At 43.3% G+C, this 62,955-nt stretch overlaps 3 protein-coding genes across 6 annotated transcripts; all 3 read left to right on the top strand.

Annotated features, from left to right (window-relative positions):
- The first annotated feature begins 3,710 nt into the window (after positions 1 to 3,710).
- Positions 3,711 to 27,598, top strand: rapgef4a (Rap guanine nucleotide exchange factor 4a). Of its 3 annotated transcripts, XM_037488438.2 has the most exons (31): positions 3,894 to 4,005; positions 6,526 to 6,668; positions 6,786 to 6,874; positions 7,353 to 7,499; positions 15,836 to 15,908; positions 18,445 to 18,509; positions 19,180 to 19,230; positions 19,303 to 19,409; positions 19,705 to 19,826; positions 19,923 to 20,106; positions 20,202 to 20,286; positions 20,704 to 20,764; positions 20,916 to 20,992; positions 21,101 to 21,247; positions 21,732 to 21,847; positions 22,674 to 22,759; positions 23,094 to 23,172; positions 23,274 to 23,424; positions 23,849 to 23,937; positions 24,120 to 24,150; positions 24,231 to 24,309; positions 24,480 to 24,626; positions 25,107 to 25,204; positions 25,463 to 25,588; positions 25,702 to 25,880; positions 25,973 to 26,063; positions 26,141 to 26,191; positions 26,317 to 26,404; positions 26,537 to 26,601; positions 26,711 to 26,765; positions 26,920 to 27,598. In XM_037488438.2, the coding sequence occupies exons 1-31, from the start codon at positions 3,938 to 3,940 to the stop codon at positions 27,045 to 27,047; spliced, it is 3,078 nt and encodes a 1,025-aa protein (XP_037344335.2). In that variant the 5' UTR covers positions 3,894 to 3,937; the 3' UTR covers positions 27,048 to 27,598. The 3 variants fall into 3 exon arrangements, with proteins under 3 accessions (XP_062421024.1, XP_037344335.2, XP_037344336.2); XM_062565040.1 differs by lacking the exons at positions 23,094 to 23,172; positions 23,274 to 23,424; positions 23,849 to 23,937; ... (10 more) ...; positions 26,711 to 26,765; positions 26,920 to 27,598 and adding an exon at positions 3,711 to 3,784 and having other exon boundaries at positions 3,938 to 4,005; positions 22,674 to 22,860; XM_037488439.2 differs by lacking the exons at positions 19,180 to 19,230; positions 23,094 to 23,172; positions 23,274 to 23,424; ... (11 more) ...; positions 26,711 to 26,765; positions 26,920 to 27,598 and having other exon boundaries at positions 19,258 to 19,409; positions 22,674 to 22,860.
- An 825-nt stretch (positions 27,599 to 28,423) lies between these two features.
- Positions 28,424 to 47,550, top strand: map3k20a (mitogen-activated protein kinase kinase kinase 20a). Of its 2 annotated transcripts, XM_037489292.2 has the most exons (20): positions 28,424 to 28,596; positions 30,964 to 31,258; positions 32,062 to 32,149; positions 34,662 to 34,763; positions 35,332 to 35,397; positions 35,515 to 35,543; positions 36,105 to 36,242; positions 37,235 to 37,321; positions 37,576 to 37,650; positions 37,738 to 37,844; positions 39,514 to 39,649; positions 42,740 to 42,784; positions 42,883 to 42,913; positions 43,005 to 43,144; positions 43,257 to 43,319; positions 43,406 to 43,495; positions 45,367 to 45,483; positions 45,649 to 45,723; positions 45,972 to 46,122; positions 46,225 to 47,550. In XM_037489292.2, exons 2-20 carry the CDS (start codon positions 30,965 to 30,967, stop codon positions 46,944 to 46,946), a joined length of 2,556 nt encoding a protein of 851 aa, XP_037345189.2. In that variant the 5' UTR covers positions 28,424 to 28,596; position 30,964; the 3' UTR covers positions 46,947 to 47,550. The 2 variants fall into 2 exon arrangements, with proteins under 2 accessions (XP_037345189.2, XP_062421101.1); XM_062565117.1 differs by lacking the exons at positions 42,740 to 42,784; positions 42,883 to 42,913; positions 43,005 to 43,144; ... (4 more) ...; positions 45,972 to 46,122; positions 46,225 to 47,550 and adding an exon at positions 40,265 to 41,745.
- A 731-nt stretch (positions 47,551 to 48,281) lies between these two features.
- cdca7a (cell division cycle associated 7a) lies at positions 48,282 to 52,126 on the top strand. The gene is made up of 10 exons (XM_037489639.2): positions 48,282 to 48,388; positions 49,071 to 49,220; positions 49,306 to 49,431; positions 49,516 to 49,707; positions 49,821 to 49,898; positions 50,002 to 50,172; positions 50,258 to 50,386; positions 50,480 to 50,629; positions 50,726 to 50,862; positions 50,956 to 52,126. The coding sequence occupies exons 1-10, from the start codon at positions 48,368 to 48,370 to the stop codon at positions 50,987 to 50,989; spliced, it is 1,188 nt and encodes a 395-aa protein (XP_037345536.2). The 5' UTR covers positions 48,282 to 48,367; the 3' UTR covers positions 50,990 to 52,126.
- Positions 52,127 to 62,955: the final 10,829 nt, after the last annotated feature.

The following is a 62,955-nucleotide window of genomic DNA, read 5'->3' as shown; positions in this document are numbered from 1 at the left end:
TAAAGAGATTTATGTGGTAGATAAGATGCTGTTGAGTGGGATGATGGAAAATGTAAGAAACATAGTTTGTAGCGTGTAACTAATATATATTTTGGTTGCTTTGTTGAGGTCCCCAACTTAATGTAGGTGAAAAAGTACCTTTCTGGAGTAGCCCTTTAGAATACTTTTTAGATACAATAGCTTCCAGATGGTGTAACCCTACTTATAGGCCTACAATGGATGGGAAATAGACTTGAGTCGGATCGTCAACTGCCTCCATGCCCCCAGCCCTCAGGGGCCCCAGGTCAATGGGTTATCTGATTAATAAATGTTAAATAACAGTAGGGGACACGCTGGTGAAAATCAGTGATGGCTGAACTTCTATTTTCCGCTTCAGTCTTGGATTCTAACATATACCACATTCATCAGGTTATCATTATTGATTGATTTTTTAAATACATTTTCCATCCATCCATCTTCAATCCGCTTATCCTGCACACAGGGTCGCGCGCGGGGGGGGGGGGGGGGGTGGAGTCTATCCCAGGGCAACTTCGGGCGAGATGAAATACATTTTGACATATTTAATGTATTCGACGTTTGTTAAAATGTCATTCCTAATCTAAAATTGTCAGTGACCACGTATAGAAGTACACATGCTATAGAAGTACACATGTAACAAAATGCAAATAGCGGTGTAATTATTGATAAATATATGAACCAGACTGCAGCAAGAGGCCGAAACAGATGGTGATCTATTTCGAAGACATGAGCATATTTTTTTTCTGGTGCCTAAAGTGTAATCCCATTTACATTTTTTATTACCTAAAACATTAAATATTAAACTTGTCCACATTTTGGGGAGATTTCTCTCCCACAGAGCATTGCATTTTCCCTAAATAATTAGTTAGCAAATATTAATAAAGTAAATAAGACAATTATGAAAATATTTTTTGTTTTTCGTCTATTTCTGCCAATTATATCAAACTTGTAAATTTTGTGTTTTTTCTAAGATTGGGAGAGATTTCTCTCGGAAAAAGTCTGGTCACAAGGCCTTTCCCCTTGAGTCATCTGCCCTCACATTCCATTTGAAAGTCATCTGATAGATGAGGGTTATACATAGCTCCGTATCCTCACACATGAACAGAATTCAAGTAAGTGACTGTTTGTTAACAATGTACAGTACATTATCTCCATTCTAATGTGTTTTACGTCAATTCAATGACATTTGCCTCTGGTGATGTCAGCTGTGAGTGAAAAGTCTAAACAGTGTCACATTTTTGACTCAGGAATTTGGACTCGTTGTTCGTTCAAGTAAATTTCATGTATTCTACTTCATATCTCACATTTTTTATCCAACTAAAAAAAACAGTTTGAACCCAAACATTCACTATAATGTCCTTGAGAGATGTACACAGCAGCGGTAACAGATAAGTCACAATGAACTGATCAAAATCTGAAATAATGCCTCGAGTGCACACGAAGGCCGCATGTGTCAACGTGTTTACCATTTGCAGCTCTCTGGATCATCTCCTAGCAACTGTGGTTCTGAAAAAAAAGCCATATATAAACAGTCAGTGGACTTTCTCCCAGGGGTAAAACAGCAAGCCAAGCCAGTGGTCCCTATAGCAACCCCGTCAGACAACATCCAATGAACAAGTCAAACCAAATGGAAACGCAAGCAGGTGAAGAACAGGCCACGGTGGCCAGTCGGACCGTTGAAGCAACGTCTCAAACTCAACCCACCCGGGCACCACCAACAGCACACAACGGTTTTAACACCTGGCGTGGTTCTTCCTCACCTGAGGGGGTGTCTTGTTTAAATATTGACGCTCTTAGTTGGGTGCTTTTTAGTATGGATTGGAAATTCTAGTATTTTTTATTTTTACTGGAAAGCATATTATTTGCACACTTGCTTGCAGTGAATAAGGATGTGAATCCTTGAGGGTAAATCTGAGGGTGGTTCGTGCACTGCTTCTTACAAGAAGCAAAAGCAGGTTGTGGTAAAGCACTGCAGTGCACATTAATGTCATTGTTATGTGTTGGTTGGATGCAGCTCTAAGTTGTTGGTATGCAGCATTACAGGAATGTGTATTTTGGGTTGTGCATGCCCCAGCCTGAGCCCAGTCTTACATCCTCACTGTTGCAAGAGAGAGGGAGTGGAACGATGGGACGATCTGGGTTCAGTCTTGACTAAAAGAACAGTAATTTAGCTAAATAATCTTAATCTTAAAAGTAATTATACTGAGATTCCACCACGCTGTAGCTCTCAATTTTCTTTTGAACATGAACTGAAAGATGCAAAAATCTTTTGGAAAAACATACAGTGGACATTTTTTTCTCATGTTAAAGAATTCTAAATATTTCAATGTCAAACTGAGGTCTTGGATATATTCCCAAACAATCTTTTTAATCGGTGTCATAACAGATACTCCCATTCCACTAAGAACGGGAGGGGGGGGGGATTAAATTCTACTCTGATTTCTTTTATGGAGGGAATTCTACCATCTAGTGGCAGAAATATATGATTTTAAGTATTGGTTTCAAAACTGTGATGACCATGAAAAGTATCCTAATAACCATTTCCATCAAAAAATGAAATAAAATACAATCCTCACCGTTGAGACAGATGAAAAAAGTTGAAATGTTTTACAATCACCACCAAACAGTTGAAAGCCCCAGCAAAATCATAATATTTTAGATGCATTGTACAGTTTACATATAATCTTCCTTCCAATCATTCGCTACCTCCATTATTAAATCAGTTTAATTAGTTACGGTGATTTTTTCAAGACAAAAGGCACAATATGTTCTCCTTGTCACTGCCTATTTGAAACCATAATAAAAGGTGACGATACATACAAGTTCAGATCGTAAACGAATTACTGATGGATCTTTAATGAGTAAAAAACCTGTTTCATTTTTGTACACTTAGTTACGGTTACAAGAAACAATTTTTAAAGAAATTGTATGTTTTAATATTTTGGTTATACTTTTTCTGTTGTAACCCCCAAACTCAGCTCTCAGTTTAAAGTGATGACAAAGAAAGCAGTGCACAAATTCATCACACATTCATCAGCACAGAAGACACTGTGGACTGGCAACGCTGTGTCGTTATGCTTTTGTTGGTAGCTGTACCTGAAAGAGACCAATGACCCTTTCATTATTATGCCTCTGATCACACAGCATGAGGATGACAATGGGAGTGCTATGGGCTATAAGGTCATCCTTTTTCCAACAGTATCCTGATATCCATGGAGAGGTCACTCATTGTGCTGACTGTCCACATGCTCCCATGTCCTCGACCTGCCAAAAGCTGCCAATTTCTTTAGGGTCAATGTGTGCAATCATGCACTTGTCAAAATAGTATTTATACCACAATGACCAGGCAGAGATTCCAAAGGAAAATCAATTAATGTCATTTAAGTGCACAAACAAGACAATAATGCATCAGGGTGGGACCATTTCACTTAATAATATAAGTTTGATACATATTATTCTGTTTTTCTTTGGTTGTCTATTTATTAAATCAACATATAGCAAAAACGAACACAATCTACCTCAACTGTAATGAGTGCTAATTTCATGAGGATTGGTTATTGTGCCAAAAGTTGATCGATCCTGTGTGGGCACAATATATCCAGTTAGAAAAATACGCATCTCTACAATCTGAATAACTTCAAACAACGCATTTCTGTATCGCTGCAGGTTTTTTTCTTTCTTCTCTTTATCAAACCGAGCACCATCAGCGTGCTGTGCACTGGCTCCACGTTGGCTGCATATTGCATTTCCGGTCTGTGCTGATCAGGTAAGCACACGGGCGGTCAGCAGACGAAGTGTTATGGTCCAGCGCTCTCCTCCTCTTCCTCCTAATTCTCCTCCTCCTCCTCCTCCTCCTCCTCCTCGTTCACCTTCTCCTCCTCCACCTTCTTCTCCTCCTCATCCGCATCGGCGTCTGAAGATGGTCGCCGCGCGCTCTTCTTCACATTCGTCGGAATCCGTCGAATGGATTATTTGTCTGGATAAGAGGTATTTATGTCACGTCACTGAAAGTCGTTTTTAGGCTACAGTGTGAGCGACTATTGACAGAATAATAAGGCGATTTTTTCAATGAATAGTTTTTGATTGATGCGTCCTTGAACGCGCCGCGTGTGGAAGACAATTATTTCAGTTGCTCACGTGAGTGTTCTCTGTGATTAACAAGAACAAGTAAAAGTTTCAAAAAGACACGTAAAAAACGTCCCCGGGGCATTGTGCACTTTGTAATAAGCACAGAACGAGGCAGACCGATGCTATTTCTGAATCAACAACCATTATGTGCAATATGTCAAAGTACAACTCAGCGTAATGGATTTAAAGATTTGGGTTTGGTAAGAAACCAAATTTGTCGTGCACAAAAAATTGCAATTGGAACAATAAGCAATTTGAATATTCGACACGCCATAGATGGCTCCGATCAGGACTGTGCTATATTAAGTCGCCTTAGCTTCAGTCATGCCCCAGATCCCTGCAGAGCACTTGACCAGCAGCTGAAAGTGCTGCATGAACACCTGCCAGTATGAAGCAGCCAGCAGCCAAAAGGTCCTCCTTTAAAAAGTCATCCAATAACAACGCCTGATCTTCAAAGCCTTTGAATGTCTTTCAGATATTTATGTGTCACCATCACTTTGCATCACTGACATTCATCTACATGTGTGACGATGGACTGGATACGCACCGATCATTAATTCCACTGCGGGATTTTACACTTTACAACTTAAATTCACACACTCAAAATGGTGGAAAGGGAACATTAGAGTCAAACGGGCAGGGGTGTTGGACACATGGCTCACGTTTAAATGAAGAGGGACAGTGACCACGAAAAAGGTCCAAAGTGCATCAGCTCCAAACAGCAAAGTGACGCAGTCTGCCGGTCGTGTTTGCACAGTGATGTCCTCCGGTTAGTCCTAGCAGCAACCTGCGTCGCTCAAATCAAACGCTTCTTGTATGACTCACCGTTTCCGAACACAAACCTGTAGCATGTGTGCTAAACCGAATTGTTCTGTTGTTCATTTTGATGTGCTAGTCCCGGGGATGTACACAGATGAATCCACGCATTTATTTTCCCCATGTGAAAAGTCGGTGGACTTTACAGTATTTAGTGCAAAAATTGATTTAAAACCCTAAAGGTTTTGCTTTTCACAGTTTAACACAGATCATCTATGTACTCTAAAAGTCTCATCCTGATAAAACATTCTTTTGAAAGCTTATTTTTGTCAACTTAGCTTCCAAATGGACGCGACGGCTTTGAAACTCTCCCACACATCACTGGGTTGCCTTGCTGTCCTCACAGTGTGGTCGTGTTTGATAAAGTACGCAGTGCTGACATAATGCAGGGCAGGCTCAGGTGGGATTGGGCGGTTCAATCCCTACGAGCGCACTAAAGAGATGTGAACACTGTGAGTAGAAAGGTTGCCGGGGAATACAGAAGGATGCTCGGTGATAAGACTTTCATTGTGCTGATTAATGCATTTCCAATAAAGCTTCAGAGCTACATCAAGTCAGAGGATTGTTGCAGCGGTGACGTTAGAACTTGTTTCCCTCTCTGTATCGTTGATACTGTTTAGTTTAATGTTCGAGAGGACGCGTTTCTAAGGTAAAATAAGCTGCAGTACAACCACGCACAAGTTACATCAGAGGCTCCAGATTCAGTGCAACACATTTGGGGCCATGTGGTACAGGCAAGAGAGGCTTGAGTTTCTGGGCAAAATGTCTCACATGTGACGAACAAGAGTGTATAGTGTTACTTAACGCAATTCCATCCTTGTGTAAATATCTCTTATACATCCACTTTTTTGATATAAACTATTTACTTTGAACAATTAAACAAAGCTATTTATGCAAACTAACGCCCAGCAGGATAACCTATTCTGATCTTTATTTTATTCCTCTATTTAGGAAGACGACCTTGTTAAGACACATACCAGATACTGTTTATATACAAATAAAACACAACAGACAGGAGACATATACAAGGAAGAGACTACACCCACCTTAAACGGAATAGTTTCATCTCTTAGCTACATGGTCTTTTAACGTGGCTTAAAAAAAATCCAGCGAGACTACATAATCAAAATGTGCTCCGCAGACTATTCCAGGCCAAGGGAGCAAGGCAGCAGAAGTACTTTCCCCTCCACTACACTGAATTTCCACTAGGAAAATATGAGAGAGGGCGAGGGAGAAGACAACATCTCCATTGCATGAAACACAACGATGAGATTATTGTCTCGCACTAAGTGGCTAAATCTGACTGGTTGAAGTGAGAAGTGTGAGTGCTGATGTGATTTCTGACCTTCTATCCATTGCGCCGCTGTCAAAGTTTAAGTTATGATGTAAGAGCTGGAACAGTTAAACCAGAGGACAGCGTTCTCCGGTGATAAATGGGCGTAACATCTCTCCTGCAGAGCTACAGGCCGTGATGCGTTTATGCCGACTCGAGCTTTGCATGCTTACGTACATTTATTTTTACCACTACCTGTACATTGGCCCCTTTCTTTTTCATGTCCCCAGGCCAGCTGAGCGCTCTGGAGAAGATGTTGACATAATCCTGGCACGTCTGAAGAACGTGAAGGCCTTCGAGCGATTCCCCCCCACTTTGCTGCAGCAGATTTGCCTGTGTGGATTCTACGAGGTCCTGGAGAAAGGCATCACCCGTAGGTCAAAGTGACGCCTCTGAAAGGGTGACAGTGTGTGACCTGCACCAAAAACAGCCAGACGTTTCTTTTTAGGTCCATTTATTAAAAACGGTTCTGTTTCTTTTTTTTTTTTAGTGTATCGCCAAGGAGACATTGGCACCAGCTGGTATGCGGTCCTTTCTGGATCACTGGATGTCAAAGTTTCACAGACATCAAGCTATCAGGTACGCCTAATCATACTAATGCTAATTTGATGTGATACTCTACACAATGTGCAACAATAAGCAGCGTTACGTTAGAAACTGGATCTTCTTCCGTGAATATTCAAATGATTTTGTCATTCGAATATATAATTGAGGTGAAATTGATCTCACCTCCCAAAGAATTCACATCCAACATCACGCTTGTTTGGAGTGCAGGTCGTGTAGAACATTGTGCTTATTTCATCAGGCGGCATTACTGATTAGTTTTTAATACTGCGGCTTCACGCCCCTCGGTCGGTACGTGTGGGTGCTGATTGAAGTAATTTCTCTACAGATTGGAGAGCGTCCATCCATCTAACACAAGTGTTCAGTTGATTGCCTGCATCGGCTCTCCTCGAGTGCCTCGAAAAGGGCCGTTCTTCTCGCAGAATAAGGACATAGGGGAGGCCTTTCGTGTTTCCCTGTGTATGTGATGTGGCCCCCTCTGTTTCTTTGACAGGATGCTGTTACTATATGCACGCTGGGCACCGGCACGGCGTTCGGGGAGTCGATCTTGGATAACACCCCCCGGCACGCCACCATTGTCACACGGGAATTCAGTGAGCTCCTACGCATCGAGCAGAGGGAGTTCAGGTCTCTGTGGGAGGTGAGTGCCTGTACTTGAATCAGGCCCAAGATGCACGGCAGCATGTGACACATCTACCGCATTAACCCCGGGAGGGCTGATGCTTGAATCCAGAGATTTGAAGGAGCTGCAGGCAAAACTTGTCCAAGCATAGAAATGAGTTTCAGACACAAACAAATAAAAAAAAAATTAAAAAAACAGTGGAAAGCAAAACAAACAACGTGACAGAGTATTTAGAGGAGTTGAGCAGTGACACAAGGAACAGTTTGTCATTTCCTTTACTATGCCATCTTCTTTTCTTTAGTCTCAGGGGGAGAATTAGAGACGCATTTCATAAAATGAAAATTACAAGGATGCATTTAACTACATTTTCTGGAATAAAACCAGCCATGTCCCAGATCTCTGAATCTCTGCTGACTCCATTGCTTTTACATTTTTTTTTTTTTACAATTAATCAAACAAAAGTGTTTGAGATGTTCTACCTAATGTCAACAACTTCACTCAGGAAGCGGATCCCAGCTGAGTGGCTTCCAGGCAGCTTGCTCTCTGTTCACGTGTTCTGCTGCAGAAAGGGAACAGCCACCTGTCTCTTTGTTCTTGTGGTGGTTGACCACTAGATGGGAGTGCGGTGCTGACTAAAGTTGATCTGGTTCAGTTGGTGTTCTCATTGTGTGCACTAATTCAGCCACTCAACAGGAGTGTAACACGGCCCAAATATTCCGATAACCTACAATAATACCACAGAAGCCTGGACAAGCCTGAAATCAAACCTCTTATGAACCTTAGATTGAATAAAACAGGATATTTGAGAGGAGCAGCGTTGTTCGCAGTTGCACCACCCATCCCTCCGTCTCGTGCACGTTTGACGTGTGATGTCATGCTATGTGGAGCCCCGCTGCTGGAGCCGCTGCAATGGGCTGCTCATTCCCTCCTGGGACCGAGGAGCGCTGAGGGGCTGTTGGATTATGGGTTGTGTGTCTGTGGCAGCAGCAGAGTGACGGATCCTCAACGCGGACGTGCCGCTAGGCTTCACGTCTCACCCGTGCCCTCAGGCGACCTCTTCTCACAAAGGTGTGTTTCAGATGACATTTTATGGCTTCTGAATCGTCATAGCTCGTCCTTATGAAGTCTCTTTGGTCCTGGCGGTTTTGTTTGGGCACAGAATGCGTCACAGATATTATTGAACTCTTATTTGGAAAGTGCCCGGCATGGTTTTGTTGTTATGTCTTTAATCTACTTATAAAGAAATAACCTCAATACAACTGTATGGTGCTCATAAGATCTGCGAGGAGTAAGCATTTTTTTTTAAAATCATATATAGTAGTATTGTAGAATCATCTTCTTGTTAATGTTATCGACCCAATCATCAACAGGAACACATTTCCATTCGTGCTTCTTCACTTAGATGTTTGACACGTTCAGCTGCTGATGAGTGAAAACTTCTCTCTCTTCATCTTACATCTTTGCACTATTAGTATTGTGACAGCACAACTTGTGTTGTATTCAAAAATCTCCGGTTTCATTTTTTGTCGAGCAGTTAAACAACTTACAACAGTTTACATTCTTTTAAACTCTGGGCTTTCCAATAGAGGAAATTGATTTGGATGTTAATTAAGGTAGTGACAAACTTGAGATCATGTACTTCAGCATCTATACATAGATTGTTTCTTGTTGTTAGATGTGCTGAGCTGGCTTTGCTTTACGAGTCGGCCCGAGCTGTGACTGAAGGGGCTATCGAGTCAACTTTCTAATAATCACCGCGTTGACAGATAATCCTTACTTTAGCTCCCAGCATTATACAATTTCTTGTCCGTGCAACACTTTTCTACCTGGCAATAGTCCTCGTTTGTTGCCGCAATGCAGTGCGGTTGCTTATGTAGCAGCCTACCTCGTTACTGGTGGCAACTGACTTCACACTTTATCTGCCAGCGCCAAGCTGCCTCCAACTGCCCTGCCTGTCTCTCTGGCTGTTTTAAAATGAGTCAAAAGTCCATCTACATCCTTCACTGGCTTAATTCAAGTTAAAATACATTTTGTGGCGCGTGAAAAACCTTTAGCGGCGTGTGGCGTTAGTATGGCTTACAGCCCTGAATGCAGCCCTGAATACTTTTTTATTGAAGGCAGCAGGAACCCTTGAAACAAAGTTACACACCTCCTCCTCCTCCTCTTCCTCCTTCCACACAGATCTGTCCTCCTGTGAGGATGTGTGTTCATGTTTGTTTCCATGCTTCCTGCGTTTCGACTGTAGTGCATTACGAGTGCATGAATTAGGGTCTATGTGTACCGCTCATGCGTGCAACTCGTGCAGCACGCTGTTTGCTTAACAGAGCAGACATGAGCCGAGCTCAGCTGACCGAAGCTCGGGCCTCGTCATCGAATCGCTCCCCTCTTTGTTCCCTGCTTCCGATGGGCTCCGTGATTGAAATAACACAGTTGTGATTTTTGTTTGATGGGTCGTAAGTCAGCTCTCGTACAGTCACGTCATCCCGCACGTGGCCCGCATAGACCTGCTTTCATTATCTGGAAGCTCTCTAATATATTGGATTAAATGTGACAAATTACGCATCCCAAGAGGACAGTCTGATCAGCACGTCACATTCTATGAGTTACATTTAGTTTGGGCTCCAAGCTGTGTGGTGGGTGGAGAGAGTGGGTGGGTGGGAATGGTATAGCCCGGTGAGCAGCCAGTGGAGAGGGCTGATGAACAGGAAGTGGCAGGGACGCAGCGTGCCCCCCGTGGCGCCCCGCGGATCGGATGGAGAAGGGTTTGGAAGAACGAGGGCACATGGATCCTCCGGTGGTTCAGCATCCGAGATGCACGCCACATCCAGAGCCGGATATGTGTACAGAGAGGGCAGGAGGATTATATCTAACATTTCTATTTGATTCCCTTATCCCTGCTCGGAGAGTCATTACATCATCAAAGGATGATGTAATGAAGTCAAACCTGGAAAATAAAACACTCCGGTTTTGTTTTTATCAGCTCAATTTCTGCTTCCTTATTCAGTCAGTCATTCAGTTCCTTACTAAGTAGCATTTTTTTGTTGTAACAACTTTTGCATGATTTATGTAAGATGAAAGCAGATTAATTGGGTAAAAAGATCTAAAATGAAACTTAAGAGTAAACATATTTGTGTATTGCAGAATAATTGCAGTAGAAAGAACCATGCTGTACTAAAAGGAGGCACACAAACGAGATTCTTCTCATCTTTTATCTGCGCCGCCTTGTTTATGCATTTGCACATATGACCAATATCTTATTTTTCTTCTTCCAATTAAAACCAAAGAAGGGAAAGGCAGGCTAAACTGAAGCCAAGGACAAACCACATCAAAAGTTAATCAATTGATCAAATAAAATGAGTTGTTGTCATGGGGACTGAAGATGACAAATTAACTATATTCTTGCTCCAGTGAATCAGTCCATCATAATGACATCCAAAATACATTTTAGAAAATGGCCATGTCTCAAATTTGTCCCTGTTAAATACAAACCTTTATCCCGTCAAATTCAAGATGACATTGATGTCACATCCAAAAATAAGAAATCATTTCTCATCACGTGGTTCTGCTGAAAGTGCAGCAAGTTGTTTTCTGCTCTGTTTTTTTCTTCTGACTAAGTTCCACACATTCACACCTCATGTCTGGAATACCAGTTCAACATTCAGAGCATTGATCTAAACCTTAATGTAAAGCATGTGTACGTTGGTGCATGTGAGCGCCCCACAGCGGCTGGCTCACACTCTTCACTGTGCTCACGCTGCGGTTTGTAGCCGATAACGCCGTCCTGACTTTTGGTGGGTATGATTTTTGTAATAGGTTTTGAGGGATTAAAACATGTGGTACATTACTGCTTGTAAGCGTGACTGCTTTCTCTTCACTATTTTCCCTCTTACAGTCCGTCACATGCAACCATGGGATGAGCCAAAAAGCTGCTTGTGTGACTTCCAAGTGTGAGCAGTGCGGTTTATAACATTTTTATTCTCTTCTGATGTGCACATATTTTGCAGATGTCATGTGGGTTTGATCGTTAACCAGGTCAATGATAAGATGCCATCTGGTTTGTTTTCCTTGAGGGGAAGTAGCTCAGTGATAGGAACACCACGCTGGATGGTAGAGTACTGCCTTTGCATTTTACAGTTGGATTGGAGGCACACGGGAAAATTTACACATTAGGCCTACAACTAAACTGTGCCGATGTGTTCAAGGAGGAAATGTCTCCCTCAGCGGTTGGAAGCAGCAGAGACCCTTACACTTCTACACTACTACATTTCTGGATTCGTTCAGACTCTGCTTCAACAGAGCTTAATCTTCTTTTGTGAAGGTGGCCCGAACTAATTCAGTATTATATGTAAATTATGTTTTTAGCTGAACCTTGAGAGAGAGGTGAAAGAGAGAGGGGGAGAGAGAGAGAGAGAGAGAGGGGGGAGAGAGAGTGAGAGAGAGGGATGGGGGGGGGCATGCTTTCCTGTGTGCTCAGTGACTGGAGTTTAGTAATCACCTAGCAACTGCTGCTCAGAAGACTGACTGGCACGCTGCTGGTCTGAACGGCCCCTGCTCTCCCTGCTCTCAGAGCGCCGTGACGGACCTGCTAGATCCCGCTGGACTGTGGACCTGATGTGACCCAGGGACTCTTAGGACTGGATTTACTTGCTTGGAGTGTTTGTTAGCACCAGGATTAAGAAGGCGTGGAGGCCCTTCCAGTCATTAACAACACAAATAAGCTGCATGGGACGCAGCTTTAGGTAATTTTTGCCAAACTTTTGAACAATCCAATGCATTTTTTTTTTTGTTGCATGAGAAGCACTGTATTGTATCTTGGGCAATTGGAGGAAATGCCAATTGAGAGGAAATTTGGCCGAGGTGTAGAAAAGTCAAAGTCTTGGTAGGTGATTTCCTCCCAACTGTTTCCCTCAAGTGGCCTAAAGTGTGCCTGTCAGCAGTCACAACATTCAGTGACTGCTTTGAGAACCGTTTGCATTATGTTGGTTATGTAATCTGGGGTGAATTATTAAAATACAGCAGCGCATTCATGCACATAATGCAATAATGTGATGAAGCATGAACAACAGAGGGGTAGCTGGAACTGATGACTTGGTTTCTATCTTCACAAATGGGTTAGTAAGGACACCACTAAACTCTGTGAACTCTTGAAAACTACAATGCGCAGATAGAGACAGATGTATGGATGAAAAGGGTGTGATGATGAATGCATGGTTATCAGCAGAAGTGTCCCTGAGATGTCTGTAGACTGATTTACACTTTGTAAAACACGCTGAAGTACGATTTCCTCCCCAAATCCAGAATGACTGCACCAATAAAACGACAAAAGACTAAAAATAGAAAAATCACGCAACCAAGCTTCAAATATCAGATTCCAGGTCAATAATAGAAGGACTGATGCAGTTGGTAATTGGTTGTGATTATTCTTAATTAGCTACAGCCTTGACTCACATGTGTGGCTGGTACATTTGTCACGCTCGCCTCGCTTCTGCACAAATTCATCACGTTTAACACAATTTTGTATATTGGTGTGTATTTGTTCGTTTTTAGATATTTATTTTCTGATCAAAGGATTTTGTATCACTTTTAGTCATATTATGAAGCTATGTAAGATGCTAAAAAACTAAAATGATGTTTCTCTTTCTAAAATATGGTATCTCCACTACAATTAAGGAATTAGTCAATATTTCAGCTTACTAATCGTGATGGATTTTATGTCAGGTTGAAATTTCTTCAGGAGGGATCTTTAAGGCCCCTTTGGAGATCAAAGTCTCTGACTTTATTTTATCGTGAAGGTCTTTGTGCAAACTGTCAGTGGCTCAGAGTAAATCAATGAAGGAGAGATGAAACACATCGTTCTCAATTGTGTTGATTCTCTTAACACAGATTGACGCTTTAAACGGTGTGACAACGTGGCGGTTGCTATCTGGATGTAGTGACAGATTATTTCACACACTTGAACACGCCAAAAAGGTTTATCTGTGCTTTTCACAGTGTGCAGTCAGAAGCATTTGTTCTTTTTCACGTGTAATACAAAAAGGGGCTTTCTTTTCAGAGCGGTCTGTAATGTCATTTCTCTGTGAGTGTTGATGTGTAAAAGTCAAAGACTGCGGGGAAGTGCAGCTGCACAAACCACAGCCAGACTTGAGACATTGTCATGAATATTTCAATTGGCTTTTCGACGGAACGTGACACACTTGAAATGTAAAAAAAAAATGCATATGGATCTTTTACTTTTGTGGCCTTTTATATATTCATTGTAACATGTTATCACAAAGCTATAATGTCCACAGTTTAAATCGCTCTACTTAATGAGTGAAATATTTCCATCCATCCAGCCATTAGCATCCGCCTCTCCGGAGAACAGGTCGAGGGGGCAGCTGGCTTATAGGAGGGTTCTCTAGTCTCCCCTGATCAATGAGACACATCAATAATTGGAAAAAGTACTCTGCGGTCCCCCGCTCCACAGGACAGCCCAAGCAAGTCCACATACAGTTGAACCGCCGCGTGCTCAGTCATGAGCAGAAGTCCAACAAGGCCTCGCTTGGGATTAGATCAGCCAGGCTGTTCCTCCCAATCGCCCCCCTCCAGGTCTCTCCACCCTCCCCCACATGAGCGATGAAGACCCCGAGCAGAACAAAGGTGTCCCCTTTACAGAAGGTTCCTAATATTTAATGGTGAGCTAAGCCAAACACGAGAATATTATTACTCTTTGATTTTTTATAGAAATCAAAACAGTTACAACATGTTTTTCACAGAGCATAAACATAAATGAGAAAACCGTAGAGCAGGACTGCAATTAGTAACTATTCTCATAATTTTGTTAATCTGCTGATCATTTTGATCAATTCCTTTGAAAAACTACTTTCCATTAAAGCCAGTAAAATGACTCAAAGGATGAATTAGGATAGAAATAAGATAGATGTTGGTGAATTGTCTAATGAGTTGATCTTTAATAGAATATTGAAAGGCCCTGTTTGTCATTAGAGTCACAGACATCAATACTTACAGAAAACGGAGTGCTTTTCACACACCTAAGCTTCCTCTATATTGTAAAACAACACACTGACCCTGCGTACTGGGTTCAGCCCCTCGGGGGGACGTGGCCTTATTGGCTCAGGAAGATGAGTTCATTTGTTCATGTGCGTCTCATAGAGCTGTCCTCCCTAATCCTAAAATCATCCAAGATACAAAGATGGACTCTTACAAAAAAAAAGACACCTTATAATAATAATACGTTTGATCGGAGACATCAATCTGTATTAGTAAGCACTATATGTTGGTGTATTAATAAGCAGAAATTCAACCCTTATTTTGGAATAGATTCCTGGTTAAAAGACTGAGGTCACTGAGTGGTTGTGACTGTGGGCCCCTGAGGGGTTGCTAAAGTGATTAACTGACTTCAGGGAGTAGAATTGAATTCGAAGCGTGACCTCTGAGATTATATTACACATGGAGGAACAAATGGCTCTGTGGCTCTTGCTCTCGTGCAGTCTCCTCTGACCAGATAATCGCGAGGCAGAGACAACTAAGTGGTCCTCAATCAGCTTTTTATCGACTCGGAACGCAGTGGCACATAATGCGTTTTTTTGTGTCTTTCGCGTCAAGTGAGTCTTTGATAGGCTACTTGACGATTCATTTAAAAAAATCTGATGAACCAGAGTACTACATGTAGTGGGGATGCCTTTCATACGATCGTTATTACTAGTGATTTCGTGTCCATACTGCATTGTTATGGCTCATCATTTACAGCTGGATCGGCCTCTTTGTACAACGGTGTCACGAAAATAACACCTACAAGCGAATGCAGCACGACGTTTGTCACGTAACACACGCCGCGGGGCGCTGTGGCGGCACAAGGCGCGTACACTTATATCGTCACGCTCTGTTTGCTCCGTGGATATATCCGTGGGCTCGGTGGGATGAGCGGGTCTAAGCCGGGTTCTGTCCTTAGCCCCATGATGCTCTCGCTGCTTTACAGCACTTCCTAAATGGTTAAAGACGGGGTTTTTTCATGACATATATAGATATATTTTTGCTTTGGCTATGTAGATACTTTTGCTGCTTATGTCTTTATTGTTTGATAAAAAGATGCAAGGGTCAAAGGTCAAAATCTCAGTTCTTTTCCCGAGCCATTGACCGTAAATGTCTGACGTTGGGTGTGGGCATGTTACCAGGAGGCATGACCATGGCCTCCCACGGGGATAAAGGGATAAGACATATATACAAAGTTGTCTTTACTAAATACACAATGTACCTGCAGTCATTTTACCCCTGTGTGCCACATCTCAGTGAAATATGTAATATATATTTTTAGCTATGACTGATTTGTTCTCGGGTTGTCTTTATTTTGATAGAGACATCATCAGTGCATGGCCGGACTGCTGGCCCCACCACACGGAGTGATGGAAAGTGGTTGTAGTGGTGACAGTAAGTATTGATCTTTATATTTTTTATATAGTGGGTTAAGGCTTCAAAATCACACAGTTTCTTTGTCTACATTTGTCACAATGTTTCTTAGCTGTTGTATTGAATTTTTAAAATCACTATATGAACTCGTATTATTTGATTGGCATCTTCAAGACTTTGTTTGGGAAATATTACAGTGCGAAGTGTTCAGTTGGTAGAGACTCCTTCGGATGTTCACTGACATCATGATGATGTGCACCATCGGAAACCGGCAGAGCTGTGCATTCGGTTTACTTTCATATTTGTTGAAAGAGATTTAAAGAAGAAGAAAATGAAATCATAGCGGCGAAATGATGAAGTTAATGAAATACATGAATACATGAAGTGCATGCTCAAAGTTAATGCCATCATTTTACTTTCTAATATTCCCAGAAATAATTCCTTCATTTTGCTTTTTTAATGTGATTTCTCAACTTTAGGTAGTGTAATATTACCAGTATGATCTTGCTTTTTACAAAGTAATAAAAATACATTTATTCTTCTAACTTCGCTACTGTCTGACCCCCGTTCATCCTCATGCATTGAGGTAAAGGCTAATATTGTTATATGTGCTTTTCTGTTGCAAGTTAACTCAATATTTACTTAACTTTGCTAAAACAGAGCACTTAACTTGCCTGAATGTCATGTAGCATAAACATGATGAACAGCAGTGAAAACATTCAGCTGTTTACTGTATGCTCTGATGTATCAATTTAAAAAGGAAATGTATTCCTGGTTTATGTTCCTATCAGATAGGATTTGATTTGACTTCTACTACACCTTCATGGGCTGCTTTTGCAAGTTGCCGTGCGTTGTGTAGTATTTATTCATCAGTGTTTGGTGCTACGCTGTGAGAGCAGGGCTGTGGGCATTTGTTGCATCACACTGTACAACACTTACAGTACGTATTCTATGCATGAATACACCAGGAAACCCAGTGAATCCCACAAGCATCAAGCAGCTGGAGGCTGACGCACTTTATTGTACAGTCCATCCACAGTAGTGACAACGACAAATGAATTAAACATATCAGACAACGCTCTCCTTTTATAGCACTCTGGTGCTTTTGAAGTCGTCCTGTTTTCGTTCAGTGATGCTCTGAGCACCAGTCTACCTGAGCACCATTTAATGGCACCTCTGTGTTGCCATTAATGTTCGACACAACTGTACACATTTCCCTCTCAACTCTGACATGCTCAAGTTAAATGTAAAACAACTACTTTTCTGTCATTTATATCTACTATTTGATTAATATGTCACATGTGATGATGAGAATGCATTGGTATGAATAAATCATTTTCACAAGTTTGCGTATCACTTAGGCCGGCATGGCAGCACCAAAAATGAAATAATTGAACTAATTGAACTAACAAACTTCAATATTACCAAAACCATTCACACGGCCACATTGTGTAAGAATCCAATGAATATAAATGCAGTCAGAGGTTGTGTAAGAAGATTACCTTTAAAGCGCCTATAGTCAATTTAGTTCCAATAGCAATGTGTTAAATAATAATGCGAAAACAACATAACTGCAGTAGCAAAAATAAAAAGGAGCAACTAGTAAGTGAACAAAGTGGACATTTAGCAGCTTAAGAGCCTAAAGAGTATTTCCATCAGACCAAAACATAAGTTTGAGAAGAACATGAGACTTACATTCATCAGGAGGCCAGCGACATGACTCCAGACTAACGATGCATTTCCCCCTTTTCTCCACTGCTAAAGATTAATTAATGCACCTAATTACACATTTTTCTGACCTAATAAAACCTTCAGCAGCTGCAGTTAACACTACACACCTTGGTTTTATCAGTGACGGAGTTAATTCTAAAATCTGAAACCTGAAAGAGACAGCAGTCGGTTGATTTAAGTTTTGCCACACTTCCATTATACTTTTTCGTGCACATTGTTTGCCCGGAAGTTGGGTTTTCAAACATTAACGTGTTACGCAATCCAACGGAGCGTCGTGAAGAAAGCTATTCAGATGCTTGAGTTTCCTACTGTAGATGTTTGGCCAGGTTCATAACATTACACTCTGAGCCATGTTCCTCTTTCTGGGAATCGTGTGGATTCTTTATCTGTTTTTGAAGTCAAAGAAGAATGTCTAACAATAGCTTTTTTCCTGCAGATACAGTTGTGACTGAGCAGCTCTGACTGATTGTACTATTTGTCCTGCAGGCGAACTGAACAAGCGTAAAGCTTCTAACGCTGAGAAATAACCAATCTCTCTGCAGAACATTTCCTCATTGATTTTTTTTTTATTTTGCTAACAATATTTGCTGCCCATGTACCGTTGCAACCAGAATAATAAAGTCTAACAGCATTTTTATTTAAAGAAAAATATAAATTATAAAACATTTTTGTTATAGATTAATTAATATAGAATTTAAAAAAAAATCACATTCAATATAAAATGTTGCATATATTTCATTGTTTTAAAGTTATTCTAAATATGTTCATTTGTACACTATACTGTTGTAATAAGAAATATACTATATCTGTTCTTCTTCCTCAACAGCCTTGCCGGACAAAGAGAACATTAGCAACAACTCATTTGTTTCTGTCTCCAAACATCAGAATAAGGTACATTAATTATCTGATTTATTGTTATTTTTTATCACAATTTCGAAGAGAGAGAGAGAGAAAGAGAATAAAAGGCTACTTTCTTCTTCCTGTCTCGCTCAGTGCAGCTTAGAAAACAGTTTGTCACTTAAACCTAAAGACTATAACTAAATCTGTGCTTCTATTTTGCCCGACTCTGCTCTCCGAGGGAGGATGGGAAACAGCGTGAGAATGTGTGGAAGTTTGTTTGAGATTTGGTCTAATTATAAACAAGATGACTGGAGTTTTTGACTCCATCCATAACAGTTCCTGTCACCTTCCCGTACAGTAATTGACATTTTCTGCGTCCCATTTAAGCAATTCAATGCAGCAGTCAAGATTCTGATAACAGACTATTATTTTAACCGACGAGCAACATGGAAAGACAATCGTTCCATTAAAGCTGACAGCTAACTGAGGCATACAGTAGCAGGGAGGGAGACATCCTGTTGTCCACTTGACCTGTCACACACGTTGCTTCCCTCGTGTATTTTATTGCCCATTACCGAATTGTTGTTTCTTACCAAAAGAAACATTTGATTTCACCCACATTCTGTGATGTTGAGCCTCAGTTCTCTTATCATGCATGACGTGTTTTATTTAAATTCCTCTCATATTTTCTTTTTTTTTTTTTTTTTTTTACCCCCCGCAGAAGTCATACATTGAAAATCCAGCCAAATCCCCCCTTAAATGCCTTTCTCAGGTATTAAACACAATCATCCTTCCTCAGTGGGACTCGAGCGCGCTGGCCTCTAACTTGAGTTGGACTGTGCAGGTCCCTTCTGAGAAGATGCTGCGGGCCGGGAAGATTCTCCGTAACGCCATCCTCTCCGGTGCGCCTCACATGATCAGAGACAGGAAGTACCACTTGAAGACCTACAGGTTGGATGGCACCTTAATTGTTTTATTCTTGTGAAAGACTGCATTGTTCTATTTGACTTAAAATACTATATCCATTCCTCAAGGAGCAGCCTTTGTCCTGCAAAAATTCCATAAATTTCGCTGCTAGAATAAAATTAATCTGGACATTTTGAAAACACTAAAGCTTTTGTTCACAGGAACCGCCAAAATAACAACACACAACAATGAAATAATAATTCATAATAAAAAGGGACAAAACACATACTGCTAAGCCTCGCATAAGATCTTACGCAGAGTGTTTCTGTCGTTTCTATAGGCAGTGTTGTGTGGGGACAGAGTTGGTCGACTGGCAAATACAGCAGAGCTCATGCATCCACTCTCGTGTTCAGGCTGTGGGCCTGTGGCAGGTGCTTCTGGAGGAAGGCGTCCTCAACCACGGTGAGACTCTGCGTCAGGTCGGTGTCTGCAGCACACGCAGGGAGCAGAGAACGTGAGCCGTCTCCCGTCTGTTTTCTCTGTGTCGTGGCGACGCAGTGGACCAGGAGCTGAGCTTCCAGGACAAGTACCTTTTCTACCGCTTCCTGGATGACGAGCAGGAGGATGCTCCTTTACCGGGCGAGGCGGAGAGGAAGGAGAGCCAAGAGGAGCTGCAGGACACCCTGCTCCTCCTCTCGCAGATGGGACCCGACGCCCACATGAGGATGATTCTGCGGAAACAGTGCGACTGTAGAACAATACTCTCTGAAAATTCAATTGATGTTTTGATCAACTCCGATGGGTGATGATCTTGCTGGCATATTCACTCTTTTGCAGGCCGTCTGAAAGAACAGCGGATGATTTGGAGATAATCTACGACGAGCTGCTTCACATAAAGGCCTTATCTCATCTGTCTACCACTGTGAGTCCTCTTAAGTCTTAAGTGGCAGAATGAATCCTAGTGTCACTGTGCAGATGCTTCTGTCTTTGGTGCAAGTAAAAAACTTTGGCCGAGTGAAAGAAAAGACGCAAGCATGCCGACCGCACACCCTCCTGTACTTGTGTATTCATCTCAGTACCAATGACCACATACTTTGACCAATGTTATGAAAGTATGTGCTTAGCTGCGGGGGTTTCATTCAAGTCGGGTGAGAAATGCTGGAACTGCCTGCCTTTTTTCATGGTTATTAAATCATTTTTCACTAGAGGGGTATTGGATATCAGGAGAATACAGCGTCGCATGGTCATACTCTTTCTGGTTGCTCCAAGTTGCACTAGTAAATAACTTAATTCCTGTCAACATTGATCTGCCTGAGCCATAGATCTGTCTACTCTGCAGGTAAAGAGAGAACTGGCAGGAGTGCTGATCTTTGAGTCTCACGCAAAGGCAGGAACAGTGTGTAAGTGACGCAGTGTTGTAATAATGTCGTATTGTGACGGGTAATGATCTTTTCTAAAACCCTGTTACCAATTTTTAGAGTCAAAATTACTCCCAACAAATCCCAGATTGCCAGACTACCAAAGCTTTTCTATGTTTCTCTTCTGTCTCAGTGTTCAATCAGGGCGAAGAGGGCACATCCTGGTACATTATTTTAAAGGGTTCTGTCAACGTTGTTATCTATGGAAAGGTATGTATTTATCCAAATGAAACCCTGCTATTTCCTAACATCTTTTAAATGATTTTGTTGCTCCGACCAAGGCATTAATCGATCTGATCGGCGTTCTGTGTATTGAAGGGTGTAGTTTGCACTCTACACGAGGGAGACGACTTTGGGAAGCTCGCTCTCGTCAACGACGCCCCGCGCGCCGCCTCCATTGTCCTGCGAGAGGACAACTGTCACTTCCTGACAGTCGACAAGGAGGACTTCAACAGGATCTTGAGGGTGAATTTCTTTAACGTCACAGTGATATTTAGAGACGTTGTAGCGCCCTCTGTTGTAAAAGCCGCAGCGTTGCGTACATAAAAGTGCCCCATAGCTTCAAGGTGGTACTTTAGCCTTCTGCAACTCCTTTATCTAAATATGAATTATCTTAGTAATGTCTTGTGTTTCTTTAACTCAGAGATAAAAGGCAGCTTTAGTGTTAGTTAGGTGTTGGTGCAGCTTCGGTGTGTGCAAGACTTTAATCCGGGAGTTCAGAAGCCGTCATGAATTCACTGCTCCAGCAGTATTTGATGATATGAACCTCGATGTGAATGAATGTAGATATGTAATGTAAAGACAATAGAAATCTAGTGACAATGACCTTTATGAAGATAAATCCATTTAAATTACTTATATGTAAAAACTCTATGCTACCAATTTATCAACAAATCCTGTAACAGGAATCTTAAAATGCTTCACTCACTGTGTGTGTATTTGTGTGAAGGACGTGGAGGCCAACACGGTGCGTCTGAAGGAGCACGGTCAGGATGTTCTGGTGTTAGAGAAGAGTCTCAGCAGCAGTCGAACTTCCAGTCACGGAGCCTCGTCCTCCCATTACAAGTAAATGTACCCACAATCCAATGCGCCGCTTTCACCCAAGGTAAAAAATCAGTGTGCGTGTGTGTTTCTGCTGTTCCTCAACATCATGATCCGGCATCGTGTGATATTTATTTATTTTCGAGTGGAGGTGAGATATCAAAGCAATCTTTAGCTACCCAGATAACACCTCTTTTTGTAGGGTCATTGTTTGTCTTTTAAGAGATTCTTTGAAAAAAGGAAAAATGTCCACAATTTTATCTTTAAAAACATTCATTCATTCGTCAGTGTGACAGCAGATGAAAAGGCTCCCTGACCATGTGTAAAGCAATCCTGGGCCCCGAGTGTTATCTCACTAGAAGCACCTGTCACCGCACCACGGTGGCTGTAATAAAGAGGGACACATTAATGGTAATGATGGCCCTCTGCTCCTCTGGGGGGGGGGGGGGGGGGGAAGAATGCCTGGCAAGTCACAGTTGCTTGTTTGGGGTTCCTTGGGCCTCTAATCAACTCGGCTCCTCACGCACGAGAGTCTCAAGGAAAAACAAAACGTGCCTTGTGCGGTTTCCTCTTGTGGTGATGAACATCAACTGAGACTCAACTGTTTTGATTCTCCTTCACTGACTAGATGACCCTACATTTTTATTTAAGCTTCTCTGACAGCGTTAAGCCCAGACTCCCCTTAATCTTCCACCCCGGGGGGGGGGGGAGAACCCTGTGAGTGTAAATGGGATGGTTATCAAATGAAGCAATCACGGACACACTGGAGGGCCACGGAGGTGTCACAGTTCTTTCGGAGCCCGTGTTTCCTTGATTAGTGAAGGGTGTGTGCTTTCCCGTGGTGCTTCAGATACAAGGTGATGTCGGGGACTCCGGAGAAGATATTGGAGCACCTCCTCGAAATGATGCGGTCGGATTCTCAATTCACCGAGTCAGGTACGGCCTCTGCGTGCAACTTTCACAACGTCAGATTACAGCCGTCAGTATGACAACCGTTTACTGTGAAGGGTTATTCTCTCACTGTGCTGCATGTTTATTCTCTTCTCCCTGCTGCTCTGCACCGACCTGTTTGCTCTCATCTACAATTAGCCACACGTCACAGACCTGATCTAATTACTCTCGCCAGCGTGGCTGCACATGGTCTTCGTTTTGCCCCGCAGAGGAGGCACAGACAGCGCCATGCGAGATCAAGGCACGGTGTCCCCGGAGGGCCCTTTGATCTGCTCTGACGCAGCTGTGACCATAACCTTCTCTTTCTTTTTGGTCCCAGACTCCGCCTTAGACGACTTTGTGCTCACTCACTGTGTCTTCATCCCGAACAGTCAACTTTGTCCGGTGTTGATGGCCCAATATCCTTTCAGAACCACGCTTCCTAAATGTGAAACAGACCTGGAAAGAACATTCCTAGTCGGCTCAAGTGCCGCCGTTTTGATCTTTAACTGCTGTGCACCTACCATGCCGAGGCTCTGCAGGGCTCTGAGCAGGAAAAGCGGGACTACACGCTAAACAACAAGCGCAGGGTGATCCGCCTAGTGATGCAGTGGGCTGCTGTACATGGAGATCACCTGCAGGACGAGGACGCATCTGTGGCCTTCCTGGAGGTCAGCATATAAATACAAGTACCGTTATAACCACTGTAACAAATGCGTTTCAATAAGCAAGTCGGCGTTTCTATTCCATTTTCTTATTTATTCATTCAGTGGCTATGCATGTTGTTCTCAATCAACATTTAATTGATTTTTTAATTAATATAGCAAGCAAATACAAACATCAGAAGTGTCCAATCATAAATGGGCCCCTGCCTGCCAATCAGAATAGAGATTTCTCCCTCCATATCCAAGGTATAAAACTGATTTATGAGTCTTAATAAATGTTTACAGCATAGTTTATACTAGCCCTGGGCAGTAAGGCCAGAGGATGAATATTGACTTCATTTACATGTTGACATTACGCCAGATCCTTTGCAGAATACACCTGTTTTTTTCCCCCCTCAGAGCTTCTTTATGTTTGTGTTGTCTTTTGCAGGAGTTTGTCACAGCGGTATCTAATGATGTTAAAGCGGTTCCAGCCCTCAGGGATCAACTCGCCGAACTAGAAAGGAATCTAAAGGGAAAGTAAGTGAACGGATAAATTGACAGCTGGCCATGTGTATTTGTTATTCTGTACCCGCCCCCGTGTGACACTACTGTCCATGCATGTAAACTAGAACACATGTGCATGTTTTAATTAACAGTTTCGCAAACCTGCATATTTCCAACTAAAAAGTTGCTTATTTATTTATGTTTTAATACTCCAGCACTGACGACGCCAGAGTCTCAAAGAAAAAGGTAAGACACTAAATCTGTACTTTCAAATCAAAGTTCATGTGCAAATATGTCGAGATAACCGGACCTGTTAAACCTCACAGCACAAAGTCCTACTGCGGCAGTTCAGCATGGGAGATGAGAAGCTGCAGAAACGCCAGCCCATCAAGAGCAATGATGAAAGTGAGGAAGGATGTGTCTTCACATTATTATCTCAATGTTGTGATGCAACAGTTGCCGGCTAAAGAGGTTGATATCTGTTTATTCTAATCCAACGGCCTCCAGCACTCCTTCACCACTCCTTCTTTCCTTCCCGCTGAAAGTCCCATATTTGCTCTGATTCATGCCTCCAGTCCTGCTCAAAGTCTACTGCTGCGACCACACCTACACAACTATTCGTGTCCCCGTGGGCGCTTCAGTCAGGGAGGTCGTCGGCGCTGTGGCCGACAAGCTGGGATCCGCAGAGGACCTGCTCCTGGTCAGCCTCAGTTCTGCGGGAGGTGAGAGTTGACCAAATGGTCGGAGGTGGCACGAGGGAACAACGGGGGCACTAAGGACTCGCTGGTTTATTTAGTGAAAGATTTGTCGCCTTTTGCAGGCCGTGAGGGCTCCCAGACTGGCCTTTACATAAAGCAGCTTGAGAGAATCCTGAGCTCTGTTTTTCCGGCGGCTCTTTAGTGTGCTGATATCACTATTGTCTCTGCAAGGACCACGCTTTACTTTATTTAAATGCAAGTAAACAAATAAAGAGCTGGAGCTTTTCTCTGGCTTTACAGCTCATAATGTATCTTTAACCAATGAATTTAAGCTTTGCAAGAAAAAAAGTCAAGGTTCTTGCATCCACAAGTGGAAAGTTGGATGTTAGCGTGGTGAAAAAAGCCCATTTTGTGCTTTCGACATGATATGTGTGTGATCACCTTGTATTTTGGTAGAAGGATCTATCTTCTCATGAAACTTTTGTTACGTTGTTTGTTCCATAGAGAAAGTGATCTTCAAGCCCAATGATGTTTCGGTGTTTTCCACACTCACCATAAATGGACGTCTGTTTGCCTGCCGGAGGGATCAGTTGGATGCTTTGGTGGGTTGATCTCTAATGAACAGCACATTATCATCATAAAAAAAAGAGGGCTGACTGAAACCACATGTGCAAAAATCATCTTTTAAATAGGCCTACATTGCCCTAAACACACTTTTCCTATTTCATTTCACATGCTTTTAGTAGTGAAATTTAATAGTAAATGTGCGGCTTTATTTTACTCTTATTCGCCTTCTGTCTTTTTTTAACATAGCTCATATTTGTCACACATAAAAGGCAGTTCTTCCCCTTGTTTTCCAGACCCCTTTGCCCGAGCAAGAGGGTTCCTCTACAGGCCCGCTGGCCAGCTTTGAGTTAATGAGCTCCAAAGATGTGGCCTACCACATGACGTCCTACGACTGGGAGCTTTTTCACTGCGTGCACGAGGTACGACTGTGAGCCCAGGAGACATTACCAGTTCACCTGCTCTAACGTTGTTGCATGAATTCCCGCATTTTGTTCACATTATCTTTTTTTTTCTTTCCTGTGGTGTCCAACAGCTTGAACTTCTCTACCACACATTTGGGAGGCAAAACTTGAAGAAGACCACGGTTAACCTGGACCTGTTCCTGAGGAGGTTTAATGAAATCCAGTTCTGGGTGATCACAGAGATGTGTCTGTGCTCTCAGCTCAGCAAGAGGGTGCAGCTTCTCAAGAAGTTCATCAAGATTGCTGCCCAGTAAGTGGACTATGTCTATTCTGCTTTTCATTTTGACTCAGCTTGTAGTTTCGTTTACCCTGACGTGCACCTTTCCGTGTTTTCTGTCGAAGCTGCAAAGAGTACAGGAACCTGAACGCCTTCTTTGCCGTCATCATGGGACTGAGCAACCCAGCAGTGTGCAGATTGAGTCAGACCTGGGAGGTGGGTACCTGTCTGTTTGAAAGAATGATTCCAATCCTACCAACGAAGTTCAACTTTAGTGTCGTCTGTTTTCACAGAAACTTCCCAGCAAATTCAAGAGATTCTACGGGGAATTTGAAAACTTAATGGTATGAGTAAAAAACGAATCATTTTGTATTTCAAAAGCGTCTCCGTCTTTGAGTTGTCCGTCCAGCATTCCTCGCACCGTCAGCTGGAGCTCGAGTGCAGGTTAACGGTGTGGTCGTTTCCACAGGACCCGTCCAGGAACCACCGGGCGTACCGACTCACAGTCGCCAAGCTGGAACCTCCCATCATCCCCTTCATGCCGCTGCTGATCAAAGGTTTGAGTGGTTGATGATGATGACCATTCATTCGTTGATACAACATCATTTTTTAGCTGTGCAACACCGTTGGTTTGTTGTTCAATTTGTCCTTCAACAGCTTTAACCATTTAAACAATTGGTCTTTCGCAGACATGACATTCACTCATGAAGGCAACAGGACATTTATCGACTGTTTGGTCAATTTTGAGAAAATGGTGAGGCTGTGAAGGTGGAGCTTATTTGTTTAATTATTGGTCTAGATCATTTCTTTAGCTTTTCAGTTAAATGCTAATATATGTTGCTAATAATAGCTTTGTCTTTCAGCGAATGATAGCTAACACGTTGAAAATCGTGAGATACTGTCGGAGCCAAGCATTCAGTGAGTGTACATCCCAAAGGTTTATTTCATATCATTGGATTCACAAATGATTTAACTTTTAACCCAGTTACTTGTTCATCTCTTAGGGAAGGACATAAATAAAATAACCCATAGTTAATTTAGCTATTTTACCCCAATTTCCAATTGTTATTAGGCCCAGATTCCACTCAGGCCAGCAAGAACCACCCCGAAGTTCGGACCTACGTACGTCAGTTCAAGGTGATCGACAACCAGAGGACGTTGAGTCAGCTCTCTCACGGACTCGAGCCCCGCAGGTCTTGAATCCACTGCTGGGCAAAAAAATATGTTACACTCTGTTGCTGCTTCACTAAATGACATGCGCTTGCATTTAGATGCATTTACTTCAACACAGGCGATCTCACGAGGTGTCAGATAATGGGATATTGTTGCAGATGCCTGACTTGTTAAGCCTTTTATTACAGTCATTTGTGGTACTCTAACGGCCGTAATTGTTGGTTTCTGATAAAACTCTCATATCACTGTGCTGCAAGTCAAAGAAGAGCGACGATTGAGGGGATTAAAAATGTTTTGAGGGATTCTCAGTTATCCGATTAACAATTCAGACGTAAACACTATGTGAAGCCGATGCTTTAAAAATGCAAAGTCTTGATATTCCTGATATTCAGTTGTTTTGTATCTTTTGTATCAAACAATATTTATACATATTTAAGTTTGTGAGAATCGTGTGTGTCGTTAAATGTATGCAAATATTGATTTTGACATCAGCATGCAAAGACTTTGGACGATTGTTTGCCTTTTTATTCATGTAAACACAGTTAAATGTGCTGAAAGTATTAAATATTTTAAACGTATTTGTGTCCTGTTTTTCCATTAATTATTACATTGTATTATGCAAGGAATCATGGCATTAAAAGATTTATGTAGTTTGCAATATGATTCTCCATACAATAAAATATGTTAAGTGTTGTCAATCAGTAAAGTGGAGCATGAAGTTATAAGTTGCATAATACCTTGGTCAGTGTGGGGCACGGTTTAAACAGATATTGTATCTTAAAGGATTTGTAGAGGAGCACAGTATTTGGAGCAATAGAAGGTGAGAAACTTAAAAATACCATTTATCTCCTGCATCTACAGCATTGTAATGTATAACTCACTTTAAATGTTTCGACAACCAACCTTTTTTCATAATAAATAATAATTATGTGTTAGTTGATTAGTATTTTATAAAAACCTGATTCGGCGAAGTAACTAGTAACTGCTATTGTCAACTAAATTAAGTAAAAAGAGGAAAAAGTATTGGCTTCTAGTATTAGGTGAAGTATATAACGCATAGACTACAGAATATAAGTACTTTAGTAAAGTGCAAGTATGTCAAATGTGTTCTTTAGTACAGTGCAGTATATCTCCATTGTATTTCTCCTGAAATAGAATGAAATAAAGTAGAATAATGTTTACTGACAAATATAGGAAATATCACAATGCATAAAAGCTCAGTTGTGAAAAAAAAGTGAAATGTGACTGATGCATAAAATCTCATCAGCAGTTCCAATGTTATCATCTCTAACAGGGACCTCGTCACGTGGGGCACCACCGTCCCGGGACGCAGGACCTCGAGGTTCCGCCCCCCCCTCGGCCCGCCGGGGGGCGCTGTTGTCATGGAGCCCGTGAGTGTAAAACCGAGTGTACTGTAGTGCTGCTGCTGCTTGTGGTAAACTACAAGTTGTGCAACCTGTAAAACCACCGCGGGCTGAGGGCAGACGTTAGAAAAACGTCACATGAGATTTACCGGAACTCCTCATTTCTCCCGGTTTTCGACGTGAGACTTTCCCGCGGAGGAGACTTACTGTCGGTATGTAACGTTGTGTGGTTTGACGTCGCGGTGTGAAAGTTAGATTCGGTGTTCCCTCGGTGGCTCTCCGGTATCCACGTGAGAATGAGCAGTATTCATAGTCCACAGAAACGCTTCACAACCATTTTCTGCACAGGTTCACTTTTGGTTTTGGATCGCCAGGTGCGTCCGTGGAAAGTGTGATTTTTACACGTCGCGGTCGTAATAAAATCTGATAACGATACGAATGCAAACTGCTCCCCTCCCCGCTAGTTGCTACAGTGAACCAAATCAAGGCTGATTATGGAGACCTTTTTTTTTTGCAGCGCATAACGTCTTTATAGATCCATGCACTCTTGGCAAATCACCACTATAATCTAAGCCAATCGGAGCATCAACCAAGATAATACTATTACTATACTATTACTATATAACTATTATAACTATTGGTGACATCACCACTTCGAAATACAAAGCTGGACAGGTCACTATCAGCTGTCTGGTATTTCCCTGTGGTCGGACATATGGCTGTCGGGGCCCTCATTGTTTCCCTGTTTGCTGTGAGGTGAGAACAGGCAGGAAGGAGATCCGGGAGTGCTCCCATATCCCAGTAACCCTGGCCTCTTGAGTGGACCACAACACTGTGGGCTGGTCCACTGAGCAGATTGCCGCGAGGCTAAGTATAGCAGAGAGAAATGACCCCCCTTGTGACAATGGAGGCATTTCCCGCTGTGAGGGGTAGAAATCCCAATGAATTCCCAGGTAACAGCTTTTTAAAAGCCCATAATTGCTCCGCTTGAAATGGGAGACCTATGAACAATAACAGAACTACAATTTCCTGTAATGAGGGAATTATGTCTTTTACAAGATGCTTTTATGGTTCTTACAGACAAACAAAGGGATGCGATAATCAATCTGTGTGGACTCCAGTAAGGGAGCGTCACATTTATATCTCTCGCATTTGTCCTGGATGTACGGCCTCAGAAAAGATGGTTTTTGTCTTAAAACCGTCCGTTTTCTTTCGCTCTCTTCATTCGTGACCTTCGCTGGGATAGCGTGTGATCACAGCATACCAGGCGTGCCATCGCTTTTATATGAGCAGAGTCTGGACCCTGATCTCACTGCTTACTGGTACTGATGATAAGGAGAGTGTGTGTGTGTGTGTGTGTGTGTAGAGCAGAGGAAAAGGCACCGTGAATGACACAGCTAAAACCAGGGCTTTCACACAGTCTGTCACGGTTTGGGTCCTCTTCCGGTTTTATTTTGTAGTTTCTGGTCTCTCGTGTCTCTGGGTGAGCTTCACTTCCTGTCCTGTCCTGTGATTGAGTGTTCCCACCTGTGTCCAATCACCTGCACCTCCCTTGTGTATTTAAGCCCCGTGTGCCTGTTGTCCCTTGTCGCGTCATTGTCTAGTCAACCGTCCGTTGGAGCACGCCTCTGTTCCTGTTCCCGTTGTGTTGAATAAAGAACACTCTCTGTAAGAATCCTGTGCCTGGGTCCTACTTCCTGTCCTGCACCAGCGAACCAACCTGACAGAATGACGGGACCACGGAAGGACTCAGCAGGGTTCGACTTTGAAAACCCGTTTTTGGGAACACGTCTCCGCCCGTCCCGGCCCCCAGACGCCCGTCTTCGCCCGTCCCGGCCCGTCCCGGCCCCGTCTCCAGCCCCCTGACGCCCGTCTCTGCCCGTTTCTTCTCCAGCCCCGTCCCTACGACCCCTGATCGTGCCCCCTCCCATCCCTTGGTCCGCACCCCCCGCCACAACGCCGCCGGAGCCGCAGAGTCCGGCGCCCCCCGCCACAACGCCCGGCCGGCCCCCCGAGACCCTGAGGTCCGGCCGTCGTTCCGGCCGGAAGGACCCGACACCGCGCCGCCGATACCTAGAGTTCCCCGGGTGCCGAGGGTCGTCGAGTCCCCCACCCTCCCTCCCCCGTCTGTTTCCCTTGGTTCTGCCCTCCTTTAGGACAGTCTAGAATTCGGTCCTTGAGGGGGGGGTTCTGTAACGGTTTGAGTCCTCTTCCGGTTTTATTTTGTAGTTTCTTGTCTCTCGTGTATCTGGGTGAGCTTCACTTCCTGTCCTGTGATTGAGTGTTCCCACCTGTGTCCAATCACCTGCACCTCCCTTGTGTATTTTAGCCCCGTGTGCCCGTTGTCCCTTGTCCCGTCATTGTCTAGTCAACCGTCCGTTGGAGCACGCCTCTGTTCCCGTTTCTGTTGAATAAAGAACACTCCCTGTAAGAATCCCGCGCCTGGGTCCTACTTCCTGTTCCGCCTGGACCAGCGAACCAACCTGACACAGTCACGCCATGCAGAGTCACAGTGCCACCCCCCCCCCCCCCGATTCCAAGGTCCCGTTGGAGTCTCATCTGACCCGCGTGTGTTTCAGAATGAAGCCCCTCGCACAGCAGGAGGCCTTTTGCTCACCCGCACAGGACTCTGCTGAGGGAGCCAGGAGCCCTCCCCTCACTGTGACCCCACCGCCCCTCCACAGGAGCACTCTTTGTGCCGAGTGTCACGATGAGATGTTGTCCCCGAGCGCCTCCTTCGTGCAAATCAAGTTCGACGACGTCCTCTTCTACGAGAACTGCGGCGGCGGCAGCTTCGGGAGCGTGTACCGAGCCAGGTGGATCACCCAGGACAAAGAGGTGGCGGTGAAGAAACTGCTCAAGATTGAAAATGAGGTAGGAGTCATAATTGCCTCGGCTTTTCATATACTTTTTAATTGTCAGTATGATGCTCATTTTAATTTCTACCCCATGCGGGGGTGGGGTGGGGGGGGGAGACACGGTTACTTGTGCACCCGTCACTCACGGTCATTATACACCCCCACTCTCAGAAATATGCAGGGAAAGAAACAGTATTGGCAAATGAAAGAATGTATTTGGCCCAATTACAGCAGGGGCTGTTCCCGAGATTGCTTTAAAAGCTGAGGCTCATTGTCTTACAGACAAAAAAGAGCTATCTTTGAAATCTTGTCAGGGAAATTGCATTATATTTGGCCTGTGATTGGGTGTTCACAAAGGGTTAGGGTTATGGTTTCTTTTTTTTGAAATTGTAAAAGATCATAGATATCCATTCAGCTTCGCTCAAGTGTCGGAGGGATGAATGTTCAGTGAAAATTACTGTATATTGTAATCCTTTCTAGTTGAACCAATTGTTCATTTAATTACAGTGTTTGGCTACAATTATACAAATTGGTTTTGTCATGTTTCTGTTCATTCAAGGAATAGTTTCACAGAGATCATTTTGGATTTCTGTGTATTTTCTTTTACAAACATTGGTGGTCCCGAGTGGGTGAAGGTTACTGACTTAGCTGATACCCTGGCTTTCACTACGGGGCTCAGCAACTGTTGAATAACTAGCTCTCATCGCTAGTTTGGTAAAAAAAAATGCCATGTTTAGTTCACAATACAAATCTTTAACCCCTTTGATCCAGCGGCAGATTGGAATTTCACTTTGTCCGGTATTTTGGTTCATTTTTTAGGCTGAAATCCTCAGCGTCCTCAGCCACCGCAACATCATTCAGTTCTACGGCGCGATCGTTGAGGCTCCCAACTATGGAATCGTCACAGGTAAGATCTGTTTTAAAAGCGTGTCATCACCACGCTGTGTCCTGATGACGATCAGAGGTCACCAGAGCTGCACCGTGAGAGTAGTGGAGCCGCTGAATACGTGTGCCTCAGTGTGCAGTTTGCTCAATGCTGAGTGGTGCAAAGGCCTCTATAGAAACATTGGTGAATGCCAGTCGCTTCGGGAAGTGCACACGTTGATACAGTAGTCGTGTGCCTCTGTTTTGTGTGTGTTTTTGAAGAATAAACCCTGTGTAACAAGAGGGCTCACAATGCCGCCGCACAAACTATTCAATTTACTGTGGAGATGTTATCTAAGTTTTATTGTTTTTTATGCCAAGGCTTCTCAAATTCAAGATTTAATGGGCAAATACGCGTGAGCATATACAAGGAATTTGGGTGCTTAGATACACGGCTAAATGACAAAGGTGCTCAGTTAGCTAACAGTGTTCTCATCGCAGTAGCACGGGTTTGACCCTTGGTCTGTGCTACATGCAGTACCCTCCCTCCCCCTTCTCAGTCTCATTCAATATAATATTTTATTACATTAAACACATACACCAAAAACATTCTACAACAGCAGGAAAAGTGGCCAGAAATATAACTAGAAATAATTGGTAATTAGTCATTTTGCAGGACCCAAGACGGCATTTTCTAATTCCTTATATGGTCTGACCAATTGAAGAACATTTGATTTAATTTAATATATAATTATGTAAATCAACCAATGTAGAAGTTTCAGGATCTGCAAACGGCAAGTTACAAACAGCAAATGATTCTTCGCATATTTGGCTTGAGAATGAATCAAATCAATTGCCACAAGTTTCTTTTCTGCCAATCGACTATTCAACTAATAACTTAAGCACAATGTGAAATTGAGATTTAATTTGCAGTTGCACGAATGTGACTCGCGTTGCGTAATTGCAACGCCTTGAACACAAACATTGTTCTTCTGTAATTGCATTTGTTTCTCTATTTCATACTCTTAGTATCCTACGTACTGTTAAGTATCACTAAATGTACAACTACGTACTTTTACTAAGTGAATATTACATAAACTTGCAATCTGGTAGCTCCGTCGAGACTGTGATTTAGGAAAGTGTTTTTGTCCGATGGAAGTGATCAGTTTTTCAGTGAAAAGAAAAAAACAGGAAGTGATTCAAGATCACATGTCCGGGTCCTGCATATTGGAAAAGTATATCTCTCTACTGTGTGCTACTGTGTTACAAAACTACCATATAAACCAAAGGCAATAAATTATGCAGTCACCAAAATTGTTTTAGTCTCCAAAACAGCAAACACAAGCTCCAAGTAAATTGCTAAATCAGTCTTGAAAAAGAAGATTTTTTTGAAAAACTCTTCTGCCATTCAGGAAACATCAGGAAGTATATATTTTTTTTCAATATTAGCTCCATTAAAAATGTTTCTTTGTGTGACGCATTGCTACACACTCCGTACCTTCAGTGACCCAAGACTTCTGTTATTAAATATCCATCACCATCCTAATAATTTACCATTGACGTCCTTTCTCTGTGGATTGGAGAGCGGTAGAATGCTCTCCTGAAACCTCACCTCGTACAACACGACAACGTTACAACTGCTGACTTTACAGAGTCTCCCATCCAGTTATTCCCATCTAATTATGCCATGCTTTCTATGAAATAAGTGTTCGTGGGAGAATTGTATAAAAAGAGGAAGGGGAAGCGGTCTTGATGTCAAGTAGCTGATTGATGTCTGTATTTGTTAAAGCACAATTTAATTGGCAGCAGATGCAGGGGAAACGTTTATTGTCGTCCTGACCCCCCCCCCCCCCCATGACCACGTTCATCAGCTCCATAGTCATAAATGTCCTCTGTCTGTTGACATAAAGCAGCGGGCCAAACAGTTCCCCCCCTTTCTGCAGAAAAGTAAGTCGCTTTGGATAAAATCAGCAGCTAAATGACATGTGATGTAATGAATGTGGATGAACGTATTACATGAATTAAGTCTTCACTTGAAGTCCGGTGAGCTTCAACATTTACTGACGGACAGCTTTTTGCCACAGTGCAAAAGCAATAGGGCAATTAAAGATGTAGAAGATAAAAAAGATGAAAACCTGTGTGTATTTTATCATCGTTAATTAAACCCCTGCCTAGGCGCCTGTGTCTGTTTACACTATCTTGTAACCTCATTGGGTTATTATGCACAAACAGAGGTTTCCTGCTGTTTTAATCTGGTACGATGGCGCTTGTTCATCTTTATCCAGGCACTGTACCTCCCCAACATCTCTGCTAACAGCTACCTGCACGTCCTGGAGGGGTTTTGCAAAGGACGACATGGTTGTCAGGACTCATTAGAACTCATAACTCATTGAGCAAATATGTGCAAACAAGAGTCAGCAAGCTTCCAGGAGTCCTCTGGCAAAGTGTCTCACAAAGCGCTCTCACGTTTACCATGCGACGACGCGTAATGAGAACGGCCTCTCACCAGCAGCGGTCAATCACTTTCAGTGATAGAAAATAACATTTCTCCACAGAGTATGCCAGCGGTGGATCGCTGTATGATTACCTGTCCAGTGCTGACAGTGAGGAAATGGACATGGGGCAGATAATGACATGGGCTGCAGAGATTGCCAGAGGTAAATGTGACGATTAGTTTATCTCCTTCCCTATACTAGGGTATCATTCAACAAATTAAAAAAAACTTTCATTTTTGCTGTGTTAAGTTGTTGAGGCCAGCCCACATGGTTGATGATGAGGCTTCATAGACCGTTTTCTGACCGTTTTAGAGACCAAACAACCAATCAATTAATTGACAATGATGATAATCATTAGCTGCAACCTTAGACCTGTGTTATGATAAATACAGTATGATATTAAATATGTCATATTATATTTAACTGAATTTTAGAACTGAGCAATGAAACTGATATGTCATCAACAAAACAAAATGAACAATAAAGATAAACAGTCATTTAATACCCTCAGTTAAACATTTGCTGTTTCTTAAAAAAAGAAAAAAGAGAACTTGGAGTTTAAGTTCCTTTGTCTGCTCTTCATTTAGATCCTTAGACGACAGCTTGCAATCGCCCCAACATTTTAGATCCAAGCTAGATTTTCTCATGTTTTTGATCGCTGCCACCAGTTTATATATGTGTATGTTTCCAGTGACCCGCCTCTGAAAATGTCTCTTTATTTCCACATTAGGAATGCACTATTTACATTCAGAGGCGCCTGTTAAGGTGATCCACAGAGACCTGAAGTCCAGGAATGGTAAAGGATTTGATTTCTGGAATATGTTTGTTTCCAATTCATTTATATTCATTTGTATACATACATGAATGCTACGTTTTAAGTGCATACATAAAAACGTGTTCTCTTCCCTTGCAGTTGTTGTATCAGCAGACAAGGTTCTCAAGGTGTGTTTTCATTATGCATGGTACACATTTTGCTGCACAATGAGAGGTGATATCTTCTATTCAACTGCGTGTTTCCTTTTTTTTTAAAGAATTTAAAAATAATAGGAGCATGAAATAGTGGTATGTTATTTACATACAATATGTGGACACAAGAGGGCAGTGACTTACCTTGCTTTTACAAGAACCATTTTTACTGGTGTGCTTTGCTGTGGACGAGATGAGTAAAAAGGAGATTAAATACATCTGAGGTAGTTTATTCAGTAACTTCAATTTAAAAAAAAAAAATGTTGTATGTAGACAAGAGTACCGTGTGCCAAATTGCAGAGATGAAAATTGAAAATGTGCTCAGGCCTTAATCACGTGATGACAGTGCAGTAGAAACCCACAGTGCAGCATTTACACCAACATCACCAATAGACACACACAAGTGATTGCAAACACCTTTTCTCTGAATTGCTGGTTTGATAGTTGGTGCATTGCTACCTGGGTGCTGGCTATGGATACATAACCATTCATTTTTAGGTGCAAGCTTAAGCTTAATTCATTTTTTTGTCACTTCAGATCTGTGATTTTGGGGCATCCAAATTCCTGACTCACACGACTCACATGTCCTTGGTGGGCACGTTTCCCTGGATGGCTCCCGAGGTGATCCAGAGCCTGCCTGTGTCTGAGACGTGTGACACTTTCTCCTACGGAGTGGTGAGTGACCACAACGCCTCACGTCCCGTGGATCATTGTTCTGCCTCCTTGGCGGTACGAGTCATCTCAAACGTTCACTGGCTTCTAAATCAGTCTCGGTTCATACAACATATGTGCTGCTGCATTCAGTAAGAATTCAACTGGGACACATCGCTGCCTTAGAACATGGCACCTTGAACTTTGAGCCATTTGCTGGTGTATCAGGGATGTACTAAACTTTTTGTACATATTAAATACTATGGGACGATAGATACATGATCACAAATAGTGTCTAAGACGGTTGCCGGTATTCTTATAATTAATCATTTCTGTGCACTGAATTGTTAACACTTAGTTTCAGCTTCACCATCCGTCGAGCAGCTTTGAGTACTTTGGCTCCTTTAGTGTGCATTTTTTGTTAAAATTCTTTTGACTCATCCTTTTAGTTCTTAAAAACAAATATTTGATGTCCAAATGACATCAAGTCCAAATAAATAGATTCATCTATGGCCCATCAAAGATCAATCACCAGATCCTTATTTCTGCATTTCTTTCTCTGGGTGGACAATAGAATTAATTTGATAATGGAGAAGTAAGAAGCCTCTTCTCTCTCTTCTCTCTGAAACTGTTGTGAATTTGCTGTCTAAAGACTTTTCAAAGTAGTTTCAAAAGGAAAACCATTTAAGAGCTTAAAACAATTGCAGCTCCTCTCATGCAAGAGTAAAGCTCTGATACAAAATCTTAAACAATATGTTTCTCCATGTTAGAAACGGCCGTTTCAGAGAACGTTTGTTGTCTTCCCGCACTGGCACAATTCTGAGGAACTGATTTGTACAGCAAAAATACAGACATGTAACGTGAGGCAGCTGGCAAGTGTAAAAGTGTAGAGTACAGTAAAGCCCTTTGGTGTGTGTGAAAACACGGACCTCCACCTTTTTCTTTATCCTCTTTTTGGACTATATATTATATTTAACTTTGTTTGTTTACTGACCATGTTTTTACTTCTGTGACAGGTGCTCTGGGAAATGCTCACTCGTGAGATACCCTTCAAAGGTCTGGAAGGTTTACAAGTGGCCTGGCTCGTGGTGGAGAAGAATGAGGTACTCTAATGTGCGGTGATGTGTACGTTACCGCAGACGGTATCGACCCTTGGAACCCGGTTAGCGCTCAGAGGCTGAAGCGCACGTAGCCACTGCCACCAGATGGTCGGCTTAGGTCCGCTTTAACCCGGCAGCAAGAGAAGTGGAGGAGGAATGAAATCCCGAATGTCCAAGCGTCCCTTTCGAACGGCCAGCGCCTCATCCTGTGTGTGTGTGTGTGTGTGTGTGTGTGTGTGTGTGTGTGTGTGTTCCAGAGGCTGACCATCCCGAGCGGCTGTCCTGCCAGCTTCGCTGAGCTCATGAGGAGCTGCTGGGCAGCAGAACCCAAAGTGAGCGATCAACCGAGTCACCGTATCGATCGATCGACATGTGGATGCCTCGAATCACACGGAGCAAATGTTTATGTGTTGATGCAGGAAAGGCCGATGTTCAAGCAGATCCTCTCTACTTTGGATTCCATGTCTAACGACAGCCAACTTCCTCAACAGTGCAACTCTTTCCTTCACAACAAGGCTGAATGGAGGTAATGTGCTCCTCTATTCTCCCGGGGCCCCGTACATGTATTTATAACTCTCTTTTTCAGCAACATACTGCCTCAGCCTAAAGAAATGTGCAACTGTTTCCAAAGAGTGATGTGGAAATGTGGCTGATGGGGGCCGTGAGATACAAAAAAGGATTTGAGATTGTGCATATAGATCTTTAATAATTACACTGATAGCTACATAAAGGCATGAAAACCTCCACAGAATCATCCATCTGGATATACTTCCTCTCTTTACCCATAGGGCCCTAAAAATAATCACCATCTTTTTCAAGTAGAAGTGTTTAATTGGGTTGTATGAGCAGCTGGAGGTTTGGTGATGTTCAGCACAGCCTGAGTCTCAGCTGTTACTTTATTCTCTGTCTGCCTCTCTGCGGGGCTTGTCTGTGCTCTGAGGTTTTTCTTCAGAAGTTCTGCTGGTGGCATCATGTCCAGGCAGCCATCTGCAGGTGCAGCAGGTTGGAGTGAAACCCGCTGCTGGAAAACAGGACCGGAGAATGCGTGTCACAGAAAGACGCGTTTGTTGTAGCTCGAGGGGCTTGATGCTATAAGTTCAGTTTGGCCTGCGAGTGAGCACAGCTGAAGGAAGCCGCCCCACATTACATTTAACACAGTCTGCTGCCTGCTGCATGTAAGCATGCTAACATGTGCTAACAGACACTAAAGGCAACAGCTGATTGGCATTTAGAGGCTTTTGTGTTGTGAAATGAAAGTATGGGTAAGTTAAAAGTCAGTTCTTCGCGATGGGGACATTGATGAAGAACAACAACTCGCAGTCTCACCTTTTTAAACCTGCATTTTCTCTCCAGCTCGCCATCAGCACTTCATCACAAGTGATCACAAGTGCTTAGCTGCTCTTTTAGCATTCAATGTGGTTTACCTCAGTTCATTTGCTCATTGTGCGCATGAGCTTTGTATTCTATTCTCTTTATCCTGGGAGAGGGATCCCTCCTCTGTTGCCCTCCCTAAGGGTTTTTTGCTTCGTTCCCGGTTCCTTTGTGGGGGTCCCTGGACAGAGGGAATGTGTACAGATTGTAGAAGCCCTCTGAGGCAAATTTGTGATTCAGAGCAATAGCTCAGATATATGTCTGGAAATTGGTAAGTAAAAGAAATCACATTATTTGGGAAGTTGATGAAGAGAACACTTGTTTGAAGCGGGAAGCACCCGGGTGGAGTAAGTGGAGGACTGGGAAGATAAAGGAAGGGCTTTTCCTGCCACATGTGTTCATGAAGTGAGGCTCAGCTTGGGTTTCCATAACAAACCCCCCCACGTGAGACATTGTCCCGCCCCTGACAGCTTTAGACACCTACAGTATCACCTCCCGACTGCAGGGTTTAACTAGTGTTCCTTTTTCAGTTTGACTTTATTTGGTTTTCGGGCCACTGCAAACTCTAACTGACATTCATTTCACTATTTTTTACACTCGGTCTTTCATCGAATGAAATTACCTAAACATGTGTTACACCACCCGCAGAATGAATGGCTCTAGGGCACCAACTGTGACCAACTAAAATTGGTCTCCAATAAATTCTATATTCATTCCTGATATAAAAGAAAATATGAAGCCATGCCAGTCTTTAACATTTAAAAAAAGGAGCGTGGAGTTGTTTAGTGAAACTGCTGACATCGTTCCATTACGGTGCCCTGCAGGTGTGAGATTGAAGCCACGCTTGAGAGACTTAAGAAGCTGGAGAGAGACCTGAGCACCAAAGAGCAGGAGCTGAAGGAGCGAGAACACCGCCTGAAGATGTGGGAGCACAAACTCATCGAGCAGTCCAACAGCCCGGTGAGTTGCCCCGCTGTGTCCTCTCCAGCCTCGGTCCACGTCCCGCACCAGCACCAGCACTTTGTCCACATGCTCCTCAATCCCACCGCGAGAGGGACAGAATCCCTCTGATCCGCCTGTGTAGACGTTATGGGCAGTGTGTATTATTGGCAGCCTTTCACTCATGTGCAGCGTGGTACACGGCTGACCTCTGAGTACATTAGCGTCATGATGCACAGAGCGAGTGCTGCGCTGCTGACCAGGAACCACGTTGGGTTGTGCAATGCAGAGCGGCAATGCAGAGCGGCAATGCACGGCGTCGCTCATTGGCCGTTTGTTCCCTCGCGTCGTGGCTTCGGCCTGGCTGCACTTTGTGTTTTCTGTGAAGAACGCCCCAGCCGAGTACCATGTCAGAACACCTCAGTTCTCTTGCTGTGCTTCCCTATCTTTTCCTACCCTCCCCTCGAGCTTTTGTTCGGTAATCTTTCTTTTACCATCTAGTTTTCTTTTTGGTTTGGGGTTCCCCTTTTTCTCCCCCACTCACGTTGTGTTTAGAATCTGATTACTTACTTCCTTTTCTTTTCTATCCTTTCTTCTTCTTCTCTCCTACCCCTGTGTCTCCCCCCCGTCTCTCAGCTCCTCTCACCCGTGGCTAAAAAGATGAGCGCTAGGTCGTTCTATCAGTCCAAGACGGAGGAATCAAACAGTTCCCAGGTGTCATGTCGGATCACAGCCTCCGGGAACGAGGGGCTGAATCCGCGGGCCGGGACGAGGGGCTTTGGGGACGTGTTTTCCTTGGACTTTGGCCGGCCTGCCCTGCACTCGGGCATGCAGGTCAACGTGCAGGCCAGGCAGAAGTCCTCTGCGTCCAGCTGTGTCAGAGGAGGACAGAAAATCGAAGCGACTCTGCGAATGGGACGCTTGACTCGGTGCGACGACAGTGGGGAAAAAAAAGCTGATTCTCAAACACTGTGATCTCAGCTGATGCTTTAATTCGTTTGTGCAAGCAATATTTCATAATGATTTTTTTTTTTTTACATTTCAATTATCATGAGAAACACCAGAAAACCTGTATTGGCTTATTATTATTATTATTATTATTGCTTTGTTCAAATTGTATTCAGAAATCACTCAATGTAGCTCAGAAAGGTATTTTAGATTTTAGATTTGGCCCTCTGCGTGTATATGATGGATGTCCATTACCATACGTCTAATGTACTGGATGTATAGTGCCATGCTGTGAAGAAAGAGCCACACAAGCCAGTTGCTTAGAGAGGCTCAGGCTTTTATGATGAAGTGACATTTTGCTGACATTAAGATTGGCCAATTTGTTCCGGATGTGTTGGAGTGCAGTTGTTGAGACGCAGTCTCTTACCAGGACGAGAAAGTATTTGTTTTTTTTGTTTTCTTCCTCTGTCTGACCCGGGTTCAAAACAGCAGGAGAAAGGACGTGGCTGTACGACTTTCAGCTTTATGGCTCACTTCACATTTTACTTTTAAAGGCTTCTTGCGCAGGCCTTAAAAGATTTACAAAAAAGAAGAAATAAGTAATTAAGCAACACCGTTTCTGCGCTAAAAGGCATAAATCAAAACTTCCACATTTGACCATACAGAGATAGTTTTTGATAGAATAATTTCCTTCTGTTGACACATCAGGAACACACGTTCACACCAAACAGTCCAACTGAATATTTCGCCTGCACTTTATAGTGTGAGAAAATCGTATTAGCATTAGTGTTCAAGTAGGTATTAGGCTTCATCTGGGGGAAGGACACGCTTCCTTGAGCGTAGCACATTAAATTGTCCCATTCACTTGTTATCATCAGTCAGTCTCATGAGGACGTAATCCCCTGTATTTCTATGTTGTGGCTTGTTAGCATCCTGCCGGTGTTCAAACATCGCCCGTACTCTTGTGCCTCCGGGCCCTGCACACTCCACACTATCCATAACAATTAACACAGATGCATGTAGTTCAGAAACATTCAGCCTCCACACTTGTTAGTGGTCTCCTCGAGCGCCTCCCAAAATCGCACCACCAGCAGCGTCTCGATGTGTCTCATTTTCCTGCATCCTTCACGTTTTTCTGTAAATAAACCTCCTTTCAACTCTGCGCTTATCTGTTTATGTTCTACTGGTGCTATTATTACTGAAACCCTTTATGATAAAAGGCATAACAGAGCGCGACTGATTTAAAGATTGTAAAATACATTGCTTCACTGGGCATCCACGGTGAGCCGTTTCTCGTGATGTTAACTTGGTGCCACTTTGCAACTCCCGACGTTCAAGGTCCGATTACTCATCATCCACTTATTCCACATGGGGGCAGAATTGTGTGAACTAAACCAAAGTCTTTTGTCCAGTTTTTTCCTGTTGATTCTACACATATGTCACGAACACAAAAGCCGCGCTCCCCCATTTTGAATTGGAGCTGAAGCTCGGAGAAAGAACCACGGCAGCACATTTGTGAACCAACAATATGCCGCTTGAAAAGTGCCGTTAAGTCACTCCAACAAAACTTTGGCACCGGCATCGTGTTTCCGAATCTGTTTACTTCCGATCCGCAGCACTGGAGGAGGCGGAAAGCGCTGGGGGGGGGGGGCAGAGGGGGGGCGGCACTGAAATGTATGGCAGCGACTGTCTATTGAGACCGACATTCAGTTCATAACCTGAGCTGTTATCAGATGTGAATGGGGGGGATTATTCATTCATTTAGTCGTCTTTTCTCCAATTTTTCCATGGCATTATTTCTGTCATCACCCCCCAGTCTCATGATCACAATGATGAAATCTTTATTTTGGCTGGCAAGTTTCTGCCTGATTACATTTAATGAGCAATAAATGATTTATCATTCAAACGGATTGCGTCGGATCAGTCAGATGGACATTTCGGTTTGATATAGACCATTAGAGGCGAGTTGTCCTCATCCCACAGCACAATAACCCGAAAAGTAATGGCTTCACAGACATGGAAAACATGCCTATTTTACATTTTAATAACATTTACTTAAGTCTGGTGATTTTTATTTCAATGTCATGAATATGTGTGTTATACTGTCTGCATCCATCCATATTCTATAGCTGTTCCTGCTGTTTGTGTTTGCAATTAATGCAGTTGCTGCCCCACTTCGACATCTATACATGGACAGAAGAGCATGTGGTCAGTATCATTGCATTAACTTCATAACTAACATATTATTTTTGATTTCCACACATCATTGCTAATAAAAACTATATATTGCCATTTTATTCTTTCAGTATTTCTGGATGCAACAAATATTTGGCGCAGGTTTGTTCATGCACTCGATCTTGGGTCCAACTTTTGCATCTTCTTTATTTGCAATGTGTGTTGTCTAAAATCCTGTCCTCCTCTATCTCAGAGGAAAGTGCCTTCGGCATGCAGCTGTATGCTGACCTGTTTAAAGAGAATCACATCACTGGAAAGAGGCTGCTGTTGCTCACGGAAAACGACATGAGGGACATGGGGTTCAAATCCAAAGGTCACGCCATGCACCTCAAGGCAAGGCTCAGTTAACTGTCTGATTTCATTTAATACATTTATCAGTTACACCATGAGATCTACGCCCATTTATATTGAAATTACAATGAATCTCACATTTTCTCTTTGGCAGAGTGAAATTGAAAAGCTGGCGAATGATTACCTCGGTTTGGTCCACTTCCCACCTCTGTTGAAGGTAGAAACGCTTCCTCTTCTATTTTTAGGAAGAATGTTGGGTTTTTTTTTAAAGTCTCTTTGTGAATTCTCCTCTTTTTTCTTAAGGATGAGCTGGGGAAGGAGGTGGAGATAAGTAAAACTGTTTGTCTGGAGCTGGTGTTTGGGTACCACTGGAAACCAGGAACTGGAAAATCTGTAAGTCATTATTGTGACGCACACAAATATACGCACACACACACACACACACTATTATGCAGCTGTTAGCATCAAATGTATCATTCGTTCCGTGAAAGCCGGCCAAAAGGAAACGCAGGACAAGCGCAAATAAATGTTGGAATTCCGTTGATTATTAATTTGTGACATATTCAAATACACCGGTTTTCCCGGATTGAATCAGCCTCGTTAGTCAGTCCAGAGGATTCACGATGACGGCTGATGCACTGACCGTCGAAGGCATCACCAGACATACATAAAACCAGAAGAATAAACATTTCTCCCTGAGCCGTGTAACGCATCCACCTCGACTTGCTCCCAGCCCTTTGTTGGGGTCTCAAACTGTGGTGAAAGGATGGCTCTTCACTTGCTGTTTGAATTTAATCAAAAATAGCCCATTTAGCCAGAAGTCATTTTCTTTTTAAAAGGCAAACGTTATTTAATCTTTCAGCTGTTCATTGTCCCGTCATAAATAGTCCTCTTTCAGTGTGTTCGGCAGGGCTGAAACGAGCCTGCTAATTGCCTCCCATTTCTTCTGACATGTGGTGGTTTAGTGGGTAGAAAACACAGCAGGGAGAAGGAAACAGGAGGCTGAGAAAATGAGAGCTAATTATTTTCCCCTGCCTGGTGTCAGGTTCCGTGTCAGCCTTGTTTTTACAAACTGGAAGGATTTTTGCACTAAATAAAACAAACCCGCACTGCATTTTTTTTTTTTTTTTTCTTCGCCCCTCTTTGCTGGCGATGTCATGGAAGCAGCTGCACTTCTCAAAGACAAAATGAGGGCCCGCGATTGTGCGGCCACCATCTGACAGCCACCGAGGGTCCCCTACTAATGAGGATATCACCGTGCAGCCAAGTGAAAGGTGCTGAATTATGTATGAGTTGTCATTAGACGCACTCGGGTCCTAGGCATCATTACCAGACATTGTTTCTGCTGGAGTGATTAGACTCGCGCGGAACCTGGAAGCCCCGGCGCGACCGGCCAGCGCCGAACGAGCAGGCCCGGCGCGAGGCCACCGGAGTGTTTCTGAGCCAGAGGCTCGCCGACGCTCCCCCCCCCCGCCCCCCTTTGAGCCGTTCTCCAGCCCCCCCCCACCCCCCCAGGGGGACCATGCAGGAGAGGGCGAAAGGCTCCTCACACGAGTGTGTTAGTGCCACTCCTCTGATGTCTTTCTCTGTGATCACTACACAATGGATTGGCCTGTGCCCTGAACCCTGCGTGGTTAAGCGGTGACCTGTGGCTCAGTGGCCGGCTTCAGGGGATCGGCGGAATCATTACTGCTTCGTCAGCATTCAGTATGCGGCAGAAGAGGTCTAGGGAATTGTTGAAATTTGTGCCTCCTAGGGAGGATTTCATGTGTGCCGCATGCAGCAAGTCATGAGGAAAATCCTTCACCCGCATCGCCCACAATCGACCCGAATTCGGCTCCAAGAAATGATCCCACCGACATTAATAACAAGGAATTTATAATGTTTCTCACAGAATTTTAAAAAAGACAACGTTCTCTACTATTTTGAGGCATCAATATTAATTTTGATTAAATTCTAAAAGCGCGTCAGGAAATCATCTATAACATAAATTGCATAAATGCAATTTCATGTTGTTATATATGTCATTTCTGTCCTCCTCCCACGGTAAGCAGCTTTTTTCGGCCATCACCCAAAAAGTGCCTCTAGGTTGTGCTGTTGGTTTATGTACACGAGTTGCCAAGTTCTCTCTATGAAATACTACAACTAGAACATTTTCAATACGATCATTCTCACACATCTATCTCTTTTTGTCAGATTCTAATGCAGTTGTACAGTAGCACAGGTATTTTTGTAGATTGAACCCATCTTCATTTTCTTTTCAGGACTGCAAATGGAAGATGTACATGGAGCTTGATGGAGATGACATTGCAGTAACTTACATAAAAGATGTCATCTTCAATGTCAACAGACAAGATGTGGAGCTCCTGCGGATGACTAAGGTTTTACGAATGATGGAACTCATTCATTAATCAATGCTAAATGCTGTCTTTGTTTCTGAGCTAACTGGTTGCATTTTAGCGCTAATATTGTTGCATTGTTGGGTAGTCAGTCTGTTTTTTTGTTGTTTGATTTCATTTCATTTTTTTTGCATCCTTGCAATGCAGCCACCCTTTGTGATGGACAGGTGGATTGTTGGAATACTGCAGAACCATAAAGTTGACTACATAGTCAATTATGAGGTGAGAGGCATATATACGTGTGTGTGTGTGTATATATATATATATATATATTAGGGCTGTCAATACACTCATCCCCCTTCTGTTTGACACGAGGAGGGATCGCATCTCAGCCACAATAATGTCAATAATGTAATGACTTTGACAGGTCTAATATATGTTTGATAGAAATACATCAGACATACATCAGGTTTACTTATTTTTTTAGAGTAAATATATTAAGTTATATAATGTAATCTGGTTCTCTTCAGAATGATGTCAAGTCACCCAAGTCTACCAGACACAGCTGTCCAGTGACGTGGAGTCACAGCGGGGGACAACCCGAAATCAAGAGTGTGGAGCTGGTCATTGAAACAGCACCAGCCAACATCCCATTGAGCCCCATGGACAAGTCTCACTCTGGTAATGGTTTTATTTATAACTGTTATCACTATTACTGTTAATCAGTTTTCATTCCTGGAAAAAGAAAGATGCTGAATCAATGCATAATCCTCCCTCTTTTAGACATCGACCCCACATGGATGTACAACGTGAGGCAGAGGCAGTTGAAGAGCCAGAAAGCCTCGCAGACGACTACCGCTCTGTCCGCCTTCACGGGCTCCGACGCCCGCACTCTGCCTCAGTTCCTGTCCGCGCATGAGAGCCAGGGGTTTTCTTACGCCGCAGCTGTGCGCCGCTCTCCGAACCGCGCCCACGCGTCCAGTTGGATCGACTCTCGCAGCTCCTCGCCAACCACCAGCCTGTCGGCCAAACTCTCCTCGCTCCACTTCGGGTCGAAGGGCAGCAGCCCTTCCAGCACCACGTCGGAGAGCGCCTCGGAGAGGGAGCGAGAGCGCCCACTCAGCGCCGGCGCCGTGCACGACCGCCGCAAAAGCCTCTACTTTGGCAACACATTAACTGTGGGAGGGGATCAGGGTAGGGGACACGGATGGAACGGCGCTAGAGGTAACTGTGTTCATAATAGAACCAGCAAAACCTCTCGACAGCCAGGGAGGCCACGGTCCAACAGCTACAGCGTCACGCCACAGAACCGCCCCTCCGCGATACCAGGTATATTGTCTGTGACAGGAGACCCCGGCAAGGAAAAAGAGGGGGCCAAAGCCAGCGACGGAGGGTGGATCAAAGTGGAGCGGCAGAAAAGATTACCACGTCAGGACAATAAACAAGTCAGAGGTCGACAGAGGAGAGGGGGCAGGGGAGGGCGTGGCGCCGCTGGAAGAACTTAATGCGGGCCACGCGTGAACCGAGCGCTCCCTCAAAATGTCTGTGTGCTCTGAAAGGGTTTTATGGGAATAATGTATTGCTGAAAATTAACTGCGCATTTGAAAGGAATCACACTGACGCCTATGATGGGATGTATATATGTATGAACACAAGCTCTTTATATTATAAGAAGAAAACTGGCTTCTGTCAGGGTAATATAAATTATGTGTTTTTTATTTTATAATTTAGTCCTTCTTTTTCTTCCTTCCAATAAAAAACAGATATGTCAACCCATGGTAGTGTTTATTTGTTCAAATGTTCTGTGCTGCATCTTTAGTGGGAGTGTTTTGTATAGATTTATTAAAGGGTCTCATGATTCCATTGTTTGGCAATGGTCAAATGCAATAAGATGGGATACGCCTTTATTGTTTCCCAATACAGAAATTCGGTTGCTCCAGCAGCAAAAGTACAGAACTATTGCAATTTAAAAAGAGAAAATATGAAACAATAACAAGATTATTTAAAAACTGTAATAATAATAGAAGAAAAAAAAAAAACTATAGAGAGCAATAACGACTTAATTACACAGCAATTTCAACAGTGGGGGGATGTGATTAGTAAACAGTCTATATACAGCACATCAGAAAAAATATATGAGACTGTTGGTCTGCTTTAATGTAGATCTATATATCATATATGTGATATATATATATATATAAACCTTGACGTGCAAAGTTCTATTAAATCTGGTGCAACACACCCAGTCGTCTTATGTTCATGCTTCAATGCTTCAATGCTATCTCTTATTATTAGCCCCCCTTTTACTGCTCTTTATTAAATTGAATTCTTGTATCTCCCTATTTCCTTTGCCAATAAGCCCCTCCTTGAATTCCTTTATAAACTCTACTCTTACAGAGTGTAATCGGAATATTCCTATTTTATTAAGTCTCATCAAAGTTCATGTACCTAATTTATAGTTCTTGACCGTTATGGAGTGAAAGCGACTGATGTACTTCAACGGGTTAAATTTGGTTCTTAGCAGTTGCAAAGTTGGACAGAGTTCAACATTTTACCCGCCTTGCATGCAAATTCAGAAATAAAAAAAACTCGCGCCACAGCAGAGCACATGGAAGGTCCACGTCCTCTTTCTCTAAACGCGACATAAATTAACACATTCGTGACGTTTAATCATCTAAAGGCACATCAAACGTGTTATATCACTTAGTTAACAGACAACAGTATTGTATTTTGTGTCCGTATCTCGCAAAAAGTGTAAAGCCCGTGACTACATTTTATGCATCTTGCAGGACCTTATGCTGGCGCGGGAAACGAACCGCGGGAACTGGCTCTGAGTCTCTGTGTCTCTCTGTGTATCCGTATTGTTCGTTGCAGAGCTGCTGCAGTGTGTCTGTCTGCTTGTGTCAAACTAGTTTTTAGAGGAAACATGCCAGCCACCCGCTCCCAGGTAAGAAAACATTCGTCTTCATTTGATCCATTACCCGCAATACCACTTTATCATCGTGTTGGTGAAAAAACATCCCGTTATTACCACTTTTTAACAGTTCAGTAAGGATTACTTTTTAAGGGCAAGTTGAGCTATTGGCTTAAGTTATCTTAAATCTGTTTGATATAGATACAATCTTACATGGGCAGGTTAATATTTGTAGCTTACATATGAAGGTTGATATATTGATTGGTCCATATACATAAAATCCACATGTAATATGACACTTTAACAGATCGGTTCAGTTAAAGGACCTCCGATGGCTCCATTAACTGGTTGTGGCTTTTAAAAATGTTCAGATATTTGAAGGATTATTGCTTCTCTGACTCATCCATTCTTGATTTTGGTTAAAACAAGTTTGAACATCTGAACCTGGGCACAAGGCATTTCTAATGTTTTCTTTTCGACTAAAGGCTTAATTGAGAAAATAATTGATAATGAAAGTAAAGATCTCATAAATCATTTGAAGTCTAGCCAGCGATATCGTTTAAAAAAAATCCAACCGATTGCTCTGCAGATGTTACTTCAGAAGATGGTTCCCGTGTTCGTATCCCGGCCTGATATGAAGGCTGTCCACAAAGTTCAGAGGTCAATGAATAAAAACACAGAAACCTCTCTTAAACTCACTTGTGATGATTCACAGAAACTGGCGGCCCAGCCTCCATCCACCAGGATGAGCTTGAGGAGCTTCCGCAGCATCCCTCTGGTTCCCATGGAGACGTCCTCTTCGTCCTCTTCTTCCTCTGACGACAGTTGTGATAGCTTTGGCTCCGACGGAGGCTTTGCAAACACGGTAAACAATAAACGATCCAAGTCCTCCTGCTGTGAATAAAACGGTGGTAAACACGTGGGGGCTGAAGATGGTCTCTGGTTTTTAGAGGATCATTTTGAAACCGACGAGGAGGACGACAGAGAAACCGAAGGTGTTCAAGGCTTCGTCGGAGGAGGAGGACACGTGCAGCGGGTTTGAGGAGAGTGGGATTAACAGCCAGATGGAAGCCATGGTAAGTTTGCTAAATCTGTATTTACAAACTTCAGAAGATAATAAGAACGTTTAGTCCTGATCTTTAGTTGTGTTATTCTTTCAGAAAGTAGACTCTGAACCTCCGAGACGCGGCCGCAGACCCAACGTCCTGAAGGTCGCCATGACTTTCCCCACCAAGAAAACCTGCAAGAGGCCACCCCAACTCCCCCAAACTAAAGCTCAGGGCTCCGACTCTGAGGAAGAAGAGAACTTCATCCACAAGAGAGCCCTGAATATTAAGGAGAACAAAGCAATGGTACAATCTTCTCTCTTTATTATCCAGCATCTTGTATAATAAACTGAACTTTGACCTGCACGGCCTCTAGTTTTACTCCTTCATTCATCCTTCTTGTATTTCTTTTTTGACAGCTGGCGAAGCTCATGGCCGAGCTGAACAAAGTGCCCGGACTTTTCCCTGGACGGAGGTCAACGCCTGCGTCCACCACGGTAATTTTACCCTTGCAATAAACATTTGACAGTAAACATCTCGCGATGGCTCGTCAGCGCTCTGCATTAACTGCATTACTTTTTATTTTTTTATCCTATTCAGCCTCGGCGGTCCACGGGAGGCCGTTGGAAAAACGCAGAGCGCCGGTCCCGCCCCCACACGCGGTCCCGCACGCAGGTGGACGGCCCCCCCAGCCCGACGCCAGAAGAGGACCCCGAGGACGTCTTCAGTCTGGTTCGCCGAAGTCGCTACTTCGAGGAGGCTGACGAGCCGGTGAGCGACATCAGGAAACTTTTACACCTTTTCATAATGACAACAACAGTACAGGCATTAACTTCAGCCGCCCCCCCCCCGGCAGCCCCGCCGCCGTTGCTACAGCGGCGTGAAGGCCATCGCTCACGTGGTGCGGCCCGTGGACGACATCACGGAGGCGGAGCTGCAGAGCATCTGCAACAACGTGCGGGACAAGGTCTACAACAGATCCACCGTAGGTCCCCCCCCCGCTCCAACGAGCAAAGACCGGCGCCGCCCGCATTTGCCCGTCGAGCTCTTTGCTTCAAGACTTTCTTCTCCCCCTCAGGGCTCCACTTGCCACCAGTGCCGCCAGAAAACGACCGACACCAAAACCAGCTGCCGTAACCCCGAGTGCGTGGGGGTGAGGGGTCAGTTCTGCGGCCCCTGTCTTCGCAACCGCTACGGCGAGGAGGTCCGCGACGCTCTGCTGGATCCGGTGAGTGCCCTAACGCGCGCCAGGTCGCGCTCGCAGGCCCCGCGGAGTGCGTCGTGCGGGTCTGACGGGGGGGTTTTTTGTGTGTGTTTCTGGCAGGACTGGCTGTGTCCGCCGTGCAGAGGCATCTGCAACTGCAGCTTCTGTCGGGCCCGAGACGGCCGCTGCGCCACAGGGGTGCTGGTGTACCTGGCCAAGTACCATGGATTTGACAATGTGCACGCCTACCTGAAAAGGTGACCGCAGCGACTCTTTTTAAGATTTGGAAGTGTGTTTGTTTACAATCGATTTGTTGGTTAACACCGAGACTCGTTTCGTGTTCACCGCAGCTTGAAAAAGGAGCTGGAAGAGAGAGGCGAGTGAAATGGGGACGGAGCTGATCCTGGACCTGACTGACACGCTCTCACCAAGCATCGTGACACGACGCTACGAGATGTTCTTGTTTATAAAACGTCACGTACTCTTTTTAAGCACCGACTGACATCTGCAGGAGGGCCATGCAGCCGTTTCTCTCCTAAAAGCTTGCTTTGATTTGATCTAAGGTGGACCAAAACACATCTTTCGAAAGATGTCTCATACTTAATTGTTGTCGAACGTTCCCGTGAGTCTTGAATGTTTTAAGACAAATGGTGTGTATATATACTGTATATTCCCATAGCATGAAATCATCCCTGGTGCAATGAAGCACGGGCTTGTTAAAATGATCTACTGTAATCTTTACATTGTTTTAAATGTACAGCTTTGACAATACCCACATGACTTTTTTTTTTCTATTTTGCAAATGAATACTTGTGTTTTTACAAGTTTTGTAAATCTACCCAAAGTGTTTTTTTAAAAGCACCAAAGGTTGCTTTGGCTGCGTGGTTCTGCAGAAACGGGGATCTGCATGCCGCTCGGGTGGTGCGGGGCGGGTGGAAAGGGCATCGACTCTGGGGTCCACTGCCTCTCACTTTCAAACCGAGAGGAACCGCGTGATGTACTACGGCGCCTGGTTAAATATCCTTCATTAGATAATGTCACTAATGGTGTGGAAACAATTAGCACACTCTAATGGGAATCTCATACCTGTAAATCATTTTATCCTGTTAAAGCACATTCTCGCTCTGCTCCAGTCTCTTTGGCTCATTTTCTGCCTTCCCCTGCTAAGTAGGAATCGTTGAAGGTGCCACTGAAGTGGCAATAGAGTTATGGCCCCGCATTCTCCGTTCCGAAGTGCGCGATACTCTGCGCGGAATGACATGGAATTAACCTTCGCGTCGCTCGTCTTTGAAACGTACTTCATTCGACCTGCACCGGGACGCCCTGATTATATGATACTGTTGCAAAAATAATCAGCCGCTGAGCTTGCTCCCGCGGTGCGATGGCAGGTGGAGGTTATCCTGCCGCTGCTCGTGTTCATCAGAAGAAGAGGAGCCACGCTCGATGTGTCTGCTGCGCTGATCCTTGCTCTGTGCTCATTTTGACTGTACACTCAACATTAAAGTGTTTGTCACTACAGAACCAGTTTTCTTTGACTTTGGCTGTCCCTCCATCCAAAAACTGTTGTTGCCTGGCTAAAAAGAAGACGCCGTTTCGTCTTTATCGGGTCAAATAATGACAATGTACACCCATGGGCTGCATTAGAGGTGCTGCATGAATAAAACAACAATAACAAAGTAGAAAACCATCAACTGTCAATGTTTGAAACGTCTCAGCGTTGAATTCAGGGAGAGCGTCTTTCTTCATTCTGTGCTCGGGGAGACACGCCGCCCCCCTTTGTTCAACAAATAGTGGTTCGCTGCAATACTGACGCTCAGAAACGTTCAATACGGCCTCTTTAGGAGACACACACGTTTCCATTAGGATGTTTAGTAGAGAATGTTCCTTGGGCATGAAAACGAGTGGGCTGACTTCACGCCCTCATTGTGGTCTCGGTCCATCGGCGCCTTTGAGAGTTCGCAGTGTTGTTCACACTAATAGGAAGAAGCAAAGTCTATTTCCAGTTCACAGTGTACATTGTCAGAATGGCCACAGCAAATGAATAGTCTGCAGAATAGTGACTTCGTCATCTTAGACAATCAGCGGACCAACGTGCAAAGGGAACATCAACCCCTCACCACGACTCCCCATCCGGGCTTTGAAGGTGAGCTCATGAATCCATTGCACCTTCGAGTTGGGTCTATTTACACGGCTCCCCGCTACCGGACTCATGAGCTTTTACAAACCATGACCTCATGAGATGAGCTTATAGCGATCGCTTTTCTACTGCTCACACACCGGTGTATGACGTCCTCGTGTGGAAATGATCAGAGACGTTTTTAAATGGACTTCAGACTAAATGTTTTAATGTGCCGATTGATGCTGGAAAACATAAAACTAGTGCTAATGTTTATAGCAGATCATTGAATGGTAAAATGACACGCGCACATATAGGTTTCATTTAATTCTCTTTGAGTCAAACATTTTTGTAAAAAAAGTTTCAGATCATATGGGTGGTCGGCGATCAAAGGTTAACGGAGTGACCTTGCTTTAGCCAATATAGCAATATTAGAATTAATTAAAAATTTTCAAGGGAAAAATATACACTTGTTTCTTACCAAGAGTTTGGGGACAACATTGCTACCACGACCATGTGTGTACGATGGACATGTGACTGGAGCAAGTAGCCGGTTAGCTTAGCGTAGCTTAGCTTAGCTTAGGGAAACAAAAGGATCCTCTGGATGGGATAGACATATCATCCAAACAACTTGCTCTCGAAAAAATGTGCCTCACACAGTGACTTCTTGAGGTCATGAGATTCATGTTTTATACAGTATTTGTTTGCCGGAACCAGGCCAGCTGTTTCCAGTCGTTATGCTCAGCACAATACAAACATTATCGTGGTGTCTTCTCATCTCACTCTGAAATGTCTTAAAATGTAGGAATTATAAGTATTATAAGTATTTTGCAATCAAATAATTGTGTCCATTTACAAATCCAATGGGTTCTCTATCCTGTCTGCCAATTCCTAATGAAGTAAATCTACCGTTTACTGATTAAACAACTGTTGGCACAATGAAACAAAAAGATGAAACACAATATTATTGACACAGATACATATATATATATATCATTTAAAATCTGTGAGCAATACAAAATGAATTGAACGTTTATTAGTATCTGTGGTATATTTAGTCTTGTCCCATTTATGACTGGAATATATTATTTGGAATACCTCTTCATAATTATGGTCATTGGTTTATAAAAAAGTAAACATAACATAGATAGGATTGATTATTGTATTGTTACACAATAATAAAATAGTAAATGTTCTAAATGATCACATGATAATACTTTTAACTTATATTAAAAACTCCTCTTTCCTGCCTCCAAAAGGAACATTTCAAAAACTATTATTAGTATAATAAAGATGCACTTGAAAATACTAGTCCTGTATTAAATACCAATGATCATCCACTTTGGCGTGATGAATATTTAGGGAAGTAATTGTTTACAACGCTCAAGCATTGAGCTGATCTGGTAATCAGGCTATGAAATACAATATTTATTCATTAGAGCAGATTTAATGAGGCCTCGCGGCGCTAATTATGAAAACCAGTGTAGCAGCAAATGAGTAGCGCACGGCGGCGGGCTGCGGGGTACCTGCGAGGAGGGACTAGGGGTTGAAGTGCCACGAGACACCGAGCAGCAACACGCAGCCCCGACCTCGGCCTCCCCGGCCCACAGCTACGCGTCAGCCGTCCTGCAGACAGGACGCAGAGGGCCCCCCCCCCCCCACATCCCAGCATGCCCTGCTCTCCTGCCTCCAGGAATAAACGGCAGGCGTTTCCCAAAAAGAAAACATCTGACCGTCCAAGACAGACAAGGCAGCGAGGCTTTTAAATATTGTGTCGCTGAATTACTGCCAGCTATGATCCTGAAAGAGGTTGAGCTCTCATTCTGCAATTTATATTTGTATGCAGGTCTGAAGGTACGTGGCAGTGTTCGCAGCATAATATGGGTTTTGATTGACTGATATTTTCATTATGGCTGCAGGGTAGCGTGGAGACTGTTAATTTGCTTGGGAGTCCTGCAGGTCCACGGTGATTGTAGCAGAGCCAGAAGAAAAGCTGAATAAATGGAACTCACAGGGCACAATCACAATCCCTGGGTCAAAATCAACTGATTAATTATAATTTAGAATCAATCTGCCGGGCCTCTATAATAAACACCCTTTCAGATTTGATACTTAATAACCAGCTTTACATGGAACAAATGTAACGTGGTACAACTCGGGAAGCTAAACACGTTACAAGGAATATGTACACGATAAAGGGATAAGTACAAATTGTTATAATAAAATGAGAAATTAGAAAAGCAAGACAACTTTCAACACACACATCTCCCTTCTGGCTCTGACCTCCACATCCTGTAAAGTGAAGTGAGGAGAGTGCTGTTAAATGCACAGTGAGAGTGACTCTGGGTGGCAGAAGGCTTGTGACACGTTCCTTTCCTCCAGTACCAGTCTGCAAAGTGATGGAAACCGCAGTTTGGTCCAGGTGTCAGGGACATTATCAAAGAAAAGGGCTGCCTGCAGTTGCTCCATCTCACAGGAAATTGCCAACTCACCCTAACAAAGAAAAGGCATAAGTGCACTTGCTGCTGCCTTCCAGGCGAGTGTGATAAGATGACATTATAAATACAGAATTGTTCACGGAGGTGGAGGGGTAGGCACATCAGGAAGCTCGACTTGACGATTCTGTTTTTCCACGTGCGCAGCTCAAAAGCCTGGATGTGTTTATCTACAAGAGAATCAGCTTCTTATCCACTTGGGATTCATCCGTTTCATAAATGTGTTAAGCTGGCATTGTAGATGTTTGTATTTCAAAGCAATTGCAGCTTTGCATAGTTAGAAACTTCAGCAGCAGCAGGAGTGTGACAACTGAGAGAAAAAAAAACAAAAAAAACTATTTACAGCACATTAACCAGAAGCATTTATGGGGATTTTAATTGATTATTTCATTGGATACAAAGTATTATCTTTGCCACTAGAAACATTGTGGATAAAAGCAAAGACCTACAAAATGCGTCCCTGTGATCTATTAAATAATGTATAACACTGCTGCTTCTCAATGTGAGGTACTTGGTTCTACCAGGGACCTGAAGGGGGAGCTCTAATACAGGCAACTTGCTGCACTTTATCATCCCTAAACTTTCAACAAGTCTTCAGGAAATGGAGGAGAAAGTGAAAGGGCCATCACGGCTTTGCCTCACATATCACACACATTTGATCGAGTACGTGGATCTCTGCTCAACGGGGACGCGCTCAGAGTTGTGCGATGTGTGCCAGAAACGGAGTGGTTTGGTAAACCGTTAACGCCTTTAAAGAGGATTCTTCTCCACCTGCGGCATCGAAGCTGACTATTTAGCGAGCTCACATCAGGACGGCGACACTGTCTGGAAAACAGTGTTGTGAAACTTCACATTAAATCCTCTTATGGAGTCAGGCAGCACACTTGGGTTGCAGGGGGGGGGGGGGGGGGGGTGTAGGGGGGTGTAATTATGACCAGGGGAACACAGGGTTGTAATCTGTAAATCTATTCTTACCCTAAGTGAGAACTGGTACATTGGATTGATTTTATTGAGATCATACATTATAAATGGGGCATGGAGGAGCTTACAGCCTTGAGATGGTGGTGCTCACGTGCTTCATTAATTTTTACTTCATTAACTCTCTCCTTCAGACCCTTCGACACACAATTCACTGCCGACCATGAATCCTGGCTGCAGGCAAACGGACAAGCCTGGGTCGACTCTCAGTGGAGTGTGGATACGCTCAAGTGACGCTGTCCAAACAAACCTCACATCAACGCGTATTCATGCGCTTCTTCAAACCGAGACCAAAAGCATCAGTAACACCGACAGGAAAGAGTCCATGACACATCTTCTACATTCAGCGGTTCTAGTTAGTTCTGCTACAACGCCATTTTGGAGCACATGTCACTTGTTTCAAAATTTATCAGCGATTGATTGAAAATCCAGCAATATAATCAGAGAGGACAGAGCCTCGACCTTACAAAGCTGCTCCATTCCTTCAGTTTACTTACTGCTTCTATACGTACCAATTTACAAACCAATAGGTGCTGCAGTGGTCGCTTTCTTCTTTCACAGCAAGGAATTGCAGGATTCCAGCGGTGGGCCCTTTTGAATGGACCATTTGTTTAATATTATAGCCTTAAACCTAACAATAGCAATCAGTCAAGAAAGCACCTATGCATGCTGCTCTGCCCTGCGTCACCATTAACTCCAGACAAGTGATGGCCTTGCAAGGTGAGAGAAGGGAGGGTGTCGGGAGGCAAAGGGGAATAAATGGATGCTGTTGGTTTGCGTTGGACTTTTTCCCTTCTTTTCTTAATGGTTGACCTGTTCAGCAACAGTGGGAGTGTCCGGGTTTTGTTGCCAGGAATCAACACTCGGTGCAGAATCCTTGAGAAAGAAAGTTGGAGAGAGTCTTGGTGAGAGACTCGGTGATCGATTTGGGGAGGGACTGCTGAGGGACTTGATGGAGGACTTTGTGAGAGACTAGGTGAAGGACTTGGTGAGAGACTTGTTGAGCAACTTGATGAGGGCCTTTGTGGGAGACTAGATGAGAGACTAGGTGAGGGACTTTGGGGGAGACATGGAAAGAGAATTGTTGAGGGACTTGGTAAGAGACTAGATGAGACTTGTTGAGAGACTTGATGAGGGCCTTTGTGGGAGACTTGGTGAGAGACTAGGTGAGGGATTTTGGGGGAGACATGGAGAGAGACTTGTTGAGGGACTTGGTAAGAGACTAGATGAGACTTGTTGAGAGCCTTTGTGGGAGACTTGGTGAGAGACTAGGTGAGGGACTTTGGGGAGACATGGAGAGAGACTTGTTGAGGGACTTGATGAGAGACTAGATGAAAGACTAGGTGAGAGACTGGATGAGACTTGTTGAGAGACTTGATGAGGGCCTTTGTGAGAGACTTGGTGAGAGACTAGGTGAGGGACTTTGGGGGAGACATGGAGAGAGACTTGTTAGGAGACTTGTTGAGAGACTAGGTGAGAGACTTGTTAGGAGACTTGTTGACAGACTAGATGAGAGACTAGATGAGGGACTTTGGGGGAGACATGGAGAGAGACTTGTTGAGGGACTTGGTGAGAGACTAGATGAGAGACTTGTTAAGAGACTTGTTGACAGACTAGATGAGAGACTAGGTGAGGGACTTTGGGGGAGACATGGAGAGAGACTTGTTGAGGGACTTGATGAGAGACTAGATGAGACTTGTTAAGAGACTTGTTGACAGACTAGATGAGAGACTAGGTGAGGGACTTTGGGGGAGACATGGAGAGAGACTTGTTGAGGGATTTGGTGAGAGACTAGATGAGAGACTAGGTGAGAGACTTGTTAAGAGACTTGTTGACAGACTAGATGAGAGACTAGGTAAGGGACTTTGGGGGAGACATGGAGAGAGACTTGTTGAGGGACTTGGTGAGAGACTAGATGAGACTTGTTGAGAGACTTGGTGATAGCGGTTGCAGTCCGTGGCAGACAGCTGTAACTGGGGAGTTTCAGTGTGAAATTAAATCTGCATCGCTTGACTTGTGCAAGTTTGGACACAATTCAAAATGCTCTTAATGATTTGAGTCCGATGCGGGTTTGTTCAATTAAAAAACAACGTATTTAATTCTGAGGAATCTATGAGCGTGAACACATGTCTTCAGCAGACACGAGATGCCTCCCACCTCATCCACTCTCAGGCAATGGGAAGGCTTCTGGGCCTGGACGCTGATCGCCCGCCCATCTAGAAGTGATGTTATAAAATGGCAGGCTTTTCAAATGCAGCATTCGCATGTAGCTTGAGTGCATCTGCGTTGAGTCCCGTGTGGAGGCGGCGAAGTTGCTTCAGACCTGTCGACGGACTCTTTCCTCACCGAGCACGAGAACAACACACATCAGTGAGCGGGCGCTAAGTGCTTTTTCCTCTGAGGCAGCATAAACTTCTTAACATTTTAAATCGTTTTTTTTTTTTTTTTTTTTTTTCGACAGCTGTCCCGGAGAACATTTGTGAGATCTGTTTCACCACACATGTTGAAATGATGATTCCCTCATTACATTTTGCCCTCAAACAATATCTCCAAAGCTAACAGTTGACAAAATCCAGTTAAAACATTCAAGGGAAAAGCTCTTAAAGGAAGAATTAATGGGAGCAAAAGAAAAACAGCTCTTAGACAATTAGCACCAGAGACCACTCTATAATTTTAAGATTATTTTCACCACTTAAAAGCAGCACACATGGTTTGTGTTGTGGATGGGCAGAATGAACAACACTTGAATGGATTTGATTTGGTCTCCCTAATCTGCATTTCCTTTAACATGGTCTTTCTTCTGGTCCAAAATGTCGGTGTTGATCAAATCCAGCTGCAATGAGCCAGTGTCGAGAGCCACAATCTTTCACAAGAGTTTTTCCAAGAGGGAAGATTGAAGCATTTCTGAAGTTTGTTTTCAATTGTCGCCTGTGATTAAACTTTCTATTTTTATTTTTATAAATCGTCTGGTAATTAAGAATATTCCGAAACTAATATAGTTTTCTTGAGTGTTGTAAAGATATATATATATTTATAGAAAAACCTTATTGCGCAGATCATTACTACTGCTTATCTATCATTATAGATTATATCATATCTATTTTATAAGGGATTACCACTCAGTGAATTTCTAAGACCAACACGATACATATAGAGACGTCTTGTTGATGACCCCAAAACTATGAAATTATGATTTAAAATTGAGGGAAATTAATCGACAGTTCATTTTCCTCTGGAACCCAGAGGGCCCTCCACAGGGCCCGGGGGGGGGGGGGGTGGGGGGGGTCCCTAGACCTCACTTTTAGAACCACTATATCATATCTGGTTAACAGACACATCCCAAAGCTATTTTCATTTAAATAACACATTGTATTTTTTGAAGATCAAAAAAGAAAAAGAAAAAATTCTAATTGCAAAATCTGTAATTTAACCCCGGGGCTGGTTGCTTAAGCAAACATGCTTTGGCTGGTTAGGCTTAGTCACAGAGGAAATGTCTGGCACACAGATTGAATTTGTTCTCTCTGAAGCCAAAGGCAGGAAAACAATTAAGTGTCTGCCGCACATTTCTCTGTGTACCACTTGACACAGTTTTTCACATCACTGGGGCAATTGTCTGCAGAGAGTGACGAGACAAAGCCATTACTTCACAATGTCTCCAAAAGATGGCATGGTTTTTTTTCTTTTCTGATTTCGGGACGTTTCAATTAAGCCACTGGCGGAGATAATAAACATAATGGCGAGAGACTTGCGCTGTTGTCTTTTGTGCTGTCACGTCCGTTTTTCAGGATGGTTACTTGCCGTTAAAACCAGAGGTGCATCAGAGGAAGCTTTGGTGCTAGCTAGGCGTGTGCGTGTGTGTGTGCGTGCGCGTGTGTGTCACTATCCTAAAGTCCCTTCCTCCATCCTCGTCTTTCATTCAACGTTGAGCCCTTTCAAAACAAGGTGAAGTTCAGCAAAGTTTCTCTGCAGAGATGATCAAACAGTCACATCACTAATGGCGATGGGTGACAGGGCCAGTGAATACAGATCAGCTTTAATTGTGGTGGGTCTTACTGCCACTGTCTGTCAATCTGAGCCTTTGAATTGGTGAAAATTTGCTCTGTTCATTCTGTTAAATGACGTATCCAATTAAATGCTTTAGAATTCATGATCTTCACTCAAGGTTAAATGAAAGCAGTTACTCCTGTCAGTGAGGTGATTAAAAGCTGACTACATCGGGCACATTTTGTGCAAAAATTTAAATTTGGAACTAAAGCATGAATCTTTATTCATTACGCGCGGTCCTGCTATATAAATGTCCGGCACAGTAGCGCTTAATCACCTTGTTCATTTTAAATCTCACTTTAGTTCTCTTCAATAAAAAGCATCGCGGAATTCAAATGACAGTGTTTTACATACTCAGGGACTGTTGACAACTTTCTCACCTGCAAAGACACTTTTAAAAAGCCTTTTTTGTTCATTTTTTTTCTACCGCAGGCTTAATAAAATGCATTTTCAGACCTTGAAGGCCAGCGAGTCTAATATAATGCGAAGTAATGTTTGTCCCATTACCTTTTTTAACTATGATTGAAGGGATAGAGCGATTCCCCGCTCAGTAAAACAAAGGAAAAAAAGGTTTTTGACAATTGGTTCAAATGAACTAGTGCACCACAGCAAGGAAAATAATTTCCTTCCAACAAGATGAATGTTGTGCCGGGTTATTAATGAGCATATAATGTGCGCGTGCAAGTAAGTTTTCTGTGTTGTGATGAATGTGACGACGGAGCCGAGGAGCATGTTGACTAATGAGTGTTGTCCAGGGATCTGATCGCCGTGGCCACCGGGAAAAAAAAAAAAAAAAAAAAAGCCACCGTCTGAATTTCACACTCCACATGATGTGAATACCCCGACATCCACCATTCAAGCTGCTTGTTAATTAAAGAATCACCAATGTCATTTCCACATTCCCTGTGACCCATCCAAAGCCAGGTTCAATTCCTATTGTCTGTAATTGAAAGTTGTACTTCTTCTTGAATGATCCGATTTGCTTTGAAATGGCATTAACTGGTATTGTGAAGCCAAAATCAAAGGCCTCCTCAGTGAGCTCACTGCGACCTTCAGTAACTGTTAGTAACTAATGAGACACATCAGATTTCAACATAAGGGGCCAATTTCTTTTTGCATTTTTAATAATATCCAAAACAAAATTGAATTTGTTGTACTTTGTCAGCATCATATGAACGGATTTTAACAAGTCAGTCAGATATCAATAGAAACAGGCAAATAAAAAATAAAACTTTACCAAAACTACAATGTCAGTCATAATCAATGGCATCATTTATTTGTTGAAATATGAAAAACTGAAATTCAAATGTCACAGCTTGATATAATGCAGATTATGTTGCTTATACCTGTAATGGATATATTATATGGCTACATATAGAAATTTAAAAATCCTCATGGGATTTAAATTTGCAAAAAAAGACAAGATCTATCATAAAATGAATGGGCTGCATAATTAAGATATCTGTATGTGTTAAGTTGGTTAATGCACAACATACCAACATGAAATTGATCATATAAACACCGTAAATTTGCCTTAAACTAAGCAACAGGGTGGCTAAAAAGAATGTAGCAGCACACAAACGTTTAAAGGGTACTAAATTAAACCTCCACAGGTTTCTCTGCATTGACTCCTTTAGACACGTAATGGGACACAGACCCGAGCGCCAAGATGTACATTTGAATGACTGCCAAATTCATAAACTTGGCTCACTCAGGGGTTCATGGCGAATAAATAAGGCTGTGGATTACATCAAACCTCTTTTCGAACCACTACTCTCGCACGCCACTCCCAGTGTAGATGCTATTTAAACTCTGGAAGGGGCCAACATCAGCAGTTGGTCTCCTTTAAACAAGTCTGACTAAAGTAGAAAAATAAATAAAGCCTGCGGCGCTCTACTTTAATGTATTCAATTAACTGCGGTCCCTCTAGAGAACTCCAGCGCACACTTGGATAAAGAGAGAGCATATCGCCTGGAGATGAATACACTGAATGCACTCATTCTAGAGACCATGATTGGAAATCTTCCTCAACAGGTTCTTACTTAATTAAACTTCCCTTCATCTGACTTTCTGTCGCTTTCGATGGAAAATTGGGAGAGGCATTTAGAAAGCCAGGGAAACTTTGTTCCCCATTGCATGTTGTTTGGAGGCAAATTGGGGGGGGGGGGGGGATTGGGGGGGTGTTGTAGGGCCCGTGATAACCTCCACCATCACTGTGGAAAGTCAACTCAGCCTGAAAGAACAGAGAAGTATATACGAAATCTCCAATTCAATCACAGACAATTATGTGGTGAAATGGGAGAAATTCAGCAGCCGTCAAGTCTGAGTGGGAGGGATAATTATCTGGCAGTCATTACAGCTCCCATAATAGCATTTAACGACATTCATATACTGTATGGACATATTGCGCTCGCTGGAAACATGTAAGTTGAAAATAATCAGACCGAGCTTGAAAATATATGAAGCCCCTCTGTGTGCTGGGAAATGTAACATGTTCATAACGTCCTTGAGTGAACGATGTGTGCTAGTGTGAAATTTATCTAATTATCTCAAATGTGTCTCGTGAGAATCCATTCAGCACCCTTTGTACCTTATTTTCCCTCTGCAGCCCCATTGTGCAGTAAAACCCCAACAGAGTTTCCTATCTATTAAAATCAATCTCTCATCACATCGCCTACGTCCTCCATTCGCTGCACTTTTTCCATAACAAATCAACT

Source organism: Pungitius pungitius, chromosome 10, assembly GCF_949316345.1.
Source record: "Pungitius pungitius chromosome 10, fPunPun2.1, whole genome shotgun sequence".
NCBI classification, from domain to species: domain Eukaryota; kingdom Metazoa; phylum Chordata; class Actinopteri; order Perciformes; family Gasterosteidae; genus Pungitius; species Pungitius pungitius.
This window is presented reverse-complemented; position numbering and strand designations above follow the sequence as displayed.

Bases quoted from the DNA above. Each gene is read 5' to 3' on its own strand.
- map3k20a (XM_037489292.2), top strand. From the start codon at position 30,965: ATGAAGCCCCTCGCACAGCAGGAGGCCTTTTGCTCACCCGCACAGGAC. The intron at 32,150-34,661 runs GTAAGATCTGTT...ATTTCTCCACAG, and splicing joins CAACTATGGAATCGTCACAG to AGTATGCCAGCGGTGGATCG. The intron at 45,484-45,648 runs GTTTTACGAATG...CTTGCAATGCAG, and splicing joins AGCTCCTGCGGATGACTAAG to CCACCCTTTGTGATGGACAG.
- rapgef4a (XM_037488438.2), top strand. From the start codon at position 3,938: ATGGTCGCCGCGCGCTCTTCTTCACATTCGTCGGAATCCGTCGAATGG. The intron at 19,827-19,922 runs GTGAGACTCTGC...GTGGCGACGCAG, and splicing joins GGAAGGCGTCCTCAACCACG to TGGACCAGGAGCTGAGCTTC. The intron at 26,405-26,536 runs GTTTGAGTGGTT...GGTCTTTCGCAG, and splicing joins CATGCCGCTGCTGATCAAAG to ACATGACATTCACTCATGAA.
- cdca7a (XM_037489639.2), top strand. From the start codon at position 48,368: ATGCCAGCCACCCGCTCCCAG. The intron at 49,899-50,001 runs GTAATTTTACCC...TATCCTATTCAG, and splicing joins CAACGCCTGCGTCCACCACG to CCTCGGCGGTCCACGGGAGG. The intron at 50,630-50,725 runs GTGAGTGCCCTA...TGTTTCTGGCAG, and splicing joins GCGACGCTCTGCTGGATCCG to GACTGGCTGTGTCCGCCGTG.